At 41.4% G+C, this 72,089-nt stretch overlaps 1 protein-coding gene and 1 long non-coding RNA gene across 4 annotated transcripts; both read left to right on the plus strand.

The window, feature by feature from the left end:
• Positions 1-10,013: 10,013 nt before the first annotated feature.
• On the plus strand, positions 10,014-16,197 carry LOC113649076. 2 transcript variants are annotated; one of them, XR_003442059.2, is made up of 4 exons: positions 10,014-12,628; positions 13,855-13,916; positions 14,102-15,301; positions 15,492-16,197. It is a non-coding gene; the product is annotated as an uncharacterized LOC113649076 (long non-coding RNA). The 2 variants fall into 2 exon arrangements; XR_007140328.1 differs by lacking the exon at positions 13,855-13,916.
• A 16,946-nt stretch (positions 16,198-33,143) lies between these two features.
• Positions 33,144-55,768, plus strand: LOC125141085 (E-selectin-like). 2 transcript variants are annotated; one of them, XM_047812793.1, is made up of 4 exons: positions 33,144-33,264; positions 33,555-33,890; positions 55,235-55,326; positions 55,515-55,768. In XM_047812793.1, exons 1-4 carry the CDS (start codon positions 33,210-33,212, stop codon positions 55,653-55,655), a joined length of 624 nt encoding a protein of 207 aa, XP_047668749.1. In that variant the 5' UTR covers positions 33,144-33,209; the 3' UTR covers positions 55,656-55,768. The 2 variants fall into 2 exon arrangements, with proteins under 2 accessions (XP_047668749.1, XP_047668750.1); XM_047812794.1 differs by lacking the exons at positions 55,235-55,326; positions 55,515-55,768 and adding exons at positions 33,989-34,077; positions 34,266-34,981.
• The last annotated feature ends 16,321 nt before the right edge of the window (positions 55,769-72,089 follow it).

Consider the following 72,089-nt stretch of genomic DNA (forward strand, 5'->3'; position numbering starts at 1 on the left):
CAGGCTTCAACCAGTATGTGGTCCAAGGCCACGAGGAGAGAGAGGAAAAGTTTAATTGATCATGAAAAAGGAAGGGGAAAGCTATAGGGTCAAAGCTGTGAGCCAATTCCAGCAAAAGAAATGGACAACCTGGGAGGACGTAATCGATAGGAACATCACCTGGGCTAACTTGTAGAAGCTGCACCAAGCAAGGTTAAGTTTCTTGATTGAAACCAGAACCTGCACCGCTGGTACAGTGTACAGTAGAGTTTTACCAGCTCTGTGGCCACCAACTTCAACACATCCTCTCTGGCTGTAAGACTGCTTTGACTCAGGGCCGGTATGGGTGGCACCACGACCATGTCCTGTGAAAGCTGGCAGAGGTCATTGAAGCACGTAGACTCGAAGTGAACAAAGCCAGCATGTCAACATCATATAAGTCCATTCGATTTGTCAGGCAAAGGGAAGAGGCACTAAGCAGCTTCGTATGGGAGAGGTCCCTCTTGTCACCAGGAGGTGAGTGGGACCTGAGAGCCAATCTTGGTCGAAAATTGTTCCCACAACAGATTGTCATAACATCTCTTTGACCCGACATTGTAATCTGGTCCACCTCCACAAAGACTGTCATCATGGCTGAGCTCTCTGTGCCATAGGAAGACGGGATGGAGACGGAATTTGAAAGGAAAAGGGAGAAGTATGCAGAGCTTATGCAGACAGCTGCAGGGGGTGGCAGGGAGACGTCCCTGTTGCTGCTCCACCACCTAGAGATGTTCAGGGATTAAAAGAGTGAAACATCAGCTCATTACAGGACTTTGAGACTGAGGATATGGAGGACAAACTGAAAACATGGATAGACTTGCTGTTATAAAGCAATATGTGATACATATACCTCAATCCTACCGGGATGCCATAACATCAACCAAATCTAGATAATTAAAAAATGCCATGGACAAAGGAATGCAATCACTTGAGGAGAATAAGACCTTCACACTCATCTGGTTGCCACCAGGCAACATCCAGTTTGGGCAGATGGACCTTCATCCATTAAACAAACATTAATGGATCTGAAAAGCATAAGACATTCTCACCCTTAGCTGATATGACAAGTGTGAGAGTGGTCATGCAAAAGGAAACACAGGAAAACCATCTAAATGTTCCATATAAATTTCACACTCAATTAGTGCGAAATTTATATGGAACATTTAGAGCAGAGATGTCAAACTCAGGTGTAATTATATTTGGCCAGCGAGGCAATATCAAATTACTATTAGAACTGGCCCGCCAGTGTTATACAGTGGCAGAGCCATTTACCGCCATTACTACAAATCCCATAATGCTCTGCTGTTGTTTTGGGGCCTATGACATCATTAGCATGCTCCCCTTTCCATTTAATGGACTTGACCTCTGTTACAAGCGGGGCGAGTCGTCCATCCGTGGGTTTTCCGCGCCTTTCATTACGCGCCCAACTCGGTAGCGATCCGTGTTTCGGCAGCAAAGCCCCCGCTCACCCCGCCTCCTCGTGTCTCTCTCCCAGACCACGCCCCGACTTTATACTACACTGTCATAGTGTCACCCATTCCCAAAAATGGTGAAAAGAAAGGCAGAAAACAGATCTTTTCTCCCTGCTGAAAAATCCAGCATAAACCAACATGAATTACATGCTGGTCCAGGCTGGTTTTTACTGGTTCATGCTGGTATAGTGCTGGTATAATGCTGGTCAGTGTTGGTATAGTGCTGGTATAGATGGGTGGCCAGCATCATGGTGTTATCAAGCAAAACGGGGCTGGTATAGCCGGTTAACCAGTATGATCTTTCTGGAATGAGCTTTATGGGAACAACCTTTATTTTTGCTTGTGTATGTTTCTATGTAACACATTAATATAAGATTAAACCACAATATATTGGAATATATTTATTTATAAGAGTGTTATTTCTTTTGCTCCCTCTTTTGAATAAAGAACTGAAATAACAAAGCTCAAAAAGCTTTGAATAACAAAGAATAAAAACATTTAAAAATCGTTCGTTAGGGTTTAAAGTGTCTCCACAAATTAAATATAGTAATACCAACAAATGTTGACTTCCCGAGCTCCATGAGGGAAGCAGCATATAAATCATACAGAATGATGGTTTTTGAAAGATTTTTTAAAGCAACTATGTTCACAAAGGTAAATGTAGTTCCTGCACTTTCCAAAAATAAACCTCGCAATGTTTTCGACTATATTATATACCTTACAGTGTTTATCGAAATTTGTATAAGTGCACGTGTTCCAGATCATCGTGTTTTTGCCATCGTAATTAGGATTTTGTTTTGGGGTAAATAAAAAGCTTCCGCTTCTACATGACGAATCTGCTGATCACTGGGAATCAGAATGCTTGCATACGTGAGGTACCTGGATGACGGCTGCAAGGCAGTTGTTTCAACTAGCAAAATTAAGGACTTTAACTGTGACATGTTTGACTAAACTCAGGTTTATTGGGTAACTATGATGGAAGCAAGACTTCTTCAGGGCACAAATACTAATGCTTAAAGGTATGTAACTTAAGCAGTAGCTGTTTTATCGTAACTCGTTCACTGCACAATATAAACAAATGAGTGATATATAGTTTTGTTTCTTATTTTGTTCCTATAATTTTTCAGAGAATAGAGAAGACATAGAGCAGGAGTTGTCTAAAGGCAAACGACTCTGGGTAGCACCTCTTAAAAACACATGGTCATCGCCACCACATACTACTTGTTCCTCGCTAAAAGAGAGAGCAGAAGCTAAGACCAAAAATGTGTAGTGTAAAGGTTATATTGTGTCATGTTATTTGTGCACGTGTGTAAATTACAGTGTGATGGCAAAAGTCATTGTCCAACAATCCAACAAATACATATATATATATATATCCCTTGATCTGGACGAGAGCACCAATGCGTCTGATACTGCGCAGCTGTCAGTGTTCATTCGTGGAGTAGACTCAAATCTGTGTATTACGGAGGAGCTTTTGGGATTTAAATCCATGCATGGCACAACCACAGGGAGTTTTGTGGAGGTTTGCAAATGTGTAACTGAAATGAAGCTGTCGTGGGATAAACTCGTGGGATTAACCACAGATGGTGCGCCAGCGATGAGCAGTAAAAAGAATGGACTGGCGAGAAGAGAATTGTGCAGGTGAGTATGTATGATGCAGTGATCTGTTTATCACTGCATCATACATCAAGAATCACTGTGTGGTAAAGCCCTTAAGATGGAACACATTATGACCACAGTAGCACAAGTTTTAACTTTTTAGGAGCCAAAGATCTGAATCACCGCCAATTTAAGTCTTTTCATACACATCGTGAACTATATATATCTAATAATAATCTTGAATTTTTTATTATATTAATTCTTTATGTGGAAAATGCACCAAACAATCTCCAAATGGAGCTGATTGAACTCCAGTGTAATGACACGCTGAAGTCAAAGTATGATGCTGTTGGCATCACACAGTTTCCACAGTTGATCCCTGACGGTTCTGAAGCGGGTGAAAACCTGGCCAGCAGGAACCACCTCTGCTCTTCAGGACTGCTTTGAGTGCACTGACTGGAACATCTTCAGGGAACCAACCGCGACTCTGTCAACTTGGAGGAGTACACGTCAACAGTGACCAGTTACATCGGCAAGTACATTGATATAGTGACCATCTCCAAGACCATCACCACACGCTCCAACCAGAAGCCGTGGATGACTGCTAACGTGCCTGCACTGCTGAGGACTAGAGACCTAGCCTTCAGAACAGGGGACAGGGTGGCCCTAAGAACAGCAAGGGCCAAACTGTCCAGAGTCATCAAAGAGGCAAAGCATGCACACGCCCAGACAATCTACAGCCACTTCCAAGACAGCAGGGACACCCGGCGCATGTGGCAGGGCATACAGGCGATCACTAACTACAAGACAGCTTCACCTGCTTGTGATAGCAATGCCTCCCTCCCAGATGCGCTGGACGACTTCTACACTCGGTTTGAAGTGCAGAACAACGTAGCGGCAAAAAAGACCATCCCTCCCCCCGATGACCAGATACTCTGTCTATCCACGGCCAACGTGAGGAGAACTCTAAGCAGAGTTAACCCACCGAAGATTGCTGGACTAGATAACATTCCTGGCAGGGTGCTCAGGGAGTGTGCAGAACAGCTAGCAGATGTCTTTACTTACATCTTCAACATTTGCTCCACGAACGATGCCATTGCCACAGCCCTCCACTTAGCCCTCGCCCACCTGGACAATAAAGACACTTATGTACGAATGCTGTTCATAGACTTTAGTTCAGCATTCAATACAATCATCCCTCGGCACCTGATTGGGAAGCTGACTAACCACCTCCCTCTGCAACTGGATCCTGGACTTACTGATTAGGAGACACCAGTCAGTCCGGATCGGGAACAGCATCTCCAGCGCCACCACACTGAACACTGGAGCCCTTCAGGGCTGAGTGCTCAGTCCACTGCTGTTAACCTTGCTGACTCACGACTGTGCAGCAATGCACAGATCAAATCATATTATCAAGTTCGCTGATTACACTACCTTGGTGGGTCTCATCAACAAGAACGATGAGTCAGCATACAGAGAGGAGGTGCAACAACTAACTGCCTGGTGTAGAGCCAACAACCTTTCTCTGAATGTGGATAAAACTAAAGAGATGGTTGTGGACTTCAGGAGAGCACAAAGCGACCACTCTCTGCTGAACATCGACGGATCATCTGTAGAGATCGTCAAGGCTGAGAAAGGCACATCTCCCTCCCCCATCCTGACCATGTTCTACAGAGGGACCATTGAGAGTATCCTGAGCAGCTGCATCACTGTCTGGTTTGGGAACTGTACAATCTCGGATCGCAAAACGCTGCAGCGGATAGTGAGGACAGCTGAGAAGATCATTGGGTTTCCCTTCTCTCTATCATGGACACTTACACCACACGCAATAACTGAACTGAACTGTACTGAGCACAACATACACACACATCATCTGTACAAACTGCATAGACCCTCACAAAACACACACACTGACACAGCAACCTGTTTACATGCTGCTTACAATCCATCAAACTGTTTACTATACAATATTTCAGTAATTTGCTCTTTTTTTGCACAATTCTATATATTATCCCAAGAACCTGCTGCTAAGAAACTGTGTTCATTCTGTTACTGCACGAAATATTGTTTGAACATTCCGTATTCTTCTTCTTCTTCTTCTTCTTCTTCTTCTTCTTCTTCTTCTTCTACCACTTATCCAGGGCCGGGTCGCGGGGGCAGCAGTCTAAGCAGGGATGCCCAGTCTTCCCTCTCCCCAGACACTTCCTCCAGCTCTTCCGGGGGAATACCGAGGCGTTCCCAGGCCAGCCGAGAGACATAGTCCCTCCTGCGTGTCCTAGGTCTTCCCCGGGGCTTCCTCCCGGTTGGACATGCCCGGAACACCTCCCCAGGGAGGCGTCCAGGAGGCATCCGAAACAGATGCCCGAGCCACCTCAGCTGACTCCTCTCGTTGTGGAGGAGCAGTGGCTCTACTCTGAGCTCCTCCCGAGTGACCGAGCTCCTCACCCTATCTCTAAGGGAGCGCCCAGCCACCCTGCGGAGGAAACTCATTTCGGCCGCCTGTATCAGGTATCTTGTCCTTTCGGTCATGCCCTAAAGCTCATGACCATAGGTGAGGGTAGGAACGTAGATCGACCGGTAAATAGAGAGCTTCGCCTTATGGCTTAGCTCTTTCTTCACCACAACAGATCGGTATATCGACCGCATCACTGCAGAAGATACACCGATTCGTCTGTCAATCTCCCGCTCCATCCTTCCCTCACTCGTAAACGAGACCCCAAGATACTTAAACTCCTCCACTTGAGGCAGGAGCTCTCCACCAACCTGAAGGGGCAAGCCACCCTTTTCCGACTGAGAACCATGGCCTCGGACTTGGAGGTGCTGATTCTCTTCCCTGCCGCTTCACACTCGGCTGCAAACCATCCCAGTGCATGCTGAAGGTCCTGGTTTGAGGAAGCCAGCAGGACAACATCATCTGCAAAAAGCAGAGACGAAATCCTGTGGTCCCCAAACCGGACTCCCTCCGGCCCCATACTGTGCCTAGAAATCCTGTCCATATAAGTAATGAACAGGACCGGTGACAAAGTGCAGTCATGCCGGAGTCCCACATGCACCCTGAACAAGTCTGACTTACTGCTGGCAATGCGAACCAAACTCCTGCTCTGGTCATATAGGGACCGGACAGCCCTTAACAGAGGGCCCCGGACCCCATACTCCCAGAGCACCCCCCACAGGTCACCACGAGGGACACAGTCGAAAGCCTTCTCCAAAACCACAAAACACATGTGAACTGGTTGGGCAAACTCCCATGAACCCTCCAGCAACCTGGCGAGGGTATAGAGATGGTCCAGTGTTCCACGACCGGGACGAAAACCGCATTGTTCCTCCTGAATCCAAGGTTTGACTATCGGCCGAATTCTTCTCTCCAGTACCCTGGCATAGACTTTTCCGGGGAGGCTGAGTGTGATCCCCCTATAGTTGGAACACACCCTCCGGTCCCCCTTCTTAAACACTGGTCGGTCGGCTCTGTTTCTGTTACTGTTTATTGTCTTTTGTGTATTGCATTTTTTGTACTTTTTGTATTGTCTTGTAACTTTTTGTCTACACTGTCTTTTGTCCTGCACTGTCTTGTTTGTCTTGTCCTGCACTGTTTGCACCAGGTTGCACAGTTGCACTTTATGTGGCTAAGACTACTTACATGTCCTTAACCCTGTCTTTGTTTTATGTAGCATCTTGATCCTGGAGAAACGTTGTCTCATTTCACTTTGTACTGCAACAGCTATATATGGTTGAAATGACAATAAAAGCTTCTTGACTTGACTTGACTCTTGACACAATGCCTCAGCTCCACACCCAAGCTGCTCAATTGCTCTCCCTGTTCAGCAGCACTTATCTATGTGAGCAACTTTTGTCCTTGATGAAGATGACGAAACCATCTCACATCTGATCTTTGTGTCTGCATTCACTATCCTCTGAAGGGTCTTGTGATCAGCTGCACTGCAGTTCCCGTGCCATACAGTGATGCAGTTCATCAACACGCTCCCAATGGTTCCTCTGTAGAAGGTGGTGAGGATGGGTGGAGGGAGACATGCTCTCTTCAGGTGGCAGAGAAAGTGCAGCCGCTGAGCACACAGCCTTGTGGTGCGCCTGTGCTCAGTGTTGTAATGCTCAATGTTTTTTGGCCAATACGCACTGACTGTGGTCTTCCAGTTAGCAAGTCCAGGATCCAATTACAGAGGTAGTTGTTAAGGCCCAGCAGTTGCAGTTTTTGAATGAGCTGTTGTGGGATGATTGTGTTAAATGCTGAACTGAAGTCTATGAACAGCATAGCAGTCTATGGCTGTTGATTTTATCTGCATATGTCCGTTTCGCTTTTTTGATGCCCCATGACAGATTGGCTCTTGCTGTTCTAAAAGCTGCTTTATCTCCTGACCTGAAAGCTTCATCTCTGGTCTTTAGCAGCTCATGAACCTCTGCTGTCATCCACTGCACTGTTGTTATTTTATTGCCAAATTTATTAGCCTGTGGAAAAAGTTTATTTTGATCTCAGAAGGCTGCAAATAGAAAAGAGGCATAATTTTTTATTTAAATTTAATTTATTATGCCATTGATATGTTTTTTAGTGCATGTCTGCACTAATAAGTTACTGTATATAAGCGTTGTTCCATATTCAATATTAAAGCAAAACTTGTTTGGGTCCATATTTAAAGGATCATTTGTTCAATGTTGGGCCACGGCTTTGTTTAATTTAGAATTTTGGCCCACTGTGTATTTGACTGTGACACTCCTGATTTAGAGGGTTATGAGCAAAGGCCGGAGACAGGAGAAAAGTTGGTATGCAGGTTTGAGAAATCTCTCTATGGTCTCTGATATGAACTCAACACATGAGATTATAAATAAGGTCATTGTATTGCTATTCACTGTTACCATCCCATTCCTAGATTGGAGTGTAGTGCAGAAGACACCAGAACAAAACTCCATTTAAATACTGTATACACCCTGCTGCTGTTGTGTGTCTTCTCTGACTGGACATTTCAAGTCTCTGCATCTAAAAAAGTATGTAAATTGTGCAGAACACAAATACGTGTGTTTACATAAAGAAATCCAATACTTGCAGCCGGTATCCAGGGCTGAGGTCAAAACCAAGGCTCAGTAAAGCAATAAGAATACAAGCAAATTACTCCTAGAGCACTCAGGGTTACATGTGCAGCTCTGGAGGATGGTGATAGAAACTGTTGTAACCTACAGTTCAGCATTGAAAACCACAATTCCCTATATACCCATCAATAAATTGGATGTCCTGGGAATTGCATATGTGGAAGGATCTCTAACTTAATGACTAACAGACCACAAACAGAACAGGTGGGCAAACATATCTCATCCACCTTCATGCTCAATGTGGTGGAAATTTCTAATCTAAAGATGTTCATAAAGCTTTGTCCATCTATGCTTGTACCCTGTATACGTAATAACCAGAGACTGACATTGTCCTTAGTTGTTTTGTTAAGATTCTGACAAGGGCAGTAGGGGTTGGAGACAAGTTGTCGGAAATTAGGCATACTGTAAACAACCTCCAGTAAATCTTCCATTAGACCTTCTAGCAGACCTTGGCCTAGTCAGATTAGCTTGGTCAGGAGATGAGCATGTGGTGATTTTGAACCAATGTTTGATGATGTTTTGCTTTTACATATCTTCTTTACTTGAGTTCTGTCTATAAAACCTTGATGTAATCAATGATGGTGGCCCTTCATCTCTAATGCTACATGCATTTTTACTCTTGCCCCTGTCTACCAGTGTTATACTTTATACTTTAAGTCTCTCAAACATCAGAACTTCCACAACACTCAGCACTGGAGCCCTCCAGTATTCTGAACCACCTTCTGTACTTACTGTACACACACGACTGCACGGCCACTTCCGACTCGAAAATGATCAGGTTTGCTGACAACACATTTGTGGTGGGCCTGATCTACCTAGAGGAGATAAAAGAAAAAAATCTGGAAATTTTATGTGCATTTGTTACCTCTAGGTTGAATCATTATACTATAAACTGTATACAGTAAGCTGTGTTGGACCAAGGCTAGGAAGATAGTCAAGTCAAGTCAAGAAGCTTTTATTGTAATTTCAGTCATATATAACTGTTGCAGTACATAGTGAAATGAGAAAACATTTCTCCAGGATTGTGGTGCTAAATAAAACAAAATGTAAACAGTTTGATGGATGCTCTCAATGGTCCCTCTGTAGAACATGGTCAGGATGGGTGTGGGGGGGATGTGCCTTCCTCAACCTTTGTAGAAAGTACAAAGTAGAGACGCTTCTGGGCTTTCTTGGTGATGGAGCTGGTGTTGAGTGAGGTTCTCCGCTAGATGAACACCAAGAAATTTGGTGCTCTTGACGATCTCTACGGATTATCCAGGTTGTTGGTTCTACACCAGGTAGTTAGATGTTGCACCTCCTCCCTGTGTGCTGACTCGTCGTTCTTGCTGATGAGACCCACCACAGTTGTGTCATCGGCGAACTTGATGATATGGTTTGATCCGTGCATTGCTGCACAGTCATAAGTCAGCAATCTTAGTCCATTTTAGTTATAATTTATTTATTTAAATAAATGAATACATCTGGTTTGACCCTGAACATCTCAATCGGTTAACAATCATCGATTATTGCTTGGAAACTGACATGACAGTTGATTATAAACTTATTTTATGATTTCTTACAGTGCAAAAGAGAACAAAATGTGATCAAGAACAAAATCAAGGCAGCCATGACATGGTGTAAGACACGGTGCATTGCAGTGAAGCGTCAATGCTTAAGCAAAACAACAAAGCTAGTCTTAATGAGGTGTGTAAATAGTAATTTGCAATTCATAGCTTGGATTTCTTTTTTCCACCACCATTTTAAAGGTACATCAAATGAAGGAGAGGAACAGACAAGCAATTACACTGATATTTCAGGTGTCTTCTTTTATATAACTTACATCTGGTTCATATCTATGATGTCAAGTAGCTTTACTGTCATCGCAAGCTGGTACACAGTGAAACAAAAAACATTAATTCTGGACCATTGTACTACATAAAACTACACAGTGAAGGACAGTGCAGCACAAACAGTACACAGTTCAAGTAAAGAATATTTTATTGTCATTTTAACCACATTTAGCTAACACAGTATATAGTGAAATGAACAATGTGTTTTAAAGTAAGTTATTAAGTAAGTATGTAAGTCATAAAATGCGTCATGTGCATCCTAGTCCAAACAGTGCGAGACAGAAGACAGTGCAGACAGACAATACAGAACACAAAATAGTGCAGACCAGTATACCTACTGTAACTGAGCATTTGTGCAAAATAAGAGTATTGTAAACAATAAGATAACATACACATATATAATATTAGCAGCTGGTGGTAGCATCGAATTGATGTGTGCAAAAGAGCATGTAAATAGTGCTATATGAGTGGTGTTGTAAAATGGATGCATATCGAATGTGTGTGTGTGTGTGTGTGTGTGGGGTTGTGTGTATCAGTTCAGAATAGTTCAGTTTAGGGTGTTGAAGAGTCTGATGGATTGAGAAAAGAAACTGTTACACTGTCTGGTTATGAGGCTGGAATGATTCTGAACCTTTTTCCGGATGGCAGCAGGGTAAAGAGTGTGTGTATGTCAGTAAAGTATTCTTTAATTCAGGTGCATGAAGGCCAGATGAAGGGTTGTGGCAATGGCATGGTCTGTGGAGCGGTTTGGACTACAGTATATGCAAACTGCACCGGATCCAGTGAAAGTGGAAGCAGGGTCTTGATGTGCCTTATGACAAAAGTCTCGAAGCACATTTCAATGGGTGTGAGTATGATGGGATATTAGTCTTTGAGGCAGGACACTGTAGACTTCTTTGACACAGGGAAAATGGTTGTGGACTTTAGGTATGTATGGTAACAATGGTGCTGCTCAGGGAAATGTCAGGAAGGTCAAATGCTGGCTGCACATTCCCTGAGCACTCTGCCAGGAATGTTGTCTGGAACAGCTGACTTCTGTCAATTAACTCTGCATAGAGTTGTTTTCACATCAGTTGTGGTTATACAGAGCACCTGGTCATTGGGAGGAGGCATGGTCTTCCTCACCCCCACATTGTTCTGCACCTATGCTCTGAAGGCGGAGTCTCTTTACTTCAAAAGCTCATGCACTTTTGCAGTCATCCACAGCTCCTGTTTGAAGCATGTGGTGGTCTTGGAGACTGTCATGTCATGGATGCCGATGTAGCTGGTCACTGATCTTCAAATTGGTGGAATCTTTGTTGGTTGCAGCCTCACCGACTACGACCACTGATATTTACAAACTTAATGACGGATGAGAAGGAACTAGATTCAAGCGGAGAGTTCTTGCACCAATCCTTGTTGATGTGAAAACACAAGCCACCGCTGTGAGCCTTAGTGCACAATTCTTTTGGCATGAAATGAGGTGAGCCCATCTTTTAGTGTGGAATAAAGTACAAGAGTATTACAATAAAATCATAAATGCTGTAAATTGGGGAGCAAAGTTGTTTAGTGGTTAGCAAAAATGCTACAGAAAATAGATGAATGCTGTAAATGTAAACATTCCATAAGTATTCATAGTAAAAATGTATAGTATTTGGTTTAAGCAGCAATTTAGGAAAAACATTTTCAAAATCTAAAAAATTACAAGAGAACTTGAACAGTGTTGGAGTCAGACTAGACTTTTACTAGATACTTATGGACAGTATTATGGAGTCTGAGGGCTTGGTAAAAGAAACTTACACAGTCTGATTGTGAAAACCTAAATGGTTCGGTACCTTTTCCAGGGTTTGTATGAATAACCTGTTGGGGGTGTTTTTGAGTGAGACTCAGTCAGTGGAGGAAGAGATACAAGGTACTTCTTTTTCTGCATTGTGTAATCTGATGTCAGGTGTTACAGAAAAGCCCCATACATCTTGAGGTATGTGGCTGGATAGATCAGTCACTGAAGGTGATCCAGAAACACCTTAAATCATCATAGAGTAGATGAGAGACTATACAGGATAGTTTTCATCTTACCTCTCATCCACATCTCAGTCACTGCCTCCACACTGTCCCGTTCCATCCCCACCAGAGAGCTGACCTTCCTCATCAGATTGCCCAGTTTGGTGGCAACACCATTCCCAATGCCAACCCAAGCATTCAATAGAAAAAGAAAATAATAATTTATCAAGTAAAAATCTCATTTAAATGTATTTTATGATGGACTGATTAACAATTTGCATAAGCTCTTTGCATAGATGCGTCATTGCACTGGTCATGTCTGCTGCGACAAGATAACTTTAGACACAAAGTTATTAATGAAAACCTCTTAATGAAATTTATGTCATGGACAATCGTGCACCTGAACTACCATAGACTTTCCTTCTGCCTCATGAATACATGCCAATTTTAAAAGTTCAATGATGGAGATCCGATTGCAAGACCTACCTGTCAACAGAAGCTCAAAGGCATGTAAATATGCACAAGTAGTTTGCTTGTGGAAGAAAAACAGCCTGCTCAGTCAGACAGCTCTCAGAAGAACAGTGAGGTGTGTTAGTGCTGCAAGACTGATCATCTACCTCCTTCAGATTTTAGGTAATTTTCAGACATCTACATTGATGCTTTAGTTTTTCCCAAAAACAATAAGAGGAAATGTTTTAAATAGCTAAATATTTGTGATAATTTGTTATTATATTTTTTGTGCTTACTGAGAAATAACATCAAATAATTTTTTAATAGATGTATTTTTTTAGAAAGAGATGTATATTTCATGATCATTATTAAGGATTATTTGAGATTCAGATGAAGAGGTTTTATTGCTATTGTGTTAGTTGAAATTCTGTTGGTGGCATCATGAGCCACTGCCCTTAAAAGGTTCAATTCATGAAATTGTAAAAATTGTACAGTATAGGAAGTTGTCAGTGTACAGTACAATCAACACAAAGTCCAAAGGCATGTCAGACAGTACATGTTTACCTGAGTTTTTTACTGTACTTTGGCAGTTAGGATTAGCAGTTAGTCTGATCTTTGTGTTATTGCCCTTACTTGAGTTTATGCTGTGAAATTGCCATTGGGGAGAAACCTCCAGGGTCGGGGTTTAATTTTAGTCTCTGCCTGTTTGCATGTTCTCTTTGTCATTAGTGAGTTGTGTTGGTCTGAATGGAATAGCAAAGCTATTTGTGATCATTTTGAATAATATTTTTTGTGTTTACTGAGCAGAAATGTCAAATAAACTTTTAATAGTGAAAGCGATGTATATTTCATTATTCATTATTCAAGATTTCAAGATTCAGGTGAAGAGGTTTAATATTGCTTTTGTGTTAGTTGAAATTCTGTTGGTGGCATCATGAGCCACTGCCCTTAAAAGTTATAATTTATGAAACTGTAAATTGAGGTTATAACATGACAGCCCCCAGGTGGCCCAGTGACAGGATCGCACGCTATCACCGTTTGGGTTTTATTTCTAAGTGTTAACTCACAGTGCTGTATTGATGAATACTATCCTGGATATTCAGTCTTTAGATAGTCTTTATCATCCTCTCTATGCTGAATTAAGGAATTAAAAATGTGTTAAGATCTAATATCTAAAAATTAAAAAAAGTTATGAATGTGAATTAAGGAAATACTTTAGCACAATTAGTACTTTCGCAGTGAGGTTTAGCAGTTAGTCTGATCTTTGTGTTATTGGCCTTACTTGAGTTTATGCTGTGAAAAGGTCCATAATATCTAATGTATTCGTTTGTATCAGCCTGCTACTTATTTCTGTGTGCAAATGGAGAAACTCTGCCAATTAGACGTTAATATCATCTTTTATATCATAGTGAATCCTCCAGCAACACATAAGCAATGAAGCATCATCTTTTTGTGCTCCTGCTTTTCAAAGGTGAGAGAAAATAAGTTACATGATACAAATCACATACAGTGTGTGTGCACAAATTTTAGTCAATGGAGATGTGTTACTATAAGTAATATGTTCCAGAATTTGTCCAGAAGGACAAATGTTAAAAAATAAATCCACACTAAGAGGCTGAAATCACACAAGCTAAACATTAAACTCTTTCTCCACAGGAGTCCTTACCCTTGTCCTGTCTTTCTCTCGTAAGTACTATCTGATCCAGCAGAGCAAAACATGGAACGATGCTAAGGCTTTCTGCCGAGCCACATACACTGACCTGGCTATCATCAAAACTAATGAAGAGATCGCTCAAATTCAGAACGTATCACAGACACAAAAATTCGGATCCAATGCTTGGATTGGACTGTACACTAACATCAACAAGTGGCAATGGACATTGGACAATGAGCCACTTGGAAGCTTTAAACCTTGGGCTAATGGGGAGCCTAATAACTTGCTAGGAGATGAAACTTGTGTCAGTATTATCCATATGGTATGGGTTGATGTACCATGTGGATGGCTGACACCATTGGTGTGCTTTGATGGTGAGGAAGAACATGTTATTTTATATGAACTATTTATGGAATATTTCTAATAATACACTTTAGTAATATGAGTATTTTATTTTTGAGTTTAAAATCTCAGTGAATTATATATATGCTAAAGTGTGTCAGGCTTGAAAATTTGTGTGGGGAAGGAGGCCAGAGGAGGCAGGCTTTGGATAGAGAAATAATAATACGACAGACATGTTTATTTTTATCCTGATGATTATCTTTCAATAGTAGAAGATGATATGCTTAGATTGAATATTTACATAAGGAGGTTTTAATCTTGTGTTTGTTGGTTATCACAGACAGGAAGACTGGAGCTGACAGGTACATTCTTATTATTCAGTCTATGACATGGTATGATGCTCGGAGCTACTGTAGGCTGCATCATACAGACCTGACCAGTGTGAGAAACCCAACAGAACACTCAATTGTTGCGGCATTAAACAATGGGTTCACTTGGATTGGCCTTGTGAGAGACCCCTGGTATTGGACAGACCAGACCACCAACGTGTCCGTCATTAAGTGGTCGCCTGGAAACGCTGATGATTATCTGATGAATAAAAGTTGTGTCTATTTAAATGGTGGTCAAGCTAATGTAGAACAGTGCTCAAACATGATGCCTTTCTTCTGTTGCTGTAAGTTGAAATTAAATTCAGTCTCATGTTAATGTAATTTAAGTTGATTTTTGAATGTGGTGTTAATTTTCTATATTTGTTTCTGTTTCTGCCTCCAGTATTCCCAACACAGAAGATCATAAGAATGAAGTTGAAGTCCAGTCAGGATGTGAATGATCCTACAATAATGACAGCTATCGAGGAGAAGGTGGGTTTCATCTTCACTCAGTGTACAGTCACCTTCTCATTACTGCAGCCAGACATCGAGCCTTCATCACACTGAGACATGAACAGACTGTAGTCTAATCGTAATACATCTTATGTAGCATTCTTACAAAACTCACCAGAGATTCTCATCCTGCATCATTCACTAACTAAACCCTTGTTCTGTTCTTCAGCTGAAGCAGAAACTGAAGGATTATGGAATGGCTGAGAACATCACTGTGACATGGAGAAAGCAACCAGATGGAGTGGTGTTTCACAAGGAGGAGGAAAACATTACTGCAGTGACTAACACTAGGGAGACTTGTGATCTCTAAATCTCATATAGTGTAAATTCTGTAGTGCACTGATTACTTTTAGTTTGAGGACACATAGTGTGTAATATTTTAGAGTTGTTAAGTAGTACTTTTACTAGTAAAAGATCCCTGAGTTACTAATGTCTGTAAATGCTGTCACAAATACATGAGCATGTATGCTAAATCGTTGCTTGTATCAGTACGGGATTTTTTCACTTCTGCTTGTAAGACAGTTGGTTTAGATTTGATTTTATTAACTGTTTCTTCTTTCTTTAGATTTCAATCTGACACTGAATGTTATGTTGTATTATAGTACATTCATTCATTGTACATAAACCAACAGCCCTCTATATGATCTAGAATATTTATTTAGTTTTACTGAGTCTGATTGTCCTGAGAACATCGGACAGATACAAAAACTCTGATAGACTTTACTACTTTAGTGCATTTTTATTCCCTTTCACTGAAAATATGGATGAAGAACTAATCAGATTGACTTGTCAGCTTTTGCTAAGAATGTTAACTATTTAAAATAAAAAGATTCTGCACAGAACTTAAAGAAAGAAAAACTGAAATCTAACTAATTTCTTTTCTACACCTTGACAGTACAGAATTAATTCTGCTCAAAGAAGTCTAAATATTTATATAATATAATATATATAATAGTATAATTTAATGAAAATAATCAACAGTTAACTATCATTCCACAAATATTTCACATGTTTATATTTTACACCTTAAAGCTGAAACCGAAAGCTTGTTCCTTAACTTTACCCTGTTATGTTAGATATGACCTAAGACATGGTTCCCTGCAGTACAACATCCATTCAAAACACTTATACAAATAACTCAGACTCACAAACAATACTCACCACACTGCAGTTCATTATTTGTCTTCTGTTGACTTCTTTTATCTAAATAAAATGTCCTCTTTATACACTCTATACTGATCAATGCCTGTCACGATGTGACATGGTGAGAGAAAGGCAAGTGTGGATCCAAATGCAGTATTCCAATTTAATGAACAAAAAACGAGAATCAGGCAGGCAAAACAGGTCAGAACACGACAGGGAACAGGAACAGACAAGAGAAAATGCCAAACACCAACAACGACTCACAACAGGGGAATGAACAACCAGTGTATATATGGTAAACAGGGACCAATCACAAAGCAGAGACAATCAGAGACAAAGACACAACACCTGGGGAAGAGATGGAATGCAAATAGTGTCCATGGTAAGGAATGAGTGGGCGGAGCAAACAATTAACATCAGGGAAAGACGGCAGACAGAAACAAGGGGAAACACAGACAGACTCTTTATAATGCCACTACACTAGTAGAGTTTTTATTGCACTGCTGTATGAGAATGAGAGACACATTATTTACTCTAAGGCTATTTAAAGAGAATATTGTCATGATCACTGCAGTCTCAGCTCCAAGAGCACCTTTAAATATATAATAAAATAGGTTAAATATAATAAAAGTAGCAATACACTAATAATAATATAAAATAAAAATTAGTTTATATTCTGATGTTGATTATTGCGCGCTTATACATTAAATTATGACATCAGCTGAACTATCTTTTGTTATTATTGAAGGTATTATGGTACATTCAGGTGTGATGTCATCACGTTCTACAATGCACTCTACTTTGGAAGTTAATAGTGTTAGTGTCAGATGTACTGAGTCGATGGTTGTTACAGTTTCTAAATAAGAAGTCTTAAAGAAGTCGATAATGAGATGTGTAATGCTTTGATTGTTTTCTTACGTGAACTGAAGAGAACTGAGCATATAAACAGCATACAAATTTATGGGCCCTGAATTGAAAACAAGAGAGCATTCTGAGTAACTTTTACATTACATACTACACGTTATTGAATAAATCTATCTGTCTTAGAAATAGCTTAGCAGTAGAAGTATAGTTAGTAGCAAAATTGGAGGGTTAACAAAATGGCTAGCAGAGCGACAGGAGTCATGGCACTGCAGCTTTTGTTTGACGGATCTGAAGATAAAAATGACATTTGGCAAACAAGATTTCTAGGCTGCTTACATACTCTCAATCTAACAGAGACTATTTTACATGAGCCCACCGGTGTGCCACAGAACAGCAAGCCAAAGATAGACGGAAGAATGCCGACTGCTCAGCATTCAAATGTCCACATAATGCAAAATGAGGACAAGGTAACATTTACAGACTTTCTTTAGAAGACTACGGATCTACGAGGAGTCAGAAAAAATGAAAAGAACAGAATCTATAGATAATGCGAGAAACGTACATGAGACAGGGACGTCTGAGTTCTGAGCCTCCTGCTGTACTCACTGTAAACATATGACTCCACTTCCAACTCAATCACCATCATGAAGTTTGCTGATGACACTGCTCTGGTGCGCCTGATCTCCAACAACGACGAGACGGCCTACCTATCCATCCATCCATCAATCCATCCATCTTCTACCGCTTTATACGGGGCTGGGTCGCTTGGGCAGCAGACTAAGCAGGGATGCCCAGACTTCCCTCTCCACAGACACTTCCTCCAGCACTTCTGGGGGAATACCCAGGTGTTCCCAGGCCAGCCGAGAGACATAGTCCCTCCAGCATGTGCTAGGTCTTCCCCTGGGCCTCCTCCCGGTTGGAAATGCCCGGAACACCTCCCCAATGAGGCGGCCAGGAGGCATCCCAAACAGATGCCCGAGCGACCTCAACTGACTCCTCTCGATGTGGAGGAGCAGTGGCTCTACTCTGAGCTCCTCCCGAGTGACCGAGCTCCTCACCTTATCTCTAAGGGAGCGCCCAGCCACCCTACGGAGGAAACTCATTTCGGCCGCCTGTATCCGGGATCTTGTCCTTTCGGTCATGACCCAAAGCTCATGACCATAGATGAGGGTAGGAAAGTAGATCGACTGGTAAATAGAGAGCTTCGCCTTGCGGCTCAGCTCTTACTTCACCACAACAGACCAGTATATCGACCGCAATACTGCAGAAGATACACAGATCCGCCTGTCGATCTCCCGCTCCATCCTTCCCTCACTCGTGAGCAAGATACTTAAACTCTTCCACTTGAGGCAGGAGCTCTCCGCCAACCTGAAAGGAACAAGCCACCCTTTTCCGGCTGAGAACCATGGCCACGGACATGGAGGTGCTGATTCTCATCCCTGTCGCTTCACAATCGGCTGCAAACCGTCCCAGTGCACACTGAAGGTCCTGATTTGAGGAAGCCAACAGGACATCATCATCTGCAAAAAGCAGAGACGAAATCCTGTGGTCCCCAAAATGGACTGCCACCGGAACCCTGACTGCGCCTAAAAATCCTGTCCATATAAATAATGAACAGGACCAGTGACAAAGGGCAGCCCTGTCGGAGTCCAACATGTACTGGGAACAAGTCTGCCGGCCGACCACAGCTCCGAGCAGTTGCGTCGACAATGGAGGTGGAGAACATGGTCCGCTCGGAATCAATGTCTCCAACCTCCCTCGGGATCTGCTTGAAGCTCTGCCGGTTGTGGGAGTTGAAGATCTTTCTGACCGGAGACTCTGACAAATGTTCCCAGCAGACCCTCACAGTACGTTTGGGTCTGCCAAGGTGGTGATCAGTTGACAGCTCCGCCCTTCTCTTTACCCGAGTGTCCAAGACATATGCCGGAGGTCAGATGAAACAACCACAAAGTCGATCAACCTCCGACCTAGGGTGTCTTGGTGCCACGTGTACTGACGGACACCCTTATGCTTGAACATGGTGTTCGTTATGGACAAACTGTGACTAGCACAGAAGTTCAAAAACAGAACACCACTCGGGTTCAGGTCGGGGGGGCCGTTCCTCCCAATCACGCCCCTCCAGGCATCACTGTCGCTGCCCACATGAGCATTGAAGTCCCCCAGTAGAACGACGGAGTCCCCGGTCGGAGCACTTTCCAGCACCCCTCCCAGAGACACCAAGAAGGTCGGGTACTCTACACTGCCATTTGGCCCATAAGCACAAATAACTGTGAGACACATATCCCCAACCCAAAGGCACAAGGAAATGACCCTCTCGTTCACCGGGGTCAACTCCAACACATGGTGACTGAGCTGGGGGGCTATGAGCAAGCCCACACCAGCCCGCCTCCTCTCACCACGGGCAACTCCAGAGTAATAGAGAGTCCAGCCTTTCTTGAGGAGTTGGGTTTCAGAGCCAAGCTGTGCGTGGAGTCGAGCCGAACTATCTCTAGTCGGTATCTCTCAGCCTCCCGCACCAGCTCAGGCTCCTTCCCCCCAGCGAGGTGACATTCCATGTCCCTATAGCCAGATTAAGTGTCTGGGGATTGGGTTGCCGATGCCCCTGCCTTCGACTGCCACCCAATCCACAATGCACCGACCTCTTACGGTTCCTCCTGCAGGTGGTGGGCCCACGGGAGATCGGCCCCACGTCGCTCCTTTGGGAGCCCCACCGACTGGGCCCCGTGGGGAAAGACCCGGCCACCAGGCGCTCGCATGCTAGCCCCAACCCCGGGCCTGGCTCCAGGGTGGCGCTCCGGTTGTGCCATACCGGGCGACGTCACGGACCTTGATATTGAATTCTTCATAAGGGGCGTTTTGAACCTCTCTTTGTCTGGCCCCAAACAACATAGCCCCAAACAACATAGCCCATAGGATCATTCAGGCACGCAAACCCCTCCACCACAATAAGGTGGCGGTTCAAGGAGGCGGTTCCAACCTACAGGAGATTAAAAACCTGGAGAGATGGTGCTAGGAGAACAATCTTCTCCTGAACGTCAGCAAGACTTAGGAGTTGATAGTGGACTTCAGCACAAAGCAGGAGCTTTCATACCAATAGCTAAACATCAGTGGGACCCCAGTGGAGAGAGTGGACCTAGGTGTTCACATCACACAGGACCTGTCTTGGTATTGTCACATCAACACCCTGGTGAAGAAGGCCTGGCAGCATCTGTACCATGTGAGATGCTTAAGGGACTTAAACTACCCTCTCAGGTATTAAAGACTTTCTACTCTTTCACCATTGAGAGCATTCTGACGGGTAGCATCACTTCCTGGTTCGGGAACAGCACCTTGCTGGACAGGTGAGCCCTCCAGAGGGTGGTGCAATCAGCTGAACGTACCATCCACACCGAGGTCCCTGACCTGCAGGACATCTACAGCACACGGTGCTGGACCAGGGCCAGGAAGATTGTAAAAGAACTCAGCCATCACAACAATGGATTCTTTTCTTTGTTGCGTTCAGGGAAACGCTTCTGCTTCTTGAAAGCAAACACAGAGAGAATGAGGAGAAGCTTCTTCCCGCAGGCCATTCAGAGTTTAAACCAGGACCCACACAGGTCTGTCACAGGTCTGTCCGTCTGGACTGTCACTTTAACACTGGACTTGCACAACACAGTGCCACTTTAAACGTACACTTTATACACACCATACTGCACATGGACACTTTAAGGACAATCATTAAAAGCCATACACATTTATGTATATACATTATTTTTCACTTATATTTTCATATTTTCATATTTTACATAGCTTTTATATAGTTTATACTTTTTATTTATCTACCTCCTTTTGGTTTTATTTTTTATCCCTAATTGCATTCCTTTTATGTTTGAATATCAGACAGACGTAAAAAGAATTTCACTGCATGTGGTACTCTGTATATGTGTGTGTGACAAATAAAATCTGATTTGATTTGAAATGGAATCACAGTCAAACCAAGTCATGTGAAGTGTGAGCACAGGGAAAATTCACTCAGACAAGAAATAGTCTTTCACAGATGACTATTCAGGTACCGTGCTAGTACATTTTCTGAAGCCTAAGGGTGACCTTCTAAAAGCCACAGAAAAGTTCCTAGAAGACACAGCACCTTATGGAGAAGTCAAGTGCCTTCTTTCAGATAATGGCACTGAATTTATCAGTCAAGACTTTCAGGCACTGTTACAAAAAATAGGATTAGTCACTAAATGCCTGCACCATATTCACCCCACCAAAACGGCACAGCAGAGAGTGGTTGGAGAATAATCTATGAAATGAGCATGTGCTTACTGATAGAAAGCAAATTACCAGATGAGTTATGGAACTATGCTATGGGCAGTCGTGGCCTAATGGTTAGAGAGTCTGACTTGTAACCCGAAGGTTGTGGGTTTCGAGTCTCGGGCCGGCCACAACTGAGGTGCCCGTGAGCAAGGCACCGAACACCCCCAACTGCTCCATGGGCGCCTCAGCATAAAATGGCTGCCCACTGCTCCGGGTGTGTGTTCACAGTGTGTGTTCATTGCTGTGTGTGTGCACTTTGGATGGGTTAAATGCAGAGAACAAATTCTGCGTATGGGTCACCATACTTAGCTGTATGTCACTTCACTTTCACTATGCAGACATCAGCTTATGTGAGAAACAGGTGCAACAGTAGGCGCACATATCAGTTGTTCACAGGAAAGAAGCCAAACATTAACAAAATGCAGAAGTTTGGATCAATATGTTTTGCTTATAAACAAGAGAAAAGCAAATTAAACTTAGATGCAAGCAAGGTGTTTTCATTGGCTATGACAAAAACAGATCAGATTATCTAGTGTACTATCCCAACACAGAGAAGGTCTAAAAGTACAGATTGGTGAGCTTCACAGCTAGGACAACCAAAGAAAGGGAAACACAAACACCTGAGTCACACACAGACTATGGAGTTATACATCCTAAGATCATTAGCTGTGAAGGGAATGTTGATGAAATTGTGAAAAATGTACCAGGTCATGGTATTCAAAGTGATGTTTCTAAAACTTGACTTGAAAAATTCATGCAACACTGAAACTGTAATCAGAAGCAACCCACCAAGAACCAGGAGGAGGCCAGCTCATCTACAGGATTTAGGGGTGATATCTGAATTCACATTTAACATTTGTTCCCCATGTTCAGAACACTGAAAAGACATCATTCTTTCATCTAAAAACATTGCCAAATTGCGTCTGATGCTGTCATTCCCGATGGCTGAAAAGCTGATCAATATCTTTGTGTTTTCATTGTTCATTGATTATTGTAATGCTTTGCTGGTCGGGGTTTCAAACGTTACCCTAAATAAATTATAGCGGGTCCAAAATTCAGCCGCCCGAATCCTGACTGGAACCAGGGCAAGGGATCACATCACTCCAGTTTTGGAGTCCTTGTATTGGCTCCCAGTCAGATATCGGGTGGATTTTAAAGTTCTTATGCTTTCCTACAAAGCTTTGAATGGTTTGGCTCCTCTCTACCCTACTGAGCTTTTAGCTCCGTACACACCAGTGCATGTTCTCCGCACTTCGGAATCTGGCCTTTTAATTGTCCCACATTTTAGATCTATGGGTGATAGGGCATTTTAAATCACATCCCCTGTTTTAAATCTATGGGTGATAGGGCATTTTAAATCACATCCCCTGTTTTAAATCTATGGGTGATAGGGCATTTTCTTCAGTAGCTCCAAGACTGGAAATCCTTGCCTGTTCAGATTAGGCAACCAGAATCCCTTAGTGTTTTTAAATCCTCCCTTAAACCTTATTCCTTTAAGCTATTAGGGTAGCTTTTACTTGAATTTGATTTTGTTTTGATAGCATGTTTTTATTTTTGTGTGTTTTTATATCTTACTTATTTTTAACTTATTATTTGTATAATTGCATGTTTCCTTCTTTTTTCTTTTGTGAAGCGCTTTGAGATTTACGTTTAAAGGAGCTATATAGAATTGTACTTTTATTATCATCATTATGAATTTGAGACTGAGGATATGAACTTACTGTTATAAAGCAGTATGTGATATATGTAACTCAGTCCTACCGGAATGCCATAACATCAACCAAAGAGATGCAATCACTTGAGGAGAATAAGACCTTCACACTCCTCTGGTTGCCACCAGGCTGCTGTTGTGTGTCTTCTCTGACTGGACATTTCAAGTCTCTGCATCTATAAAATGATGTAAATTATGCAGAAAACAAATACGTATGTGTTTACATAAAGAAATCCAATACTTGCAGCCAGTATCCAAGGCTGAGGTCAAAACCAAGGCTCAGTAAAGCAATAAGAATACAAGCAAAATACTCCTAGAGTACTCAGGGTAACATGTACAGCTCTGGATGATGATGATAGATATTAACTGCATTTGGAACTATATATACAATACAAAAAAAAAAATCTTGTTGAAGTAACTACCAAGTTTTACTTGTCAGATAACTGAGGTAAAAACAGATCCATATGCATGATAGCAAATAAAAAAACGGTTCATTACTAAAACAAAAGACAAAACAAACGGCAAAACAGATGAGAGGACAAATAACGAGGATTCGCACGGAGAAATACTAATGACAATTAGACACATAAGAATTAAGTAAATCAATGAACAATCATAGGTGGATAAAATCATCCACGACAATCTGAGATCCTGTTCTGCTGCCTACAACATGGGACTCACCACAAGGAGCACGACATGAATAAAAGGTTGTATACTATAGTGTGTGCAGAGTGATAAAAGAGGTAAAGTGGAACTACAGGAGGAAACTGAAGTCACAGTCCACCACAGTGGTTCTAGGAGCCTGTGGCAAGGGCTAAGAACTATAACAGACTATAAAACACTGTCCTCCAGAATAGTGAATGTGCATGTTTCTCTAAGGAGATGAGCTAAACACCTTCTAGCCTCACTTTGAAGCTGCAGCTATCAGTGCTAATGGTGTAAGCAGTGCTAATAGCACTTACAACCAGCCTACACGCAGAGAGTGCTAGAGCAGAAAACATATTCATCATCTTGGAACTTGGAGCATGATGTGATGAAGATGTTCAGGAGAGTAAATACCAGGAAGGCAGCAGGACCTCAGGGCCTCCTGAGTTGGCTCCAGAGGGCCAGTACTGACCAGCTAGCACCGGTGTTCACTGAGATATTCAACTTTTCCCCAGAACAGTCTACAGTACAACCCCACATGCTTTAAAAAGTCCACCATAGTTGCTGTGCCAAAGAAACCCCAGCCTGCCTTCCTCAATTACAATCGCTCTTTATTCCTGACCGCCGTAGTGAGGAAGTGCTTTGAAAGACTGGTCAGAGACATGACTTCTTCACTACCTGACACACTAGACCCACTACAGTTTGCATACCATCCCACCAGCTTTACTGAGGACACCGCAACTTTAGCCCTTAGTCACCTGGGGTCTTATTTATAAAGCTGTGTGTAGGATCCCTACTAAAAGTTTATGTGCGCCCAAAAGCCAAAAATGGCGTACGCCAAAAAATATTCCGATTTATAAAACTGTGCATATGCACACCTGTAAGCGATGTTCCCGCAGATTTGCATATGTGAACCAGCCTCATATCCCGCCCTGTACACATGCATTTTTACATGCCCATTACACGCTCCACAACATGAATGCAGTTAATTGCGTCGATTACATTTGGGAAACCAGACATTGCTGCAAATTGCATTTTAATTTTGGCCTGTTCTTGAAAGTGTCCATATTAAGTATACCATTCAAAACGACAGTTATTATGGCACTCAGGGACGGCTGTGATATACCAGACCTATAGGGTGAGATGATAGATTCCAATAGAATTATTTCATATACAAAAAGGTCTTAGAGACAAAGTTGAGGATTACTTATAGTATTTTTATATCAATAATTTACCTGTCTGCCAATTCCCTCTGGAAACAGCCGGTTGCCAAGAACCCCAGAGTGGTGAAGACTTGTATTTGGACTGGGATGGCATGGTTCCAGCATGTTGCCCTCTCTAATACTGGACCCAATTCAGCACATAGATCTAAGAGCACAGCTCTAGGGAATCTAAATCTGCTTATTAGCCAGTCATCATAATGGGCCAGGAAATCATCATGGTCCCTGAAAACTCGTTCTCTCCTTATTCTGCCATTGGCATAATCCTCCAACAGTGCCAGCAGTGCCATCATGAAGCATTACATACCCTGGTCACCGGAGGATTTATATGTTTCTAACAATTAGACTGATCGATAACACCTTGAAAAAATCACAGAATTAATTTGTGGGCAAAAATGTTATAGTGAGCACATGCTTCTTCATGACAGTTTTGTAATGAACACCGTAGGACCGGTGATGAGTAGTGATTGTGCTTCATGACTGTATTTGCAGACTTTGACATTTCATGATATATGTACATTAAGGAAAATGTTTCGTTTTTACACTGTGTTCTGCATTTCTCTAATAAAAGGGTATTTCATGCTATTCTGTATCACAGGTAGTCGCGCCATCTCCTCCTGCGCTCCCGTTGTGGACAATGTGACTGTAAGGCAGCGCTAATTTTTGAATTACATTTGGATTTTACTAGATGTATATATCCTAAAAAAATCGGCACAAATTACACTGTTGGATTTAGTCTTCATGATAATGGAGATATTATGTATGAAATGGAGTGAAAATTAAATATTCATTAATTCTTATAATCATTCTTCTCACATTTATTTTCTACAATCTTACTTCAGTTCACGACCTCACCATCTGTGTCGCCAATTCCAATCTTTGTCTCCAGAATGTGCGTACACACGTCTCAGAGTTTGCTTAAAGGTGCGCACATTCTCTTGTCAAGTTTGTTTTTTTCTAGATCACAACCTTTGCGTGGGAACTGGCATACGTACGTTTCCAGCCCCGTTCTGTGCGTACGCACGCTTTATATATGAGACCCCTGGACAGCAGGAAGGGGAATTATATTAAAATTATGTTTGTAACCTACAGTTCAGCATTGAAAACCAAAATCCCCTATATACCCATATATAAGTTGGATGTCCTGGAACTTAGCCAAAGCATATGTGGAAGGATCTCCAACTTACTGACAAACAGACCACAAACAGAATGGGTGGGCAAACATGTCTCATCCACCTTCATGCTCAGCACTGGAGCCCTCCAGTGTTCTGAATCCCCTTCTGTAGTTACTGTACACATATGACTGCACAGCTACTTCCGACTCCACCATTATCAGGTTTGCTGACCTGTTGTGGTGGGCCTGATCTCTTACAAGATCTATCTATAGGAGAATAAAAAACCTGAAAATTTGATGTGCATTTGTTAACTCTAAGTTGGATCATTATACTATAATCTATATACAGCAAGCTGTGTTGGACCAAGGCTAGGAAGATAGTCAATATTGTCATTTCAGTCACATATAGCTCTTACAGTACACAGTGAAATGAGACGTTTCTGCAGGATTGTGGGCTACATGAAACAAAGACTGAGCTAAGGACTTAGTAAAGTTAGTCTAAGATACATAAAGTGCAACTATGCAACCTGGTGAAAACAGTGCAGGACAAGACAAACAAGACAGACAAGACAGTGCAGGACAAAAGACAGTGCAGACAAAAAGTTACAAGACAATACAAAAAAGACAATAAACAGCAACAGCGCCGACCGACCAGTGTAAATACTGTATGATCAAACAATATTGCATGCAGTAATACTAGAATGAACACAGTTTCTTAGCAGCAGGTCCCTGAGATAATGTATTGGACTGTGCAAAAACAGCAAACGACAGTATGTGCAAAACGACTGAAATGTTGGACAGTATGTGCAAAGAGCAAAAAGTGTGCAAAACAGCATGTAAAGAGTTTGATGGATGTAAGCAGCATGTAAACAGGTTGATGGATGTATATTGGAAGTGTGTACATTTGGTGTAGGTCTGTGCAGTCCATACAGATGATGTGCGTGTGTATGTTGTGCTCAGTACAATTCAGTTCAGTTATTGAGAAGTCTGATGGCTTGTGGGAAGAAACTGTTACACAGTCTGGTCATGAGGCCCAAATGCTTCGGTACCTTTTTCCAGACGGCAGGAGGGTGAAGAGTGTGTGGGGGTTTTGTGGGGTGAAGAGTGTGTGTGAGGTGTGTGAGGTCCACAATGCTGTTGGCTTTGTGGATGCAGCGTGGGGTGTAAGTGTCCATGATAGAGGGAAGAGACACTCCAATGATCTTGCGTCTTGCAATCCGAGATGGTGCAGTTCCCCAGCCAAACAGCGACGCAGCTGCTCAGAATGCTCTGAATGATCTCTCTGTAGAACATGGTCAGGATAGTCATGGTTAGGTCATGGTGATGGTCAGGATTTCTCAGCCTTTGTAGGAAGTAGAGACGCTGCTAGGCTTTCTTGGTGATGGAGCTGGTCTTGAGTGACCCGGGTGAGGTTCTCCGCTAGATGAACACCAAGAAATTTGGTGCTCTTGACGATCTCTACGGATGATATATCAATGTTCAGCAGTGGTCGTCTGTGCTCTTCTGAAGTCAACAACCATCTATTTAGTTTTATCAACATTCGGAGACAGGTTGTTGGCTCTATACCAGGCAGTTAGCTGTTGCACCTCCTCTCTGTATGCTGACTTGTCGTTCTTGCTGATGTGGCCCACCACAGTTGTGTCATCGGCGAACTTGATGATATGGTACGATCTTACAGGCACTCGCTGATATGATCACAGAGAGTGAGCAACAACATCCGGAGTAGGTATTAAGAATTCTCGGGGACTTTAATAAAGCGATTCTCTCACATGAACTGCCAAAATACAGATAGCATGTTACTTGTCCCACCAGAGACAGTAACACACTGGATCACTGTTACACTACAATAAAGGATGCATATCACTCTGTCCAACTGGCAGCTCTGGGACTCTCTGATCACTGTTTAGTTCATCTGATACCGACCTACAGGCAGAAACTGAAATCAGCTAAACCTGTATTAAGGACTGTGAAATGATGGACTAAGGAAGCAGAGCAGGATCTACAAGCCTGTTTCTCTCTCGCTGATTGGACTGTTTTTGAAGCTGCTGCCACCGACCTGGACGAGCTCACAGAGACTGTAACATCATATATCAGTTTCTGTGAGGATTTGTGTTTTGTGTAATCTGTATGTAAGTAAAGAGAGGTACAGTTTTTCTGGCTCGAACTCATTAGCACTTAATGTGATCCCACCTGCCGCGCGCGCGCCATTCATATGAAAATGACCTGAGCGGGCTATTCAAACAGGATCAACGCCCCCAAAAAATGGTATAAGAAGCACAAAGTTTTAACAGATTCATTCACTCGTGTAATCATACAAATTACACAAAAACACAATATTTGCTTTCGATTTTATTTACCTCATTTAAAAGTAGACATTTCAGGCTTTCATTAGACATATGTATCATGTTCGTGTGATAAGTATTGGCGGAGTTATCGGTTCATGTTTAACGTGTTTCAGGAAGATGGTCAAGGATACAGAGATGTCTGAATTTTCTTTATTTGCCAAAAGCACAGCGTTTTGTTGTTATTATGAAGGCAGTCATATAAAAGTAGACACTTCACAGTTTCGAATGATGTATTACATGTATGTGTATGATTGTGAATGACAGAGTATTTTAAGTGCATTTCACGTTGAAGAGGAAAAAAGCGCCAAAAACGCGCCGGCGAGAACAATAAAGAATAAATGTGTGACAGTGCATGGTAAAAGACAGGACTCGCCTTGGAAATGCAAAACATGTAATGTTCCCTTGTGTGTTCAGTTAAATAGGAACTGTTTTGAACAATGGCATGACAACATTTAACAAATTTATATTTATATAAATATTTAATTTATATGTAAAGTATTTTTAGATGCACACCAAACTGTACATTTGCAGCTGACATTTTGAATCATTGCATACAATTCTTGACTCTTGACTCTATTGTATTGTTCATGTTTTTTTAACATTGGTAAAATAAAAGTCTTATTTTGTCAAGTACAGATACAAATAATATCTTAAGTCTTTTGTAATTCATTGTACACTATTTTATTACACTACAAGCAAAGGATTTTCTCTTTAAGTCTCCTCACATTCATTCTTTTCTCAACACAATCCAGCTAAGCCATTAGGGGGTTCGGCCTCCTCAGGTGTGAATCATCAATATTCATGACCATTGACCCTCCCTTGCATATTGCCTTTACACAACAAAAACTGTCTTACAAAAGTTAAATCAATGTATTGTTTCATGTGAATGAGTGGGTAAAATGGTTTTCACATCAACTCTACAAGAGTAGAGAACTTTATTGTGTGAACAAATGTTTAGTTTGTGTTTCGTGGCCTTATTTCAGCATCTTTCCTTTTTCTTTTTTTTACTACCCACCTATAAACATCATTTACTTAAAAATACAAACATGTACATACATTTTACTTGCATAATATTGTAGCCCAGTTTGTGCTGAATACAATGTTATGTGATATTAGCCATTAGTACGTTTTGAAATAACTGAAAAAAGACCAAATGTAAGAGCATGTCAGAACCTCTGCCGGTGTCCCAAAATGGTCAGACCCCAGAGGGTTAAAAGAAAGAACGTAGCCTTCGTTTGTATGTAGGCCTAGGCCAGGGGTCGGCAACCCGCGGCTCCGCGCTGCAAGTGGCTTTTTCATCCCTCTGCTGCGGCTCCCTGTAGATTTGGAAAATAAATATTTAATTACATTTTTTTATTTTTGTTAGTTAGTTTTTAAAAAAAATGTAATTCTAAATTCTAATATCATGATGCTCTTGTAACATTAAAATAAACCGTGTTTAATTATTTTTTTTTGGTCGCTCAAAATATGCGTCATAACTGCCGACTTACGAAATCCGACACACAGAAGCAGACGCATTTTTGGTTTGCTGCAGCCGGCAAGTAAGTTTTTTATGTCATGCAGGGCGTTCAAGTGTCACGCATTGAGAGTGACAGTCACGCATGTCGGTCTGTCCTCACGCTCTACCACCGCACATCGTATTTCTCACGCAGAAAAACTTTTTGACTATCATATATTTAATAAGCCGCAGTGCCCAAAATGTATCAGTCCGCACCGCTGTCTCTTCTGTGGAACCGGCAGGAATCAAGCGCGGCTCAGTTCTTAGTCGAGCCTGACACTTATCAGCCAATCAAAAAAGAGGCTACACAATAGCCAATTAGAAAATAGCACTATCTGGGAAAGATTTAACGCAACATCCAATGAAAAAAAGCGAGGGGTTGGAGAGGTCATGCTTGCTTGTCTTCAAAACTTGAGAGCCCTGGTCATGAATACGAAGGACTCAATTTTATATTAAACATTTAATTTATAAGTAACCTTCAACCCAGCATCTTTTTTCTTAAGGTTTGTTCAAACTGTTCAAAATATTTTTGTTTGCCTGCAGAAATAAAATTGCATTTACTCGGTAGCAGTTAATTGATTTCATAAATGCAACACACAACAGTTTTTTCTATACTTTCCATAAAGGTAAAAAACGATATATGCAGTGTTATCTTCATTTTAGATGTCAAAAGGGTTTCGTGGCTCCCTGTGGTATTTTTTCTGTGGGAAACGGGTCCAAATGGCTCTTTGAGTGTTTAAGCTTGCCGACCCCTGGCCTAGGCAGTTTATATATTTACAATACTTACTAAAATATAATTAATATTATTTTATTGTATTAGTTGTTTGAAGAGTAAAAAAACAAAAAGGTCGGTCTTAACGCAAATTTACGACCGGCAAGTCGGTTGGACTAAAAGCAAAAAAAAAAATAAAATAAAAAATAATTGAGTCGGTCCAAAATTGTTAGGGTCGGTCGGGTTACGGCAAACAAGAAAATTTTAAAGGATGGCCTTATTGACTTTTTTATAGAATGTTTTCTAAGTAAAATCTCAACTTCCATGTCCTCTGATATGCTTATAGACATTTTAAATTTATACAACCGTGTATAGATTTGACATTTTCCTCTCTCACATATAGCAAAAAGACAAATGGCCATTTTAGGTATAATTTATTTATTTAAATAAACAAATCCATTTGGTTTAACCCTGAACACACATCATCTCAATCGGTTAACAATCAATGATGGTTGCTTGGTAAGTGACATGACAGTTGATTATAAACTTATTTTATGATTACAGTGCATTAGAGAACAAAATGTGATCATGAACAACATCAAGGCAGCCATGACACGGTGTAAGACGGTGCATTGCAGTGAAGCGTCAAAACACCTTAACAAATGAGGTGTGTAAATAGCAATTTGCAATTCATAGCTTGGTTTTCTTCATAAGCCCTTTACATAGATGCTTCCTTGCACTGGTCATGTCTGCTGCAACAAGATAACTTTAGACACAAAGTTATTAATGAAAACCTCTTAATGAAGTTTGTCAAGGACAGTCGTGCACCTGAACTACTGTAGACTTTCCTTCTGCCTCATGAAAGTTCAATGATGGAGACCATATTGCAAGACCTACCTGTGAACAGAAGCTGAAAGGCATGTAAATATGCACAAGTAGTTTGCTTGTGGAAGAAAAACAGCCTGCTCAGTCAGACAGCTCTCAGAAGAACAGTGAGGTGTGTTAGTGCTGCAAGACTGATCATCTACCTCCTTCAGACTTTAGGTAATTTTCAGACATCTACATTGATGCTTTAGTTTTTCCTAAAAACAATAAGAGGAAATGTTTTAAATAGAAAAATATTTGTGATAATTTGGAATTATATTTTTTGTGCTTACTGAGAAAAAACATCAAATATTTTTTTAATAGATGTATATATTTTTAGAAAGAGATGTATATTTCATGATCATTATTCAAGATTTCAAGATTCAGATAAAGAGGTTTAATATTGCTTTTGTGTTAGTTGAAATTCTGTTGGTGGCATCATGAGCCATTGCCCTTAAAAGTTACAATTTATGAAACTGTAAATTAAGGTTATAACATGACAGCCCCCAGGTGGCCCAGCGACAGGATCACACGCTATCACCGTTTGGGTTTTATTCCCAAGTGTTAACTCTCAGTGCTGTATTGATGAATACTATCCTGTATAGTCTTTATCATCCTCTCTATGCTAAATTAAGCAATTAAAAATATGTGTTAGGATAAATAAAAAAATCTAAAAATTAAAAAAGTTTTATGAATGTGAATTAAGGAAATACTTTAGCACAATTAGTACTTTAGCAGTTAGGATTGGCAGTTAGTCTGATCTTTGTGTTATTGGCCTTACTTGAGTTTATGCTGTGAAAAGGTCCATAATATCTAATTTATTCTTTTGTATCAGCCTGCTACTTATTTCTGTGTGCAAATGGAGAAACTCTGCCAATTAGACGTTAATATCATCTTTTATATCATAGTGAATCCTCCAGCAACACATAAGCAATGAAGCATCATCTTTTTGTGCTCCTGCTTTTCAAAGGTGAGAGAAAATAATTCACATGATACAAATCACATACAGTATGTGTGCACAAATTGTAGTCAATGGAGATGTGTTACTATAAGTAATATGTTCCAGAATTTGTCCTACAGAAGTACAAATGTTAAAAAATAAATCCACACTAAGAGGCTGAAATCACACAAGATAAACATTAAACTCTTTCTCCACAGGAGTCCTTACCCTTGTCCTGTCTTTCTCTCATAAGTACTATCTGATCCAGCAGAACAAAACAGGGAACGATGCTAAGGCTTTCTGCCGAGCCACATACACTGACCTGGCTATCATCAAAACTAATGAAGAGATCGCCCAAATTCAGAACGTATCACAGACACAACAATTCGGATCCAATGCTTGGATTGGACTGTACATTAACATCAACAAGTGGCAATTGACATTGGAAAATGAGCCACTTGGAAGCTTTAAACCTTGGGCTTATGGGAAGCCTAATAACTTGCTAGGAGATGAAACTTGTGTCAGTATTATCCATATGGTATGGGTTGATGCACCATGTGGATGGCAGAAATCTTTTGTGTGCTTTGATGGTGAGGAAGAACATGTTATTTTATATGAACTATTTATGGAATATGACTAATAATACACTTTAGTAATATGAGTATTTTATTTTTGAGTTTAAAATCTCAGTGAATTATATTATATATAAAAGGCCTGTGTGGGGAAGGAGGCCAGAGGAGGCAGGCTTTGGATAGAGAAATAATACGACAGACATGTTTATTTTTATCCTGATGATTATCTTTCAATAGTAGAAGATGATATGCTTAGATTGAATATTTACATAAGGAGATTTTAATCTTGTGTTTGTTGGTTATCACAGACAGGAAGACTGGAGCTGACAGGTACATTCTTATTACTCAGTTTATGACTTGGTATGATGCTCGGAGCTACTGTAAGCAGCATCATACAGACCTGGCCAGTGTGAGAAACCCAACAGAACACTCAATTGTTGGGGCATTGAACTCTGGGACCTGGACTTGGATTGGCCTTGTAAGAGACCCCTGGTATTGGACAGACCAGACCACCAACGTGTCCGTCATTAAGTGGTCGCCTGGAAACGCTGATGATTATCTGAAGAATAAAAGTTGTGTCTATTTAAATGGTGGTCTGGCTGATGTAGAACAGTGCTCAAACATGATGCCTTTCTTCTGTTATGGTGAGTTTAAATTAAATTCAATCTCATGTTAATGTAATTTAAGCTGATTTTTGAATGTGGTGTTAATTTTCTATATTTGTTTCTGTTTCTGCCTCCAGTATTCCCAACACAGAAGATCATAAGAATGAAGTTGAAGTCCAGTCAGGATGTGAATGATCCTACAATAATGACAGCCATCGAGGAGAAGGTGGGTTTCATCTTCACTCAGTGTACAGTCACCTTCTCATTACTGCAGCCAGACATCGAGCCTTCATCACACTGAGACATGAACAGACTGTAGTCTAATCATAATACATCTTATGTAGCATTTTTACATCTCACCAGAGATTCTCATCCTGCATCATTCACTAACTAAAGTCATGTTCTGTTCTTCAGCTAAAGCAGAAACTGAAGGATTATGGAATGGCTGAGAACATCACTGTGACATGGAGAAAGCAACCAGATGGAGTGGTGTTTCACAAGGAGGAGGAAAACATTACTGCAGTGACTAACTAGGGAGACTTGTGATCTCTAAATCTCATATAGTGTAAATTCTGTAGTCCACTGATTACTTTTAGTTTGAGGACACATAGTGTGTGTAATATTTTAGAGTTGTTAAATAGAACTTTTACTAGTAAAAGATCCCTGAGTTACTAAAGTCTGTGTAAATGCTGTCACAAATACATGAGCATGTATGCTAAATCTTTGCTTGTATCAGTACGGGATTTTTTCACTTCTGCTTGTAAGACAGTTGGTTTAGATTTGATTTCATTCTGTACTTTTAAATGTTCAACTTATTAACTGTTTCTTCTTTCTTTATAAGACTCTATATTTCAAACAGGCACTGAATGTCATGTTTATTATAGTACATATATTTATTGTACATAAACCAACAGCCCTCTATATGATCTAGAATATTTATTTAGTTTTACTGTGTCTGATTGTCCTGAGAACATCGGACAGATACAAAAACTCTGATAGACTTTACTACTTTAGTGCATTTTTATTCCCTTTCACTGAAAATATGGATGAAGAAGTAATCAGATTGACTTGTCAGCTTTTGCTAAAAATGTTAACTATTTAAAATAAAAAGATTCTGCACAGAACTTAAAGAAAGAAAAACTGAAATCTCACTCATTTCTTTTCTACACCTTGACAGTATAGAATTAATTCTGCTCAAAGAAGTCTAAATATTTATATAATATATATAATAGTATAATTTAATGAAAATAATCAACAGTTAACTATCATTCCACAAATATTTCACATGTTTATATTTTACACCTTAAAGCTGAAATCGAAACCTTGTTCCTTAACTTTACCCTGTTATGTTAGATATGACCTAAGACATGGTTCCCTGCAGTACAACATCCATTTAAATCACTTATACAAATAACTCAGACTCACAAACAATACTCACCACACTGCAGTTGTTTATTTGTCTTCTGTTGACGTCTTTTATCTAAATAAAATGTCCTCTTTATACACTCTATACAGATCTATGCCACTACACTAGTAGAGTTTTTATTGCACTGCTGTATGAGAATGAGAGACACATTATTTACTCTAAGGCTATTTAAAGAGAATATTGTCATGATCACTGCAGTCTCAGCTCCAAGAGCAACTTTAAATATATAATAAAATAGCTTAAATATAATAAAAGTAGTAATACACTAATAATAATAATACAATAAAAATAGTTTATATTCTGATGTTGATTATTGCGCGCTTATACATTAAATTATGACATCAGCTGAACTACCTTTTGTTATTATTGAAGGTATTATGGTACATTCAGGTGTGATGTCATTATGTTCTACAATGCACTCTACTTTGGAAGTTAATAGTTTTAGTGTCGGATGTATTGAGTCGATGCTTGTTACAGTTTCTAAATAAGAAGTCTTAAAGAAGTCGATAATGAGATGTGTAATGCTTTGATTGTTTTCTTAAGTGAACTGAAGAGAACTGAGCATATAAACAGCATACAAATTTATGGGCCCTGAATTGAAAACAAGAGAGTGTTCTGAGTAACTTTTACGTTACGTACTACACGTTATTGAATAAATCTATCTGTCTTAGAAATAGCTTAGCAGTAGAAGTATAATTAGTAGCAAAATTGGCAGGTTAACAAAATGGCTAGCAGAGCGACAGGAGTCATGGCACTGCAGCTTTTGTTGGACGGATCTGAAGATAAAAATGACATTTGGCAAACAAGATTCCTAGGCTGCTTACATACTCTCAAGCTAACAGAGACTATTTTACATGAGCCCACCGATGAGCCACAGAACAGCAAGCCAAAGATAGACGGAAGAATGCAGACTGCTCAGCATTCAAGCTGTCCACATAATGCAAAATGAGGACAAAGTTACATTAACAGACTTTCTTTAGAAGACTACGGATCTACGAGGAGTCAGAAAAAATGAAAAGAACAGAATCTATAGATAATGCGAGAAAAGTACATGAGACAGGGACGTCTGAGTTCTGAGCCTCCTACTGTACTCACTGTAAACATATGACTCCACTTCCAACTCAATCACCATCATGAAGTTTGCTGATGACACTGCTCTGGTGCGCCTGATGTCCAACAACGAAGAGACGGCTTACCTATCCATCCATCCATCAATCCATCCATCTTCTACCGCTTTATCCGGGGCTGGGTCGCTTGGGCAGCAGACTAAGCAGGGATGCCTAGACTTCCCTCTCCACAGACACTTCCTCCAGCTCTTCTGAGGGAATATACAGGTGTTCCCAGGCCAGCCGAGAGACATAGTCCTTCCAGCATGTGCTAGGTCTTCCCCTTGGCCTCCTCCTGGTCGGACATGCCCGGAACACCTCCCCAATGGGGCGTCCAGGAGGCATCCCAAACAGATGCCTGAGCCACCTCAATTGACTCCTCTAGATGTGGAGGAGCAGTGGCTCTACTCTGAGCTCCTCCCGAGTGACCGAGCTCCTCACCCTATCTCTAAGGGAGCGCCCAGCCACCCTGCAGAGGAAACTCATTTCGGCCGCCTGTATCCGGGATCTTGACCATTGGTGAGGGTAGGAACGTAGATCGACTGGTAAATAGAGAGCTTCGCCTTGCGGCTCAGCTCTTTCTTCACCACAACAGACCGGTATATCGACCGCATTACTGCAGAAGATACACCGATCCGCCTGTTGATCTCCCGCTCCATCCTTCCCTCACTCGTGAGCAAGCTACTTAAACTCTTCCACTTGAGGCAGAAGCTCTCCGCCAACCTGAAAGGGACAAGAAACCCTTTTCCGGCTGAGAACCGTGGCCATGGACTTGGAGGTGCTGATTCTCATCCCTGCCGCTTCACACTCGGCTGCAAACCGTCCCAGTGCACACTGAAGGTCCTGATTTGAGGAAGCCAACAGGACATCATCATCTGCAAAAAGCAGAGATGAAATCCTGTGGTCCCCAAAATGGACTCCCTCCGGACCCTGACTGCGCCTAGAAATCCTGTCCATATAAATAATGAACAGGACCAGTGACAAAGGGCAGCCCTGTCGGAGTCCAACATGCACTGGGAACAAGTCTGCCGGCTATGCATACTAAACTCCTGCTCCGGTCATATAGGGACCGGACAGCCCTTCGCATATGGCCCCAGACCGCATACTCCCAGAGCACCCCCCACAGGTCACCAAGAGGGACACAGTCGGATGCTTTCTCCAAATCCACAAAGCACATGTGGACAGAATGGGCAACTCCTATGCACCCTCCAGCAACCTGGCGAGGGTATAGAGATGGTCCAGTGTTCCACAACCGGGATGAAACCCGCATTCTTCCTCTTGAATCCGAGGTTGGACTATCGGCCGAATTCTCCTCTACAGAACCCTGGCATAGACTTTTCCGGGGAGGCTGAGGAGTGTGATCCCCCTGTAGTTGGAACACACCCTCCGGTCCCCCTTCTTAAACAGAGGAACCACCACCCCAGTCTGCCAGTCCAGAGCCACTGTCCCCAGCCGCCACGCGATGTTTCAGAGGCGTGTCAACCAAAACAGCCCCACAACATCCAGAGACTTGAGGTACTCGGGGCGGATCTCATCCACCCCCGGTGCCTTGCCACTGAGGAGCTTCTCAACTACCTCAGTGACCTCAGCTTGGGGGATCGACGAGTCCACAACCGATCCCTCGGCCTCTGCTTCCTCAGTGGAAGACATGTCGGTGGGGTTGAGAAGATCCTTGAAGTACTCCTTCCACCGTCCGAGAATGTCCCCAGTCGAAGTCAGCAGATTCCCACTACCCCTGTAAACAGTCAGTCCAGGGCACTGCTTCCCCCTCCTGAGGTGCCAGACGGTTTGCCAGAATTTCTTTTAGGCCAACCGATAGTCCTTCTCCATGGCCTCACCGAACTCCTCCCAGACCCGAGCTTTCGCCTTGGCAACCACCTGGGCTGAAGCTCGCTTGGCCCTCCGGTACCTATCAGCTGCCTCTGGAGTCCCCCGAACCAACCAGGCTCGATAGGACTCCTTCGTCAGCTTGACGGCATCCCTCACTTCGGGGTCCACCACCGGGTACGGGGATTGCCACCACGATAGGCACCGGAAACCTTATGGCCACAGCTCCGAGCAGCCGCGTCGACAATGGAGGTGGAGAACATGGTCCGCTCGGACTCAATGTCTCCAACCTCCCTTGGGATCTGGTTGAAGCTCTGCCAGAGGTGGGAGTTGAAGATCTTTCTGACCGGAGACTCTGCCAAACGTTCCCAGCAGACCCTCACAGTACGTTTGGGTCTGCCAAGTCTGTCCAACTTCCTCCCCGGCCATCGGATCCAACTCACCACCAGGTGGTGATCAGTTGACAGCTCCACCCCTCTCTTTACTCGAGTGTCCAAGACATATGGCCGGAGGTCAGATGAAGCAAACACAAAGTCGATCATCAACCTCCGACGTAGGGTGTCCTGGTGCCACGTGTACTGATGGACACCCTTAGGCTTGAACATGGTATTTGTTATGGACAAACTGTGACTAGCACAGAAGTCCAAAAACAGATCACCGCTCGTTTTCATGTCGGGGGAGAGGGGGGGGGGGGGGGTTCCTCCCAATCACGCCCCTTCCAGGCATCACTGTCGCTGCCCACGTGAGCATTGAAGTCCACCAGTAGAACGACGGAGTCCCCGGTTGGAGCACTTTCCAGCACCCCTCCCAGAGACGCCAAGAAGGTCGGGTACTCTACACTGCCATTTGGCCCATAAGCACAAATAACTGTGAGAGACCTATCCCCGACCCGAAGGCGCAGGGAAAGGACCCTCTTGTTCACTGGGGTGAACTCCAACATATGGTGACTGAGCTGGGGGGCTATGAGCAAGCCCATACCAGCCCGCCTCCTCTCACCACGGGCAACTCCAGAGTAATAGAGAGTCCAGCCTCTCTGGAGGAGTTGGGTTCCAGAGCCCAAGCTGTGCGTAGAGGCGAGCCCAACTATCTCTAGTCGGTATCTCTCAGCCTCCCGCACCAGCTCAGGCTCCTTCCCCCTCAGCGAGGTGACATTCCATGTCCCTAGAGCCAGATTACCTGTCCGGGGATTGGGTTGCCGAGGCCCCTGCCTTCGACTGCCACCCAATCCACAATGCACCAACCTTTTACGGTTCCTCCTGCAGGTTGTGGGCCCACGGGAGATCGGCCCCACGTCGCTCCTTCAGGCTGGGCCCGGCCGGCCCCGTGGGGAAAGACCCGGCCACCAGGTGCTCGCATGCTAGCCCCAACCCCGTGTCTGGCTCCAGGGTCGGGCCCCGGTTGTGCCATACCGGACCACGTCACGGACCTTGATACTGAATTCTTCATATGGGGCTTTTTGAACAGCTCTTTGTCTGGCTTGTCACCTAGGACCTGTTTGCCATGGAAGACCCTACCAGGGGTAAAAAGCCCCAGACAACATAGCTCATAGGATCATTCAGGCACGCAAACCCCTCCATCACAATAAGGTGGCGGTTCAAGGAGGCGGTTCCTACATACAGAAGACTAAAAACCTGGAGAGATGATGCCAGGAGAACAATCTTCTCCTGAACATCAGCAAGACTTAGGAGTTGATAGTGGACTTCAGCACAAAGCAGGAGCTTTCATACCAATAGCTAAACATAAACGGGACCCCAGTGGAGAGAGTGGACCTAGGTGTTCACATCACACAGGACCTGTCTTGGTATTGTCACATCAACACCCTGGTGAAGAAGGCCTGGCAGCATCTGTACCATGTGAGATGCTTAAGAGACTTCAAACTACCCTCTCAGATACTAAAGACTTTCTACTCTTGCACCATTGAGAGCATTCTGACGGGTAGCATCACTTCCTGGTTCGGGAACAGCACCTTGCTGGACAGGTGAGCCCTCCAGAGGGTGGTGCGATCAGCTGAACGTACCATCCACACCGAGGTCCCTGACCTGCAGGACATCTACAGCACACGGTGCTGGACCAGGGCCAGGAAGATTGTAAAAGAACTCAGCCATCACAACAATGGATTCTTTTCTTTGTTGCGTTCAGGGAAACGCTTCTGCTTCTTGAAAGCAAACACAGAGAGGATGAGGAGAAGCTTCTTCCCGCAGGCCATTCAGATTTTAAACCAGGAACCACACAGATTCACTGTGTTTCTGCACACCTTTTTTGCACTATGACACTTTAACTATGGACTGTCACTTTAAGTCTGGACTGTCACTTTAACACTGGACTTGCACAACACAGTGCCACTTTAAACGTACACTTTATACACACCATACTGCACATGGACACTTTAAGGACAATCATTAAAAACCATACACATTTATGTATATACATTATTTTTCACTTATATTTTCATGTTTTCATATTTTACATAGCTTTTATATAGTTTATACTTTTTATTTATCTACCTCCTTTTAGTTTTATTTTTTATCCCTAATTGCATTCCTTTTAAGTTTGAATACCAGACAGATGTAAAAAGAATTTCACTGCATGTGGTACTCTGTATATGTGTGTGTGACAAATAAAATCTGATTTGATTTGAAATGGAATCACAGTCAAACCAAGTCATGTGAAGTGTGTGCACAGGGAAAATTCACTCAGACAAGAAATAGTCTTTCACAGATGACTATTCAGGTACCGTACTAGTACATTTTCTGAAGCCTAAGGGTGACCTTCTAAAAGCCACAGAAAAGTTCCTAGAAGACGCAGCCCCTTATGGAGAAGTCAAGTGCCTTCTTTCAGATAATGGCACTGAATTTATGAGTCAAGACTTTCAGGCACTGTTACAAAAAATAGGATTAGTCACTAAATGCCTGCACCATATTCACCCCACCAAAACGACACAGCAGAGAGTGGTTGGAGAATAATCTATGAAATGAGCATGTGCCTACTGATAGAAAGCAAATTACCAGATGAGTTATGGAACGACGCTATGGGCAGTCGTGGCCTAATGGTTAGAGTCTGACTTGTAACCCGAAGGTTGTGGGTTCGAGTCTCGGGCCGGCCACAACTGAGGTCTCCGTGAGCAAAGCACCGAACCCCCCCAACTGCTCCCCGGGAGCCGCAGCATAAAATGGCTGCCCACTGCTCCGGGTGTGTGTTCACGGTGTGTGTTCATTGCTGTGGGTGTGCACTTTGAAAGGGTTAAATGCAGAGAACAAATTCTGAGTATGGGTCACCATACTTAGCCGTTTGTCACTTCACTTTCACTATGCAGACATCAGCTTATGTGAGAAACAGGTGCAACAGTAGGTGCACATATGAGTTGTTCACAGGAAAGAAGCCAAACATTAACAAAATGCAGAAGTTTGGATCAATATGTTTTGCTTATAAACAAGAGAAAAGCAAATTAAACTCTAGATGCAAGCAAGGTGTTTTTATTGGCTATGATAAAAACAGATCAGATTATCTAGTGTACTATCCCAACACAGAGAAGGTCTAAAAGTACAGATTGGTGAGCTTCACAGCTAGGACAACCAAAGAAAGGGAAACACAGACACCTGAGTCACACACATTCTATGGAGTTATACATCCTAAGATCATTAGCTGTTAAGGAAATGTTGATGAAATTGTGAAAAATGTACCAGGTCATGGTATTCAAAGTGATGTTTCTGAGACTTGACTTGAAAAGACTAAATTCATGCAACACTGAAACTGTAATCAGAAGCAACCCACCAAGAGCCAGGAGGAGGCCAGCTCATCTACAGGATTTAGGGGTGATATCTGATGCACATTTAACATTTGTTCCCCATGTTCAGAACACTGTAAAGACATAATTCATTCATCTAAAAACATTGCCAAATTGCGTCCGATGGTGTCATTCCCGGTGGCTGAAAAGCTGATCAATATCTTTGTGTTTTCCCGCATTGATTATTGTAATGCTTTGCTGGTCGGGGTTTCAAACGTTACCCTAAATAAATTACAGCGGGTCCAAAATTCAGCCACCCGAATCCTGACTGGAACCAGGGCAAGGGATCACATCACTCCAGTTTTGGAGTCCTTGTATTGGCTCCCAGTCAGATATCGGGTGGATTTTAAAGTTCTTATGCTTTCCTACAAAGCTTTGAATAGTTTGGCTCCTCTCTACCCTACTGAGCTTTTAGCTCCGTACACACCAGTGCGTGTTCTCCGCACTTCGGAATCTGGCCTTTTATTTGTCCCACATTTTAAATCTATGGGTGATAGGGCATTTCAAATCACATCCCCCGTTTTAAATCTATGGGTGATAGGGCATTTTAAATGTGAATGCACCCTGATAACTGGTTCTAAAACCCTATTTATACCATTTATTAGTATGATCTCATAACGGTCATTCTGCTTCTGTCAGCATCCTGTCAGGTCTCTCATGATCTCATGCTTCTGCAAAACATCCTGAGATGTCTCCTAGGCTGCATGGCCTATTATGTGTTCTTATTCTGCTGACACAAAGTTGCTGACACAAAGCCTTGTGATTTCCTTTTTAAGCTTTCACTGTTACTCTTTGTCTTAATATCTAAAACATACCAATGAAAATTATATGATTTCTTAATCACATAATGGTTACATACACTCATATAAAGGTAAATGAAACTTGTCATTATAAAAATGAAAAAGAAAATTCATATAAAGGTAAAGGAAACTTATCATTATAAAAAAAATGGAAAAGACAACTTACTATAATCTTCTTTCAGCAAGATGATGGGTCTTGATCCAACTTTCTAGGTACAGTGTCTGTTCCTCTGTGTGTTGAATCAGGTTCCTTCTTCGTCTTTTCTTTACAGTTTTTTAATGAGATATTTTAAATTTCTTTATGTCAAATAACAATTTCCCCATTTCTTTTAGTTTATTTTCCACAGCTTCCTTTTTCCTCGCTCTTTGTCTTTGTTGTCTTTTATTTCTTTTCTCTCTTTTTGCTGCATTAATTTCACTTTGTTTCTTTATAGTATTGGATGAGATTGTTAGATAAAGATAACCATTTGTTCGTTGTATGGAAGTTACATGTGATATGGCAGTTACTCCACTCCTAACATTTCTGTTCACATTTTTTGTGTTTTTATATCTTACTTATTTTTAACTTATTATTTGTATAACTGCATGTTTCTTTCTTTTTTCTTTTGTGAAGCACTTTGAAATCTACGTTTAAAGGAGCTATAGAAAATTTTACTATTATTATTATTATTATTATTAGGAATTTGAGGCTGCGGATATGAACTCAATATTATAAAGCAGTATGTGATATATGTAACTCAGTCCTACCGGAATGCCATTACATCAACCAAATGTAGACAATGAAAAAATGCCATGGACAAAGAAATGCAATCACTTGAGGAGAATAAGACCTTCACACTCCTCTGGTTGCCACCAGGCTGCTGTTGAGTGTCTTCTCTGACTGGACATTTCAAGTCTCTGCATCTATAAAAGGATGTAAATTATGCAGAACACAAATACGTATGTGTTTACATAAAGAAATCCAATACTTGCAGCCGGTATCCAGGGCTGAGGTCAAAACCAAGGCTCAGTAAAGCAATAAGAATACAAGCAAAATACTCCTAGAGCACTCAGGGTTACATGTGCAGCTCTGGAGGATGATGATAGATATTAACTGCATTTGGATCTGTATATACAATACAAAGAAAAATCTTGTTGAAGTAACTACCAAGTTTTACTTGTCAGATAACTGGGGTAAAAACAGACCCATATGCATGATCGCAATAAAAAAGACGGTTTATCACTAAAACAAAAGACAAAACAAACGGCAAGACAGATGAAAGGACAAATATCGAGGATTCGAGGATATCGAGGATTCGCACGGATAAATACTAATGACAATTAGTCACATAAGAATCAAGTAAATCAATGAAAAATCATGGGTGGATAAAATCATCCATGACAATCTGAGATCCTGTTCTGCTGCCTACAACATGGGACTCACCACAAGGAGCACGGCATGAATACAAGGTTGCATACTATAGTGTGTGCAGAGTGATAAAAGAGGTAAAGTGGAACTACAGGAGGAAACTGAAGTCACAGTACACCACAGTGGTTCTAGGAGCCTGTGGCAAGGGCTAAGAACTATAACAGACTATAAAACACTATCCTCCAGAATAGTGAATGTGCATGTTTCTCTAAGGAGATGAGCTAAACACCTTCTAGCCTCACTTTGAAGCTGCAGCTATCAGCGCTAATTGTGTAAGCAGTGCTTATAGCACTACAACCAGCCTACACACAGAGAGTGCTGGAGCAGAATACACATTCATCAACTTGGAACATGGAGCATGATGTGATGAAGGTGTTCAGGAGAGTAAATACCAGGAAGGCAGCAGGACCTCAGGGCCTCCTGAGTTGGCTCCAGAGGGCCTGTACTGACCAGCTATCACCGGTGTTCACTGAGATATTCAACCTTTCCCTAGAACAGTCTACAACCCTCACATGCTTTAACAAGTCCACCATAGTTGCTGTGCCAAAGAAACCCCAGCCTGCCTGCCTTAATTACAATCGCTCTTTATTCCTGACCGACGTAGTGATGAAGTGCTTTGAAAGACTGGTCAGAGACATCACTTCACTACCCGACACACTAGACCCACTACAGTTTGCATACCATCCCAACTGCTTTACTGAGGACACTGCAACTTTAGCCCTTGGTTACCTGGGGTCTCATTTATAAAACTGGGCGTGGGATTCCTACTAAAAGTTTATGTGCGCCCAAAAGTCAAAAATTGGGGTATGTCAAAAAATATTCAGATTTATAAAACTGTGCGTATGCACACCTGTAAGCGATGTTCCCACAGATGTGCATACGTGAACCAGCCTCATATCCCGCCCTGTACACATGCATTTTTACACACCCGTTACACGCTCCACAACTGTGCGGGCATGAGAGTGGACCTCGTTATAATGAGTTTCCTCTGCGCTCTGCGGGTTTAAAAATGGGGTGAGGAGCCAGCTTCTCACGGGGTAGCCACTGTCGCCTGCAGGTTATAATTATATTAAAAGCAACATTGTTAAAATTAAATTAAAAAGAAAATTCTTACAGTTTTTACTTTTTAATATTGCTAAACTCACCAAGAAGCCAGCCATCATGTACTGTGCCTGCATTTATTCTGTTCCTTATAGTTTTTTTTATATAAATAATTTACCTGTTTGCCGATTCCCGCTGGAAACAGCCAGTTGCCAAGAACCCCAGAGTGGTGAGGACTTGTATTTGAACTGGGATGGCATGGTTCCGGCGTGTTGCCCTCTCTAATACTGGACCCAATTCAGGACATAGATCTAAGAGCACAGCCTTATAGGTGGATTTTACTAGATGTATATAGCCTAAAACAATCGGCACAAATAACACTGTTGGATTTAATCTTCATGATAATGTGGATATAACGTATGAAATGGAGTGAAAATTAAATGTCATTAATTCTTATAATCGTTCTTCTCACATTTATTTTCTACAATCTTACTTCAGTTCACGACCTCACCATCTGTGTCGCCAATTCCCTTTGTCTCCAGAATGTGCGTACGCACGGCTTAAAGGTGCGCACATTCTCTTGTCAAGTTTGTTTTTTTATAGATCACAACCTTTGCGTGGGAACTGGCATACGTACTTTTCCAGCCCCGTTTTGTGCGTACGCACACTTTATATATGAGACCCCTGGACAGCAGGAAGGGGAATTATATTAAAATTATATGTTTGTAACCTACAGTTCAGCATTGAAAACCAAAATCCCCTATGTACCCATCTATACATTGGATGTACCGGGACTTAGCCAAAGCATATGTGGAAGGATCTCCAACTTACTGACAAACAGACCACAAACAGAATGGGTGGGCAAACATGTCTCATCCACCTTCATGCTCAGCACTGGAGCCCTCCAGTGTTCTGAACCCCCTTCTGTAGTTACTGTACACAAATGACTGCACAGCTACTTCCGACTCCACCATTATCAGGTTTGCTGACCTGTTGTGGTGGGCCTGATCTCTTACAAGATCTACCTATAGGAGATTAAAAAACCTGAAAATTTGATGTGCATTTGTTAACTCTAAGTTGGATCATTATACTATAATCTATATACAGCAAGCTGTGTTGGACCAAGGCTAGGAAGACAGTCAAGTCAAGTCAAGAAGCTTTTATTGTCATTTCAGTCATATATAGCTCTTAGAGTACACAGTGAAATGAGACGTTTCTCCAGTATTGTGGGCTACATGAAACAAAGACCGAGCTAAGGACTTAGTAAGTTAGTCCTAGATACATAAAGTGCAACCTGGTGAAAACAGTGCAGGACAAGACAAACAAGACAGACAAGACAGTGCAGGACAAAAGACAGTGCAGACAAAAAGTTACGAGACAATACAAAAAAAGACAATACACAAAAGACAATAAACATCAACAGCGCCGACCGACCAGTGTAAATACTGTATGTTCAAACAATATTGCGTGCAGTAATACTGGAATGAACACAGTTTCTTAGCAGCAGGTCCCTGAGATAATGTATTGGACTGTGCAAAAACAGCAAACGACAGAAAATGACTTGTGCAAAATGACTGAAATGATGGACAGTATGTGCAAAGGGCAAAAAGTATGCAAAACAGCATGTAAACAGTTTGATGGATGTATATTGGAAGTGTGTGTATTTGGTGTAGGTCTGTGCAGTCCATACAGAAATGTGTGTGTGTATGTTGTGCTCAGTACAATTCAGTTCAGTTATTGACATGTCTGATGGCTTGTGGGAAGAAACTGTTACACAGTCTGGTCATGAGGCCCAAATGCTTTGGTACCTTTTTCCAGACGGCAGGAGGGTGAAGAGAGTGTGGGGGTTTTGTGGGGTGAAGAGTGTGTGAGGTGTGTGAGGTCCATAATTCTGTTGGCTTTGTGGATGCAGTGTGGGGTGTAAGAGTCCATGATAGAGGGAAGAGACATTCCAATGATCTTGTGTCTTGCGATCCGAGATGGTGCAGTTCCCCAACCAAACAGCGATGCAGCTGCTCAGAATGCTCTGAATGGTCTCTCTGTAGAACATGGTCAGGATAGTCATGGTCAGGTCATGGTGATGGTCAGGATTTCTCAGCCTCTGTAGGAAGTAGAGACGCTGCTAGGCTTTCTTGGTGATGGAGCTGGTCTTGAGTGACCTGGTTGAGGTTCTCCGCTAGATGAACACCAAGAAATTTGGTGCTCTTGACAATCTCTACAGATGATCTATCAATGTTCAGCAGTGGTCGTCTGTGCTCTCTGAAGTCAACAACCATCTCTTTAGTTTTATCAACATTCAGAGTCAGGTTGTTGGCTCTATACCAGGCAGTTAGCTGTTGCACCTCCTCTCTGTATGCTGACTCGTCGTTCTTGCTGATGAGACCCACCACAGTTGTGTCATCGGCGAACTTGATGATATGGTACGATCTGTGCATTGCTGCACAGTTGTGAGTCAGCGAGGTGTCTTACAGACACTCGCTGACTCACAACTGTGCATTGCTGCACAGTTGTGAGTCAGCGAGGTGTCTTACAGACACTCGCTGATATGATCACAGAGAGTGAGCAACAACATCCGGAGTCTGTACTAATAATTCTCGGGGACTTTAATAAAGCGTATCTCTCACGTGAACTGCCAAAATACAGACAGCATGTTACATGTCCCACCAGAGACAGTAACACACTGAATCACTGTTACACAACAATAAAGGATGCATATCACTCTGTCCAACTGGCAGCTCTGGGACTCTCTGATCACTGTTTAGTTCATCTGATACCGACCTACAGGCAGAAACTGAAATCAGCTAAACCTGTATTAAGGACTGTGAAATGATGGACTAAGGAAGCAGAACAGGATCTACAAGCCTGTTTCTCTCTTGCTGATTGGACTGTTTTTGAAGCTGCTGCCACCGACCTGGACAAGCTCACAGAGACTGTAACATCATATATTAGTTTCTGTGAGGATTTGTGTATTCCTACCACTATTCTCTTAACCTACAGCAATGACAAGCCATGGTTCACTGCAAAACTCAGCCAGCTCTGTAAGGCCAAAGTGGATGCTCACAAAAATGTGGAAAGAGTCTTGTACAAACAGACCACATACACACTGGAAAAGAAATCAGAGTAACAAAGGGGAATTATTCCAAAAAGCCCAATTCTCACCTCCTGTAACCCCCGACTCCGCCACACCTAAAATTCAGTTCAGTCAAGATGATGTGTGTCAGGTCTTCAGGAAGATCAAGAGAAGAAAGGCACAAGGCCCAGACAGCACTTCACCAGCCTGTCTGAAAACCTGTGCTGATCAGGTGGCCCCCATCTTCACATGGATCTTTAACACATCACTGGAGCTGTGTGAAGTCCCCTCATGCTTCAAAAGCTCCACCCTCATTCCCGTCCCAAAGAAACCCAAAATTACCAAACTTAATGACTGCAGACCTGTGGCTGTAATGTCTGTGGTCATGAATCATTTGAAAGACAGCACACTCCCTCTTTGAACTGTTGCAATCTGTTTGACACTACAGAGCCCTGACCATCAGAAACAGAATGACCAGACATAGGAACTGTTTCTTCCCTCAGGCTATCCATCTGATGAACACTTAACATACACAAATCACACACTATTCTTACACATTATTTACTCAAAACACATACTATGTATACTTCAATTGCACATTTCACACTTGTACATTTGTACATATAATCTGTCTATATTGTATATGTCATTCTGTTTTACAGTTTAGCTTCTGTCACTAAAACAAATTCCTCGCATGTGAAAACATGCCTGGCAATCAAGCTCTTTCTGATTCTGATTCTGAACAGCGGTGAGTTGAGCATGCAGCCCTGAGGGGCTCCAGTGTGGTGGTGCTGGAGATGCTGTTCCCGATCCGGACAGACTAAGGTCTCCCAGTCAAGAAATCTAGGATCCAGTTGCAGAGGGAGGTGTTTAGTCCCAGCAGGCTCAGATTCGCAGTCAGGTGCTGAGGGACGATTGTATTCGTACATAAGTGTCTTTATTGTCCAGGTGGGATTAGCGCTAAATGGAGGGCTGTGCTATGGCATCGTCTGTGGAGCAGTTTGGACGATACGCCAACTGTAGGGGATCCAGTGAGGGTGGTAGCTGGGTCTTGATGTGCTTCATTACAAGCTTCTCGAAGCACTTCATAAAGATGGGTGTGAGTGTGACGGGAATGATAGTCATTGAGGCAGGACACTGTAGATTTCTTTAGGATGGGGACAATGGTGGTATTATTGAGGCATGTAGGAACAACAGCACTGCTCAGGGAAATGTTGAAGATGTCAGTAAAGACATTCGCTAGCTGTTCTGCACATTCTCTGAGCACCCTGCCAGGAATGTTGTCTGGTCCAGCAGCCTTCTGTGGGTTAACATTGCATAGAGTTCTCCTCCCGTCGGCCGTGGATAGACAGACTACCTGGTCATCGGGGGGATGGTTTTCCTTGCCGTTACGTTGTTCTGCACCTCAAACCGAGCATAGAAGTCTTTCAGCACAACTAGGAGGGAGTCATCACTATCACAGGCTATCACTAGTGAAAGTCAAGGACAGTCTTTAAAAGCATACTGTATATGATTGTCTATGTGACCAATAAAATTTTTATTTGAATTATGGTGTATTTATATATTAAATTCATATGTAGATAGATAGTGTTACGATCCCAGAAGGTGTTTAGGGGTATGGATGGGATGCAACACATGAAAGGATAAGGTTGGATCTCAATGGCCATTATAAATTCCCTTAGGATCTTTAATGGCCCCCTAACTGTATGGCCAAACACGAGCTCCGCTGGGCTGAAACCGAGACTCTCTTGCACAGTTTCGCGAACGGCAAATAAAATTAACAAAATTCCCTCAGCCCAATCTTTTGCTGAATTGAAACAATACTTTCTCAGCATAGACTTGAGAGTTTGGTGAAACCGTTCTAGCCAATACACCAATCGAGAGGTTGGTGCGAGAGGTCCCGGGTTCAGATCCCGGACGAGCCCCCAAATATGTTACGATCCCAGAAGGTGTTTAGGGGTATGGATGGGATGCAACACATGAAAGGATAAGGTTGGATCGTCTTTGGCGTGTATGTGGCAATCAACAACCAGGACAACAAAATAGACAGCAAGAGCTGTGCATATTATACATAAGTGGTGGTGACAAGTGAAAGAACAACTAATATCTACAATATTTACAATACTTACAAAAAAACAGATAACAAAAGACACAAAGGGGGAAAGGGACATGAGCTGTGCCAAAACAAAGAATTAACCAAAACAAAAACCACTCTACCTTGAAATTAACCCTCTATGATAAACTACAAAGGAAAAGTAATGAGACAGATCTTCAGCCTTGAACGATTCCCTAACTAACCTACACTACCTACCCAAACAAAACGTACAGAGGGTGACACATGCTCCTAACCTAATGTGTCTAATACAGAAATGAGTACCTATGTGTTGCACAATGTATGTCACGTGACGTACTTACCTGTCCACTTTCCCCAATATACACAGTGTCACACACAGGGCAAATGAACACTAACATACAGACGCAGAACGAGTATCTAATGAGTTGGGTTATATGAACAGTATGACATACAACAGAAAAACACAATGCAATGAACAAATCAGCACATGTTATCACAGCAGGGTCAAGTTCACGAGCAAACCAACTTCATGAATGAATGGTGGCGGGTTTAAATAGGTGGAATCGGGCGGTGATTGGTGAATCGGCGAGCGACGTCACATAGGGTAATCAGGATTGACAGAAAAGGTGTTCAATGGCAGGGATCTGAGGAGACAGATAGCGGAGCAAAGAGAGAGCGAGAAAGAACAACAAAAAAAACACAGAACCGACATACAGCCCATAACAGATAGTATGTAAACCTCATATATTTTTCTTGTTTCTGCACCATTAGACAGAGACAAACTCGATTTCAGTCCTCTGTATGTCCCGTGGGTATTGCAGAATTGACAGTGACTTGGGCCACACATACCCTGTTCTGATGTTTAGAACTCTACAATAACCAGTCCACCATCATATACCTTGTCCAGCCATGCTTCAATTGTAGACATCAAAAATCAGGCATTTCCATTTTAATATAATATCCAACACAAGAGTCCTAATAAAGTTATACACAATACAACATATCCTGATGACTTCAGAATGAGGTAAATGGGTTAAAGTGCAGTGCAGTGCAGTGTGACAGATAAATACAAAGGCAAAGAGATTCAGGATAACTCACATCATTATTCTAATATCATGTGGCATTTCCTGGTATTAAATACACATCACACAAAGCATGGTTGATCTCTACTTTTCTTTTTTGCATATATGTTCATTTGTAGTATATGTTGACTGATTGGTTTGTAGCTAGTTATATTAGGCCATCCTTAAAAATATTTTGGTTTGCAGTAACAGTAAGTCTATATATAACAGTAGGTCTATATTTTTTTTTCAAGTTTCAATTTAATTTTGGTGATGGTGATAACGTAGGTATGACTTTAAACAAATTAGCATATCGTGACGTCACTGACTGGGTCTTCAACCCGTGCCTTTGGGCGCATCATTGCAATCCTTATTTTGATGCTGGGCAGTTTTTCCAGAACTTTGTGTAAAGTTAAAGCGGTGTCGAGCTGTTTTGATTGAATTTTTTAGATGAATTATGGTGCCCGAACCCGTATGACTTTGAACGGTGACGGCGGACATTTTGTTTACTGCAGCCACAGCCATCATTACCGATCACGAACCGGTGACTCTGACAGTGAACGAGAATGAGACGAAGCGAACGCACAGGCCGTAGTGTGACATCCGGTAACCAATAGTGTAAACACAGGTTTTTATTTAAAAGAAAGAATGTAGCCTTCGTTTGTATGTAGGCCTAGGCAATTTATATATTTACAATACTTACTAAAATATAATTGATATAATTTTATTGCTTTTGTATTAGTTGTTTGAAGAATAAAAAAAAAGGTCGGTCTTAACGCAAATTTACGACCGGCAAGTCGGTTGGACTAAAAGCAAAAAAAAACATAAATTTGAGTCGGTCCTAAATTGTTAGGGTCGGTCGGGTTACAGCAAACAAGAATATTTTAAAGGATGGCCTTATTGACTTTTTTATAGATTGTTTTCTAAGTAAAATCTCAACTTCCATATCCTCTGATATGCTTATAGACATTTTAAATTTATACAAATTTATGTATAGATTTGACATTTTCCTCTCTCACATATAGCAAAAAGACAAATGGCCATTTTAGGTATAATTTATTTATTTAAATAAACAAATCCATTTGGTTTAACCCTGAACACACATCATCTCAATCGGTTAACAATCAACGATGGTTGCTTGATAAGTGACATGACAGTTGATTATAAACTTATTTTATGATTACAGTGCATTAGAGAACAAAATGTGATCATGAACAACATCAAGGCAGCCATGACACGGTGTAAGACGGTGCATTGCAGTGAAGCGTCAAAACACCTTAACAAATGAGGTGTGTAAATAGTAATTTGCAATTCATTGCTTGGTTTTCTTCATAAGCCCTTTACATAGATGCTTCCTTGCACTGGTCATGTCTGCTGCAACAAGATAACTTTAGACACAAAGTTATTAATGAAAACCTCTTAATGAAGTTTGTCAAGGACAATCGTGCACCTGAACTACTGTAGACTTTTCTTCTGCCTCATAAAAACATGCCAATATTAAAAGTTCAATGATGGAGACCATATTGCAAGACCTACCTGTGAACAGAAGCTGAAAGGCATGTAAATATGCACAAGTAGTTTGCTTGTGGAAGAAAAACAGCCTGCTCAGTCAGACAGCTCTCAGAAGAACAGTGAGGTGTGTTAGTGCTGCAAGACTGATCATCTACCTCCTTCAGATTTTAGGTAATTTTCAGACATCTACATTGATGCTTTAGTTTTTGCTAAAAACAATAAGAAGAAATGTTTTAAATAGCAAAATATTTGTGATAATTTGTAATTATATTTTTTGTGCTTACTGAGAAAAAATATCAAATAATTTTTTAATAGATGTATATTTTTTTTAGAAAAAGATGTCTATTTAATGATCATTATTAAGGATTATTCAAGATTCAGATGAAGAGGTTTTATTGCTATTGTGTTAGTTGAAATTCTGTTGGTGGCATCATGAGCCATTGCCCTTAAAAGTTATAATTTATGAAACTGTAAATTAAGGTTATAACATGACAGCCCCCAGGTGGCCCAGCGACAGGATCGCACGCTATCAACGTTTGGGTTTTATTCCCAAGTGTTAACTCTCAGTGCTGTATTGATGAATACTATCCTGGATAGTCTTTATCATTCTCTCTATGCTGAATTAAGGAATTAAAAATATGTGTTAAGATAAATAAAAAAAAAATTAAAATTAAAAAAGTTTTGTGAATGTGAATTAAGGAAATAAAAATATGTGAAAAGCATGTTTACCTGAGTTGTTTACTGTACTTTAGCAGTTAGGATTAGCAGTTAGTCTGATCTTTGTGTTATTGACCTTACTTGAGTTTATGCTGTGAAAAGGTCCATAATATCTAATTTATTCTTTTGTATCAGCCTGCTACTTATTTCTGTGTGCAAATGGAGAAACTCTGCCAATTAGATGTTAATATCTTTTATATCATAGTGAATCCTCCAGCAACACATAAGCAATGAAGCATCATCTTTTTGTGCTCCTGCTTTTCAAAGGTGAGAGAAAATAAGTCACATGATACAAATCACATATGTGTGCACAAATTGTAAATAGTCGATGGAGATATGTTACTATAAGTAATATGTTCTAGAATTTGTCCTACAGAAGGACAAATGTTAAAAAATAAATCCACACTAAGAGGCTGAAATCACACAAGATAAACATTAAACTCTTTCTCCACAGGAGTCCTTACCCTTGTCCTGTCTTTCTCTCGTAAGTACTATCTGATCCAGCAGAGCAAAACATGGAACGATGCTAAGGCTTTCTGCCGAGCCACATACACTGATCTGGCTATCATCAAAACTAATGAAGAGATCGCTCAAATTCAGAACGTATCTCAGACACAACAATTCGGATCCAATGCTTGGATTGGACTGTACACTAACATCAACAAGTGGCAATGGACATTGGACTATAAGCCACTTGGAAGCTTTAAAACTTGGGCTAATGGGGAGCCTAATAACTTGCTAGGAAATGAACGTTGTGTCAGTATTATCAATATGGTCTGGTATGATGCACCATGTGAACGGCTGATACCATTTGTGTGCTTTGATGGTGAGGAAGAACATGTTACTTTATATGAACTATTTATGGAATATTACGAATAATAAACTTTAGTAATATGAGTATTTTATACATGAGAGTTTAAAATCTCAGTGAATTATATTATATATAAAAGGCTGTCAGGCTTGAAAATTTGTGTGGGGAAGGAGGCCAGAGGAGGCAGGCTTTGGATAGAGAAATTATACGGCAGACATGTTTATTTTTATCCTGATGATTCTCTTTCAATAGTAGAAGATGATATGCTTAGATTGAATATTTACATAAGGATCTTGTGTTTGTTGGTTATCACAGACAAGAAGACTGGAGCTGACAGTTACATCCTTATTACTCAGTTTATGACTTGGTATAATGCTCGGAGCTACTGTAGGCAGCATCATACAGACCTGACCAGTGTGAGAAACCCAACAGAACACTCAATTGTTGGGGCATTGAACAATGGGCTCACTTGGATTGGCCTTGTGAGAGACCCCTGGTATTGGACAGACCAGACCACCGACGTGTCCATCATTAAGTGGTCATCTGGAAACAGTGATGATTACTTGAAGAATAAAAGTTGTGTCTATTTAAATGGTGGTTTGGCTGATGTAGAACAGTGCTCAAACATGATGCCTTTCTTCTGTTATGGTGAGTTTAAATTAAATTCAGTCTCATGTTAATGTAATTTAAGTTGATTTCTGAATGTAGTGTTAATTTTCTATATTTGTTTCTGTTTCTGCCTCCAGTATTCCCAACACAGAAGAAGACCATAAGAATGAAGTTGAAGTCCAGCCAGGATGTGAATGATCCTACAATAATGACAGCTATCGAGGAGAAGGTGGGTTTCATCTTCACTCAGTGTACAGTCACCTTCTCATTACTGCAGCCAGACATCGAGCCTTCATCACACTGAGACATGAACAGACTGTAGTCTAATCATAATACATCTTATGTAGCATTTTTACATCTCACCAGAGATTCTCATCCTGCATCATTCACTAACTAAAGTCATGTTCTGTTCTTCAGCTGAAGCAGAAACTGAAGGATGATGGAATGGCTGAGAACATCACTGTGACATGGAGAAAGCAACCAGATGGAGTGGTGTTTCACAAGGAGGAGGAAAACATTACTGCAGTGACTAACACTAGGGAGACTTGTGATCTCTAAATCTCATATAGTGTAAATTCTGTAGTCCACTGATTACTTTTAGTTTGAGGACACATAGTGTGTGTAATGTTTTAGAGTTCTTAAATAGAACTTTTACTAGTAAAAGATCCCTGAGTTACTAAAGTCTGTGTAAATGCTGTCACAAATACATGAGCATATACAGTAAATGTATGCTAAATCTTTGCTTGTATCAGTACGGAATTTTTTTCACTTCTGTTTGTAAGACAGTTGATTTAGATTTGATTTCATTCTGTTCTTTTAAATGTTCAATTTATTAACTGTTTCTTCTTTCTTTATAAGACCATAGATTTCAAACAGGCACTGAATGTCATGTTTATTATAGTACATATATTTATTGTACATAAACCAACAGCCCTCTATATGATCTAGAATATATATTTAGTTTTACTGTGTCTGATTGTCCTGAGAACATCGGACAGATACAAAAACTCTGACAGACTTTACTACTTTAGTGCGTTTTGATTCCCTTTTACTGAAATTATGGATGAAGAACTGATCAGATTGACTTGTCAGCTTTTGCTAAGAATGTTAACTATTTAAAATAAAAACATTCTGCACAGAACTTAAAGAAAGAAAAACTGAAATCTTACTCATTTCTTTTCTACACCTTGACAGTACAGAATTAATTCTGCCCAAAGAAGTCTAAATATTTATATAATATATATAATAGTATAATTTAATGAAAATAATCAACAGTTAACTATCATTCCACAAATATTTCACATGTTTATATTTTACACCTTAAAGCTGAAACTGAAAGCTTGTTCCTTAACTTTACCCTGTTATGTTAGACATGACCTAAGACATGGTTCACTGCAGTACAGCATCCATTCAAATCACTAATACAAATAACTAATCAGACTCACAAACAATACTCACCATACTGCAGTTCTTAATTTGTCTTCTGTTAACGTATTTTATCTAAATAAAATGTCCTCTTTATACACTCTATACAGATCTATGCCACTGCACTAGTATAGTTTTTATTGCACCGCTGTATGAGAATGAGAGACACATTATTTACTCTAAGGCTATTTAAAGAGAATATTGTCATGATCACTGCAGTCTCAGCTCCAAGAGCACCTTAAAATATATAACAAAATAGCTTAAATCTAATAAAAATAGCAATACACTAATAATAAAATAAAAATAGTGTATATTCTGATGTTGATTATTGCGCTCTTATATGTTAAATTATGACATCAGCTGAACTATCTTTTGTTATTATTGAAGGTATTATGGTACATTCAGGTGTGATGTCATTATGTTCTACAATGCACTCTAGTTTGGAAGTTAATAGTGTTAGTGTCTGATGTACTGAGTCGATGCTTGTTACAGTTTCTAAATAAGAAGTCTTAAAGAAGTCGATAATGAGATGTGTAATGCTTCGATTGTTTTCTTACGTGAACTGAAGAGAACTGAGCATATAAACAGCATACAAATTTATGGGCCCTGAATTGAAAACAAGAGAGTGTTCTGAGTAACTTTTACGTTACATACTACACGTTATTGAATAAATCTATCTGTCTTAGAAATAGCTTAGCAGTAGAAGTATAGTTAGTAGCAAAATTGGCGGGTTAACAAAATGGCTAGCAGTTGAGGTTTTCCGGCTGAAAACCATGGCCACGGACTTGGAGGTGCTGATTCTCATCCCTGCCGCTTCATACTCAGCTGCAATCCGTCCCAGTGCACACTGAAGGTCCTGATTTGTGGAAGCCAACAGGACATCATCATCTGCAAAAAGCATACATGAAATCCTGTGGTCCCCAAAATGGACTCCCTCCGGACCCTGACTGCGCCTAGAAATCCTGTCCATATAAATAATGAATAGGACCAGTGACAAAGGGCAGCCCTGTCGGAGTCCAACATGCACTGGGAACAAGTCTGTGGCTATGCAAACCAAACTCCTGCTCCGGTCATATAGGGACCGGACATAGCAGAGGGCCCCAGACCGCATACTCCCAGCGCACCCCCCACAGGTCACCAAGAGGGACACAGTCAAATGCCTTCTCCAAATCCACAAAGCACATGTGGACAGGTTGGGCAAACTCCCATGCACCCTCCAGCAACCTGGCGAGGAGATAGAGATAGTCCAGTGTTCCACAACCGGGACGAAACCCGCATTCTTCCTCTTGAATCCGAGGTTCGACTATCGGCCGAATTCTCCTCTACAGTACCCTCGCATAGACGTTTCCGGGGAGGCTGAGGAGTGTGATCCCCCTGTAGTTGGAACACACCCTCCGGTCCCCCTTCTTAAACACCACCCCAGTCTGCCAGTCCAGAGGCACTGTCCCCAGCCGCCACGCAATGTTGCAGAGGCGTGTCAACCAAGACAGCTCCACAACATTCAGAGACTTGAGATACTCGGGGCGGATCTCATCCACCCCCGGTGCCTTGCCACTGAGGAGCTTCTCAACTACCTCAGTGACCTCAGCGTGGGGGATTGACGAGTCCACAAACGAGCCCTCGGCCTCTGCTTCCTCAGTGGAAGACATGTTGGTGGGGTTGAGGAGATCCTCGAAGTACTCCTTCCACCGTCCGAGAATGTCCCCAGTCGAAGGCAGCAGATTCCCACTACCACTGTAAACAGTGTGTGCAGGGCACTGCTTCCCCCTCCTGAGGCGCCAGACGGTTTGCCAGAATTTCTTTTAGGCCAATTCAATTCAATTCAAGTTTATTTGTATAGCGCTTTTTACAATAGACATTGTCTCAAAGCAGCTTTACAGAACATGACCGATAGCCAACCGATAGTCCTTCTCCATGGCCTCACCGAACTCCTCCCAGACCCGAGTTTTCGCCCCCGAACCAACCAGGCTCGATAGGACTCCTTCTTCAGCTTGACGGCATCCCTTACTTCCGGGGTCCATCACTGGGTACGGGGATTGCCGCGACGACAGGCACCAGAGACCTTAAGGCCACAGCTCTGAGCAGCTGCGTCAACAATGGAGGTGGAGAACATGGTCCGCTCGGACTCAATGTCTCCAACCTCCCTCGGGATCTGGTTGAAGCTCTGCCGGAGGTGGGAGTTGAAGATCTTTCTGACCGTTCCCAGCAGACCCTCACAGTACGTTTGGGTCTGCCAAGGTGGTGATCAGTTGACAGCTCCGCCCCACTCTTTACCTGAGTGTCCAAGACATACGGCCGGAGGTCAGATGAAACAACCAAAGTCGATCATCAACCTCCGATCTAGGGTGTCCTGGTGCCACGTGTACTGACGGACACCCTTATGCTTGAACATGGTGTTCGTTATGGACAAACTGTGACTAGCACAGAAGTCCAAAAACAAAACACTACTCGAGTTCAGGTCGGGGGGGGCCGTTCCTCCCAATCACACCCCTCCAGGCATCACTGTCGCTGCCCACGTGAGCATTGAAGTCCCCCAGTAGAACGATGGAGTCCCCGGTCGTAGCACTTTCCAGCACCCCTCCCAGAGACGCCAAGAAGGTCGGGTACTCTACACTGCCATTTGGCCCATAAGCACAACCCAGTCAACACGTGAGATCATGCGATGATCACAGTGACATCACACAATCCTCATACTGTGATCCTCAGCATGTGTGTAAAGCGTGAGCTCAACGTGAGTTCATCTGATCTTCATACTGTGATCCTCAGCATGTGTGTAAAGCGTGAGCTCAACGTGAGTTCATCTGATCCTCATACTGTGTTCCTCAGCATGTGTGTAAAGCGTGAGCTCAACGTGAGTTCATCTGATCCTCATACTGTAATCCTCAGCATGTGTGTAAAGCGTGAGCTCAACGTGAGTTCATCTGATCTTCATACTGTGATCCTCAGCATGTGTGTAAAGCATGAGCTCAACGTGAATGCTTCACACTCCGGTCCAGTTGGTGGTGGTAAATGCACCATCTAAGCTGGTCTTCCAACCACCATAAAACATGTAAAGAAGAAGAAAAAGTTGTGCATGGTATTGTTACACCGCAGAAATGGTGAGTGGCCTATTTACATACTTTTAGATGTGCAATGTGGTCTGGTCTTTTTTTTTGCAGAGTACTGCTCACACATGCTACATGTGCACCAGCCATTTTACCTTCAGTAATCACACCAAAATTGCTAGCTGCAGCTAGTTTGCATATCAGTATTTGCGAATTGTTAAGCCTGTTATGTCAGATCAATACAACATTAGTAACTTTATATTTCAATATATTATTATTTTTTTATTTATACTTATATTTCAATAATTAACAAGCGCTGTAAAACAACAGTAAGCAAGAATGCTGCACTGGTGGAATAGCGTAAACTATCATTGCTCTTTGGATAAAAAGATGAAGTACGCCTACTCTTAGACACTCATATTAAAGATAAAAAGCCTTATTTCACCACGCTACAGTATATGACTAGTTTTTTTTAACAACAACTTCTATCTGCGGAACTGTAGCTGTTTTATGTTAAAAGCTTCAACGTCACTTCCCATTTACCAAAACTCAAAGTGACTGACATTCATCCTCTTATTAACATAACAAGCAACTTTACCCAGACATCATATGCAACACTACATCATTAAGAATGTAAAGTGTAGATCTACAAAAGTGTAGTTTAAAGTACTTTATGAAACACACTTTCTTTAGGATACACAACAATTGTCCAAAGAAGACTTCTTAAACAATTATCAAATACAGTAATCAGTGAGAGTGGCTAAGGTTGTCCTCTCAAACCAAAAAAAATTGTAAAAGATGTATGTGTTTCATATAATGTTTTACTAATACAGAAGTTCTTTTTGGCCTGTTAGGATTTGGAAACAAAAATTAAGGCATTGAAAAGACAACAACAAAAAGCTCGTAGAAAATCAAAAAAGATCATTTTGGCTCTTCAGAAAAAAAATTAAAACACTTCTGATAGTGAACACTCCTCCAGAGAACTTGAATCAGACTACTCATCAGACGACTCAGGAAATATGCTGAATGTTGTGGAGCAGCATCTAAATGAAGACTTGCAAGAACAGTATGATTCAGAATCACAACAGAATACCATAATTAATATGCAAGATCAAGTGCTATGGTATGAAATTGATAGACTAAATGATTCCATGGATGTTACCAGTGAAAGTAACTCAGAGCTAGCTTTGTCTCTGGAGAAAAAGCTGTCTGAGTGGGCAATAGAATTCAACATCTCCATGACCTCTCTCACTCATTTGCTTAAGATTTTGAAGGAACATGACATTGATGTTCCAGCAGACGGACAAACACTATTGAAAACACCTCGTTCTGGCAGTTTGAGAATAACAGAAAAATCAAGTACATTTTAACTTTGAAAATGTCCATGCACTCATTTGGCAATATTATTCAGAAATTTCACTGAACTGTAAAATTTTGTTTTGATAGGTGGCAAATACACATATTTTGGATTAAAGGAAGGTCTTTCGCATACTCTGTCTGAGCAAGAGACTTCAAAATACGACCACTTTGAGATTTCTTTGAATATTGATGGCCTACCCATTTTCAAGTCCAAAAACTTCACAATGTGGCCACTTCAGTGTGCTGTCATCAACATTGATGAAGTGAAAAACAGTCCTTTTGTTGTTGCTCTGTTTTCTGGAGCAAAGAAACCAAATGATTTGGAGTTTTTGAGGGATTTTATGGAGGAGCTGCAAGAACTGATGGAAACAGGCTTTAAAGGGAAGAGAATTGTCCTCAAAAACATCATATGTGATGCACCAGCACGAGCCCTCATCAAAGGAATAGTTCAGTTTAATGGCCGCTATGGCTGTGACTTTTGTGATGTAAAGGGAGTTCATGAGAGAAAATGCTTTTTTTGTATAAAGGAAATCTCAGAACCAATGAGTCATTTAGACAGAAGACAAATCCTGAACATCACAAAACAGATAGCATTCTCTTGAATCTGGACATTGATATGATCAGGCAGTTCCCAATAGATCCCATGCATTGTGTAGATCTAGGAGTGACTAAGCGAATGTTGATGCTGTGGAAAGAAGGACCTTTGTCCCATAGATTATCACCTGGACATCTTAGCACCATTACTTATTTTCATCAAGCTGTCCGACATCACATACCTCCTGAATTCAATAGGAAACCCAGGGGGTTAGATGAACTGAAGCACTGGAAAGCAACCGAATTCCGAACATTTTTGCTTTATACTGGACCAGTGATTTTGAAATATGTTCTCGATAAGGAGAAGTATATTCACTTCCTTTCACTTAGTATTGGAATGCGCATCTTGTACAGTGAAAACCTAATGGAGCATCGTGATTATGCAGATGAGCTGTTAACATATTTTGTTGAAAAAGGTAGCAGCCTGTATAGCATGAGTTTCATCTCATATAATGTGCATTGCTTGCTACATCTCACTGATGTTGCAAATTACAACAGATCATTACACTATTGTTCAGCGTACAAGTTTGAGAACAATATGGGTCAAATCAAGAGGTTTATCCGCGGTTCAAGTGATCCACTGATTCACGTAGCTAACAGATTGGCAGAGAGGCAAGCAATATCAAGTTCTAAGAAATCAAATGTTAACTCTGTTACGCCAAAGACAAAAGAATGTTACAGAATGACCAATGATAGCTACTGCCTTATACATGGAGTTCAAGAAAATCTGATTTTTTGTGAGGTTTTTTGCAGAATGGAACCTTTGTACACTAAGCCATGTGACTCCAGAATAATTGGCATATTCAAAGGATTTCGGAATCACACTAAAATGTTACATACTGACACCACTCAACTGAGACATAAAGCAATCATGATACCTTTGTCCTTGATTGATAAAGATGAATACAATGCGGTAGCGCTTATACCGCTCATGCATTCAGTTTGATTAGTTAGTCAAGTAAGTCAGTAAGGCAGGGTTTTTGCCTTTTTTATTGCATGTTATCTTGATTTTGATCCAAAGACTATGAATAATGTGTGTGTGTGTGTGTGTGTGTGTGTCACTGGCTGCCCCTGGAGTGCTGTCAACTTCATCCTGGCCATCAACCAGTGGATGAAGTGGATCTGCCAGTGCTCACCACCACACACTCGATCCCCAAACCCTGTCCAGGGGTACGCTGATGATGTCCAGGTGTCCTCCAGAGACGAGAATATCATTCAAAACATCCTGTCCAGAACAGATGAATTCCTACAGTGGTCTAAGCTGGAGGTGAAACACACCAAATGTGCAGCATTCTACGAGCGGCGAAGCGGTGGAAACCGCTGGTACAAATCTAAATCTGACAAACCCCCCTCCTTCACAATAATGGGACAGCCCATCAGACAGCCCATCTACTCTCGTCATGAAACATGCACCTACCTTGGCCATAAATTCAACATTGCAGGTGAGTGGGGTGAACAGGTGCAGGAGTTATCCTGTGCCTTTAAGGACAGGATCGATCTGATCGACTCCTCCCCCCTACCTGTAGTCATGAAACTGCAGGCCATTAGAGAAGTGGCTCTGGCAAAGATACAACATCTCTTTGCAAACATTCACATTTCACAAAATGTTCTACGGGACATGAATAATAGAACAGCATTCTAACTCTGATCATCTTGAATCAGTTGCTCATATTGTTAATGGATGTAATAAGTACAAGGGACTATATACAGTACGCCATGGCCGTATTGTTGATCTCATTGCTAGTTCTGTTCAGGACATATTTCCAAAAAATGTGATGTGTTCTGTAACATCCCTAACAGCCCTGATGTTGTGTTGGTGGATATAGATAGAAAGCAGGTGTTAGTCCTTGACGTAGGTTGTGTTTATGATTTGTATATGGACATAGCCTTTTTGGAAAAAATGACTAAATACCAACCCCTCCTTGCTAAGATCAGTGACCTAGGTTATGCATGTAAGTTTGCGGTATTGATATTTGGCAGCCTGGGACATGTGCACAAACTGACTGTTAGTGGATTAAGACTGGCAGGGCTACCAAAAGGACAGTCTAAAGCAAAATTCTGCTCTATATCAGCTGTGATAGGCAGCCTTGCTGTGTGGCGTAAGCGATGTTTTATGTACCCTTAATGTCAAAGCTGTGCTACCTCTGAGAATATTTGAATCCTTTCTGTAAGAAATTTGATTGGTGGAATTCAAATAAAGAAATTAAAATGTGTGTGTGTGTGTGTGTGTGTGTGTGTGTGTGTGTGTGTGTGTGTGTGTGTGTGTGTGCGCGTGTTTTTTTGTTTTTTTTACATTGTACCAAATGTCCCCACAATTAAAGTGAACCACCTACATGTGCGTTGTGGATAAAACGATCAGGGAAAAAACGGTTTAATTGATGTAGAAAAATAAATATAGAAACAATATAACTGATTTAGATAAATGCAATTTCACTGACCTTATGTATGTAATTTTGATAACAGGGAAGGAACCAAAGGAAACAAAATGCAAAGTCACCATGGAGAAATTGTTTGGTATGTGATATATCAATTAGACATTATTTATTTATACAAACATAAAACATCCTTTGCTATATAACAATCTAACTTTACAATTTTTCAGATCTGAATACTAAGATACTCCAACAAATTCAAATGCTGGAACAGAGACAAGCTGTCATCATGAATGACTGATGAAGAAGATGCCCATGAGGAACTTTTTAAACAACAACAGTGCTCCAGCTTTGAAACGTTTGAAGCCTTCTTATCGAGAGCTTTATGTTAGTACTACTATATAAATTTAGCGTTTATTTTTACAACAAAGCCACAGTTTTATTTATTTATTTATTTATTTATTTGCAGCAGATACCATGTACAGTAAAAGAAATGTTGAAGCCTGGTATATTTTAATCATGACAATATTATGTATGTTTTTGTCAGGTACATTATCTCATCAATACTCATGGCAGCTCCAATATAGGTGAGATGGTGAGACAGGCTTTAAAAAGCATAGCGTCAGACAATGTTCTCTGTCTGTATAACAGAACGGGGAAAGATGGGAAGAAGGTGGTGCCACCTGTGCTCCTGACATGTTTGAAAAGTAAATGTTTAAGTTTTGGTTTCTGCATCTGGATGCTGCTATAGAAATTGTAATGTTAACACCTTGCTCTTTGTGTTTTTAGAATGTGTCAGGTCTTTTCACAAACAAAATGAAATAGAGGTGAAGAAGCTAAAAGTAACCACCAGAACAACACCAGACGAGGAATGTATTCGCCAAGTAGAATTTTTTTGTCCAACGCCAACACCAGGCTGAAAAGGAAACCAAATAAAGGAAAAAGCTGACTTTTTGTTTGATTGTTTTTATTAATGGAAATAAAGAATGTGGGTGTAAAAGTTTGAGTTAACTGAATCATTTTAGATAACAGTGAAATAACACAATTATTGCATAGTGGTGTTATATGGTGATCTCACAGTATGAGCACACAGTGACTACAGTATGAGCACACAGTGATCACAGTATGAGCACACAGTGACCACAGTATGAGCACACAGTGATCACAGTATGAGCACACAGTGAGTGCGCAGTGACATCACAGTGACCACAATATGAGCACACAGTGACCACAATATGAGCACACAGTGACCACAGTATTAGCACACAGTGACCACAGTATGAGCACACAGTGACTACAGTATGAGCACACAGTGACCACAGTATGAGCACACAGTGACCACAGTATGAGCACACAGTGACCACAGTATGAGCACACAGTGAGTGCGCAGTGACATCACAGTGACCAGAGTATGAGCACACAGTGATCACAGTATGAGCACACAGTGACCACAGTATGAGCACACATTGATCACAGTATGAGCACACAGTGACCACAATATGAGCACACAGTGACCACAGTATGAGCACACAGTGACCACAGTATGAGCACACAGTGACCACAGAATGAGCACACATTGATCACAATATGAGCACACAGTGACCACAATATGAGCACACAGTGACCACAGTATTAGCACACAGTGACCACAGTATGAGCACACAGTGACCACAGAATGAGCACACAGTGACCACAATATGAGCACACAGTGACCACAATATGAGCACACAGTGACCACAGTATTAGCACACAGTGACCACAGTATGAGCACACAGTGACCACAGTATGAGCACACAGTGATCACAGTATGATCACACAGTGAGTGCGCAGTGACATCACAGTGACCACAGTATGAGCACACAGTGACCACAGTATGAGCACACAGTGATGACAGTATGAGCACACAGTGATGACAGTATGAGCACACAGTGATCACAGTATGAGTACACAGTGAGTGTGATGTGACCTCATATTTCCACCACAGTATGAGTGCACTGTGATTGTGCAGTGACCTCATGTTGTGAACAAAGTATGAGCACACATTGAGAGCTCTGTGTGGTTGCACTTTTAGTTCACTGTGACACTCACATTATGACCGCACCATGAGAATATTGTGAGCTCATAGTGACATCATTGTGAGATCAAATTGTTGACTGGGAAATCACTATGAGAGACCTATCCACAACCCAAAGGCACAGGGAAACGACCCTCGAGGGTGACTGAGCTGGGAGGCTATGAGCAAGCCCACACCAGCCCGCCTCCTCTCACCACGGGCAACTCCAGAGTAATAGAGAGTCCAGCCTCTCTCGAGGAGTTGGGTTCCAGAGCCCAAGCTGTGCGTGGAGGCGAGCCCAACTATCTCTAGTCGGTATCTCTCAGCCTCCCGCACCAGCTCAGGCTCCTTCCCCCCCAGCGAGGTGACATTCCATGTCCCAAGAGCCAGTTTAAGTGTCCAGGGATTGCAACCCAATCCACAATGCACCGACCCCTTACGGTTCCTCCTGCAGGTGGTGGGCCCACGGGAGATCGGCCCCCCGTGGGGAAAGACCCGGCCACCAGGCGCTAGCATGCGAGCCCCAACCCCGTGCCTGGCTTCAGGGTGGGGCCCCGGTTGTGCCATACTGGGCGACGTCACGGACCTTGATATTGAATTCTTCATAAGGGGCTTTTTGAACCTCTGTTTGTCTGGCCTGTCACCTAGGACCTGTTTGCCTTGGGAGACCCTACCAGGGGCAAAAAGCCCCAGACAACATAGCTCATAGGATCATTCAGGTACGCAAACCCCTCCACCACAATAAGGAGAGATGGTGCTAGGAGAACAATCTTCTCCTGAACGTCAGCAAGACTTAGAAGTTGATAGTGGACTTCAGGACAAAGCAGGAGCTTTCATACCAATAGCTAAACATCAACAGGACCCCAGTGGAGAGAGTGGACCTAGGTGTTCACATCACACAGGACCTGTCTTGGTCCTGTCACATCAACACCCTGATGAAGAAGGACTGGCAGGATCTGTACCATCTGAGACACTTAAGGGACTTCAAACTACCCTCTCAGGTGCTAAAGACTTTCTACTCTTGCACCATTGAGAGCGTCCTGATGGGTAGCATCGCTTCCTGGTTCGGGAACAGCACCTTGAAGGACAGGTGAGCCCTAGAGAGGGTTGTGCGGTCAGCTGAACGTACCATCCACACTGAGGTCCCTGACCTGCAGGACATCTACAGCACGCGGTGCCGGACCAGGGCCAGGAAGATTGTAAAGGATCTCAATGATCTTTGATCTGATCAGCATCAGAACAATGGATTCTTTTCTTTGTTGCGTTCAGGGAAATGCTTCCGCTCCTTTAAAGCAAACACAGAGAGAATGAGGAGAAGCTTCTCCCCGCAGGCCATTCAGAGTTTAAACCAGGAACCACCCAGGATCTAGTACTGGACCTCTAACTCCAACTTCACTGTGTTTCTGTACACCTTTTTTGCACTATGACACTTTAACTATGGACTGTCAATTTAACTCTGGAACTGACACTTTAACTGGACTGACACTTTAACTCTGGACCGAAACTTTATCTCTGGACTTGCACAGCACAGTCCCACTTTATACACAACATACTGCACATGGACACTTTAAGGACAATCATTAAAAACCATACACATTCATGTATATTTATGTATATACATTATTTTTCACTTATATTTTCATATTTTATATAGCTTTTATATAGTTTAAACCGTTTATTTATCTACCTCCTTTTGGTTTTATTTTTTATCCCTAATTGCATTCCTTTTATGTTTGAATACCAGACAGACGTAAAAAGAATTTCACTGCATGTGGTACTCTGTATATGTGTGTGTGACAAATAAAATCTGATTTGATTTGAAATGGAATCACAGTCAAACCAAGTCATGTGAAGTGTGTGCACAGGGAAAATTCACTCAGACAAGAAATAGTCTTTCACAGATGACTATTCAGGTACCGTACTAGTACATTTTCTGAAGCCTAAGGGTGACCTTCTAAAAGCCACAGAAAAGTTCCTAGAAGACACAGCACCTTATGGAGAAGTCAAGTGCCTTCTTTCAGATAATGGCACTGAATTTATGAGTCGAGACTTTCAGGCACTGTTACAAAAAAAGGATTAGACACTAAATGCCTGCACCATATTCACCCCACCAAAACGGCACAGCAGAGAGTGGTTGGAGAATAATATATGAAATGAGCATGTGCCTCAGGATATGGAGGACAAACTGAAAACATGGATAGACTTGCTGTTATAAAGCAATATGTGATACATGTACCTCAATCCTACCAGGATGCCATAACATCAACCAAATCTAGATAATGAAAAAATGCCATGGACAAAGAAATGCAATCACTTGAGAAGAATAAGACCTTCACACTCATCTGGTTGCCACCAGGCAAACTGCTATTTTGGGCAGATGCTTCTTCACCCATTAAACAAACATTGATGGATCTGAAAAGTATAAGACATTCTCACCCTCAGCTGATATGACAAGTATGAGAGTGGTCATGCAAAAGGGAACACAGGAAAACCCTCTAAATGTTCCATATAAATTTCACACTCAATTAGTGCAAAATTAATAGGCAACCTTTAGAGGGTTATGAGCAAAGGCCGGAGAAGGAGAACAGTTGGTATGCAGGTTTGAGAAATCTCTCTATGGTCTCTGATACGAACTCAACACCTGAGATTATAAATAAGGTCATTGTATTGCTATTCACTGTTACCATCCCATTCCTAGATTGGAGTGTAGTGCAGAAGACACCAGAACAAAACTCCATTTAAATACTGTCTACACCCTGCTGCTGTTGTGTGTCTTCTCTGACAGAACAATTCAAATCTCTGCATCTATGAAAGGATGTAAATTGTGCAGAACACAAATACGTATGTGTTTACATAAAGAAATCCAATACTTGCAGCCAGTATCCAGGGCTGAGGTCAAAACCAGGGCTCAGTAAAGCGATAAGAATACAAGCAAATTACTCCTAGAGCTCTCAGTGTTACATGTGCAGCTTTAGAGAATAATGATATAAATTAACTGCTTTAGGATCTGTAAATACAAACACTTTATCTTGTTGAAGTCACTACCAAGTTTTACTTGTCAGATAACCGGGGTTATAAACAGACCCAAACACAAGATAGCAAAAAAAACGGTTTATTAATTAAAACAAAAGACGGACAAAACAAACAGACAAAAGACACGACGATTTGCAGAGATAAATACTAATGACAATTAGACACATAAGGGATAGGTGTGCAGGGGCAGGAAGAAATAGACAAGGGCAGGGCAGACACGTGGACACAAAACATAAACAAAAGGCACATGCAAAAAAGTCCGGGTTACATCCTGACATTACTAAGTTTTAAATCACTCCTTGTAACTGGTCACACATTAAGGGTGATTGGTGACAAAGTGTTTTTTAAAATAGTGAATAAAAATCTACTGTTGTCCTTTTTAAGCATATAAAGGCCATGTTGATTTTTTTTTACATTTTCTCTCTGTATTTGTGCATGCTTATGTATGTGTAGATAAATTATGTTAAATGTAATTCATTTATTTATAATCTACACAAGTTATTCTACTGTTAATTTCTGATTTCAAAAAAGCTTATTGTACTGGGCAGTGATTTAGTCCAGCATTATGCATTAATGACCTGTTTTATGGTTTAAGTAAAGCACGGTTTGTAATTTTGTGAACATATCCTATAATGAGAATGTCCATTTGTTGTACATTTATTTATATGGGCCTCTGTGTTTGCACCACTTCATGTAAACTAGCCCTACATATCGTTATTGTCATAACCGAGTCTTAACTGTAGTGACAAATATATATCTGCTTCCTTTTACCGGAAGACAGCAGACACTCTTAAATACATCAGTCTCTGAAAATTCTATGTATCTAACATGAACAGGTCAAAAGTGTGAAAGAAGGTGAAAAAAATGTTCAGAAATATAATATTAGATAATTGTATTGAGGGGACTGGGGGTCAGGACTGTGTTCGGACATTCTCTGCACAGAACACAAAAGAGATGTTCTGGCGATGTGTTGTCTCATGCATGGGTGTAAATCCCGGGGGACGACCGAGCGTTGTCCCCCCAAAAAAATATTAAAAAAATATCGCACTCTCTATTGTGAAAAATATATGTATGTATAAGTAAATAATTGTGTAAGTAGAAAAACAAAAAATGCAAAACTGCATTTAGAAACAGTTGAGTCCCCCCTGCCCCCCCTCCTCACAGTGGTTTGACCCTCCCCCCTCCCCTTCCTCACAGTGGTTTGACCCACTGCCTCTTTTCCCAGTACATCTCACCTACTCTACACACACGAGTAAGGTGTTTGGCTGCGGCTCAGTTAATGTTCAACTCCATTAAGTCGGGGATTTTATTCACTTTAAATAAAGAGATTCTCTTTAATGTAGTTGATGCAGATTCAGTCATAAATTAGTTGCGGCAAAAATGCTGATTACCGACGTAAGAAGCCAAAGCCGTAGTGTTGTTTTTATACATAGATCAGTTAGTGTAAAGCGATTATTTTATAATCGATTTTGTTACAAAATATTACTTATTTTATATATATTTTTTCACAGTAACAGTCATGTTTATATTTTATTGTATGTTGATTTCTTAACTGTAAACAACACAAACAATGCAAGAAATATTTTTGAAGAAAAATCTGCTTTGTCATTGAACCTGAGAAAAACTTTGAGAATAACCATAATGACGCGTCTCCATGCTACAGTAATAATAATGATAAAAGCAAAGTTTTTCACTGTGGGGACATACAGTGTCTTTATAAGTACAATTAGACTGTATTTTTTGTGTCCCCCTTCAAAAATTGCTCATGAGAAATTTTATATTTTTGTCCCCCCCACTGTTAAATGTTAAATTTAAGCCCATAGTCTCATGTGTTTTCGTCCATGTTTATCTGTTTCTAATTGATTTGATTATAATGTCTATTTATTTCTTCACTGCATTTAGTTCTAGTTTTATCAAAAAAAGACACCTACAAACAATTTATGTTAAGTAATGATGTTTATGTGTAATTGGTGTGATGGAGCTATCTTGTGGTTCTTAGGTGTAAAGCAGCGTGTGCTGTAGCAGGCATGTGATGGACAGTCTCTGACAGACTAGACTGTTTGTTAGGGGAAACAAATGAAAATGTATATGCTAGAGGATACTATATAGAGCAGAGGTATTCAACTAAAATTTAGAGGTCTGGTAAGAGAAAATTACTTGAAGCAAAGGTCCAGAAGATCATAATGTCTAACTAGTTAGTGTGATATATTTAAGTAGCCTAGTAGTTGTATCAACATCTGCAAGCAATCAATACCTGACTGTCAAATCAAATAAATTCAGTACAATTCAAAAACCTTTTGACAATATTTATTGTCACGTAACATAGAACTGAACATACGTATGATTGTAGATATGTATAACGTTCTCTCATTAAATAAATAAAAGTTGGGCTACATTTCATTATAAGAGAAAATAAATAAAATGTGAAAATTGTGTATGTTTAATATAAAGTGCTTAACTTTCCCTTTTATATCTGTGAGAGAACTGAGCTCTAGCTTGGCTTGGGTTAGGGTTAAACCTGGGCTTGGGTTAGGGTTAAACCTGGGCTTGGGTTAGGGTTTGGGTTAAACCTGGGCTTGGGTTAGGGTTAAACCTGGGCTTGGGTTAGGGTTAAACCTGGGCTTGGGTTAGGGTTTGGGTTAAACCTGGGCTTGGGTTAGGGTTAAACTTGGGCTTGAATGAAGTCAGGGCCGTTCTCATACACATGTGGAGCTGTTCATTAGTGACCCTGGAATGATATTTAGATTGGATTATGTTTATTGTAGAGAAATCTGTCTTCAGATTTGAGTAGATATGTTTGTTCAAAACCTTCATGTTTTGTCTCATAATGGCGTTTCACATTGCCACTTTTAATAAGTGCCACAGTTTCTGAACATTTTATGAGTCTCAGTTTATGAGACACACTGGTTTAGTGGGAAGTGTGAACAGAAATGAGTCTGTCTGGAGTAAATGTTTCCACTTTTCTTTTTTTGGAGAGCATCATTTGTTCTTTGTTCTTTCTTTCTCCGTCTCACTCGTCTGTTTCTCTCCTTTTGTTTTCTACATGTATCGCTATCTTTCTTTCATGTGTAACTTTACTCTAATTCTCTCTCATCTGTCTTGAGCTGTTGAG

The sequence above is a fragment of the Tachysurus fulvidraco genome, chromosome 4, assembly GCF_022655615.1.
Source record: "Tachysurus fulvidraco isolate hzauxx_2018 chromosome 4, HZAU_PFXX_2.0, whole genome shotgun sequence".
Lineage (NCBI taxonomy): Eukaryota > Metazoa > Chordata > Actinopteri > Siluriformes > Bagridae > Tachysurus > Tachysurus fulvidraco.

Bases quoted from the DNA above. Each gene is read 5' to 3' on its own strand.
- LOC125141085 (XM_047812793.1), top strand. From the start codon at position 33,210: ATGGTATGGGTTGATGCACCATGTGGATGGCAGAAATCTTTTGTGTGC. The intron at 33,265-33,554 runs GTGAGGAAGAAC...TGGTTATCACAG, and splicing joins ATCTTTTGTGTGCTTTGATG to ACAGGAAGACTGGAGCTGAC. The intron at 55,327-55,514 runs GTGGGTTTCATC...TCTGTTCTTCAG, and splicing joins TGACAGCTATCGAGGAGAAG to CTGAAGCAGAAACTGAAGGA.